The 72,089-nt window shown below is 32.8% G+C and overlaps 2 protein-coding genes, 1 long non-coding RNA gene, 1 other non-coding gene and 1 pseudogene across 4 annotated transcripts; 2 read left to right on the top strand and 3 right to left on the bottom strand.

Moving 5' to 3' along the window:
- Positions 1-6,179: 6,179 nt before the first annotated feature.
- On the bottom strand, positions 6,180-9,062 carry LOC149494722 (uncharacterized). Its single transcript, XR_016321822.1, has 2 exons — positions 8,586-9,062; positions 6,180-6,354 (listed from the first exon to the last, which is right to left on the bottom strand). It is a non-coding gene; the product is annotated as an uncharacterized LOC149494722 (long non-coding RNA).
- Positions 9,063-15,821: 6,759 nt separating this feature from the next.
- LOC110009992 (pathogenesis-related protein PRB1-3-like) lies at positions 15,822-16,352 on the bottom strand. Its single transcript, XM_020681075.2, has one exon. It carries the CDS (start codon positions 16,350-16,352, stop codon positions 15,822-15,824), a length of 531 nt encoding a protein of 176 aa, XP_020536734.2.
- Positions 16,353-31,189: 14,837 nt separating this feature from the next.
- LOC105638564 (linamarin synthase 2) lies at positions 31,190-33,119 on the top strand. The gene is made up of 2 exons (XM_089723669.1): positions 31,190-31,720; positions 32,034-33,119. The coding sequence occupies exons 1-2, from the start codon at positions 31,213-31,215 to the stop codon at positions 32,960-32,962; spliced, it is 1,437 nt and encodes a 478-aa protein (XP_089579795.1). The 5' UTR covers positions 31,190-31,212; the 3' UTR covers positions 32,963-33,119.
- Positions 33,120-42,987: 9,868 nt separating this feature from the next.
- On the bottom strand, positions 42,988-43,094 carry LOC119370454 (small nucleolar RNA R71). Its single transcript, XR_005177981.2, has one exon. It is a non-coding gene; the product is annotated as a small nucleolar RNA R71 (small nucleolar RNA).
- A 28,819-nt stretch (positions 43,095-71,913) lies between these two features.
- The window catches only part of LOC149494721 (uncharacterized), a 791-nt pseudogene continuing 615 nt past the window's right edge, over positions 71,914-72,089 (top strand).

The following is a 72,089-nucleotide window of genomic DNA, read 5'->3' as shown; positions in this document are numbered from 1 at the left end:
ATATTATATTCAGCATACATTATGATATCAGCATGACAGGACATAGAGTCAACCAGATTGTAGCGTCTCGGCTCGGTTTATTCGGGTTAACGGGTGAACCGGGAAGGGATGTTACAAATTTTGGTATCAGAGCCCTAGGTTAGTTTCGCCGGGCTTGAATGCATATGTCAGTGTACATGCCATGACTACCCTAATGAACTAAACAGTTGTTCTTCTTTTAGGAGGATGTCACAGGAAGGTGAGAGCGAGTCACACGCCTCCAGAGCAGTGGAGGTTGAGGCTGTAGTAGCACCAGGTCAAGAGGTGCTGTTAAAACAACTTGCGGATACTTTTAGATAGATTGCAGGGGTGATACCTCAGGCACCAGTAGTAGTAGACAGAGAAAGAAAGCCCCCACTAGAAAAGCTTAGAAAATACGATGCGAAAGAATTCAAAACTAGCAAGGATGACAGTCCAGAAATAGCTGAGTATTGGTTAGATGGGACGTTGAGAGTCCTGGAATAGTTACAGTGTACACCAGAGGACAAGTTGATTTGTGCTACGTCATTGTTGATAGATGAGGCATACACATGGTGGAATACTGTTAAGTAGAGAGTATCAGTAGAGCAGCGTACCTGGAAATTCTTTTTGGATGAATTCAAGAAAAAGTTCATCACAGAGGCTTACCTTGATGCTAGGAGGAAGGAATTCTTATACCTTAGGCCGAATAGAATGTCAGTTGCAGAATATGAAAGAGAATTCACCAGACTTAGCAGGTATGGTAACCGGATAGTGGCTACAGAGGCCGAGAGGTGTAAAAAGTTCCAGGAAGGCCTGAACAATGAGATTTAGATGGGAGTGGTAGCTTCCCGATTCAGAGAGTTTTCAACTTTGGTAGAGGCAGCTCAGGAGATAGAGCAAATTCAGGCCAGTCAGCGTACCAGACATCAGCGGTCTCAGTAGAAAAGAGACCAGACTCAGAGTGCACCCAGTACATATCAGTCGGAGAGCAAGAGATTCAGAGGTGCTAGTATTCAGCTTATTTTAGGCCTCCCTTTAGCCAAGGCAGAGCTAGGGGTGTTAACGTGCCAACGATGTCAGTTGTGGCTAGTTCTGCCGGTGGTAGTCGAGGTTCAGGCAGAGGAACTGGTAGAGGCACTGGTAGAGGTGCAGAGTCAGCCGGTTACTCTTTTCCACCTTGTGAGCATTGTGGCAGATAGCATGGTGGATATTGTTGGCTGGTGACTAGTAAATGTTGGATATACGGAGCATCAGACCATCAGAAGAAGGATTGTCCTAAGAGGGCAAAAGTTCCTACACAATTCATAGCAGGCAAAGGTAGGGGTGAGACCTCCGAAGGGTAGAGACAACAATCAGAGACTGTGGATAGACCCGATACCAGAGTTCCAGCAGGGTCTATGCTATGCGAGCCAGGGAAGATGAGGAAGCTCCAGATGTAATCGTTGGTGAGTTTTCTTTATTTGATCATGCAGTTTATTCTTTAATTGATCCTGGATCATCACAATCATACATTAGCGTACCTAAACCTTGGGTTAAAGGGTTAGCAGTTGCACATGTGAGTCAGGGTATGTTGGTGTGAACCCCTACCCCAAATATCATAGGCATGTGAATGCATGTGACTAAGGGTAGAAATGCACGTGAATGTATGAGTCGCCACCTTGTTTAATTATTTTAGGGTAAACTAGGAAAAACCCTAAGTGACTCCAATTTTAATTAACCTAAATGCTAGATTAATTAACCCAATGTAAGGCATGGTCTACGAACCCGAGGTGGATCCTGAGACTATGTCATGCTGATGAACTAACCAAAACAAGGAATGCTTTGCAGGGTAAATGATGCAATTGGACCAATGAAAGTGTTTATGTGATTTTGATGATTTCGACTTGCCGCTCGGGGTTAAATCCCAAACGTGCCTACGTACTTCCGTTTGAATGGAAGATCAAAGTCAACGTAGTTCGATAGGCCTTCTTTGAAGGGTTTTGAATGGGTATGCTTAATGCATGAGTGTGTGTATGCTTCGTGCATTTTGCTTAGGCATTTTGCCAAAGAATTGATTGATTTGATTTGGCGTTTGTTGCCAAAATGTTGATCGGGCAATTTTATTGCCAAAAATTGACTGATTTAAGGCTTCTAGCCAAAAAGATTGATTTAGGCAATTTGATTGCCAAAATGATTGATTTTAGGCGATTGTCGCCTAAAATGATTGATTTTAAGGCTTTTAGCCAAAAAAAGTGATTTAGGCAATTTGATTGCCAAAATGATTGATTTTAGGCGATTGTCGCCAAAATGATTGATTTTAAGGCTTTTAGCCAAAAAGAGTGATTTAGGCAATTTGATTGCCAAAAAATGTTGATTGGGCGATTGTCGCCAAAATGGATTGATTTAGGCATTTGTTGCCAAAAATTGATGTGATTTAGGCGATTGTCGACAAAATTGATTATTTTAAGGCTTTTAGCCAAAAAAAGTTGATTTAGGCAATCTGTGTGCCAAAAGCTGATGATTGGGCGATTGTCGCCAAAAATTGATTGATTTTAAAGCTTTTAGCCAAAATAAGTTGATTAATTTTAAGGCATTTTGCCAAAAGATTAATTTAAGCGATTTGTCGCTGAAAGTAGTTAATCTAATTTATAGGCAATGTATTTGCCGAAAATCGATTAACCGAATTGTAATGTAAGCAATTTATTGCCGGGAAAAACGTGTTTGAATTAAAGCTTTTTTAGGCACAATTATTGATTAATTGGACTTAAGCCAGATTTGTTCGAAATAAAGGCGATTACACCATAGCTATTAATTAACTAGGTGTTTTAAGCCAATATTGTCGGGTTTAGGCTTTAATACCACGATTATTTATTAACCGGGCATTCAGCCTAAATTTATTTAATTGAGGCAGTTTATTTGCCTAAAGATGTCATGAATGCATTTATGCAGTTATAGAATTATTAGGAGTAGAAGAGAAGAATGTATGACATGCTAAAATTAAATAGGTAGAGTTTTAGTTCATGTACCTGATTTAATCGACGGCCACTTCTTAACTCCAGGTTAAGCTCCTCGTTAAGGGAATATTAATTAATTTAATTTTAAATGACCAAATAGCAAAGCAAGAAAATAATTAAAGCTAAACTAAAATGCAGAAAAGCAGTAAAGAATTGCAAGGAGCGTCGGGGAGAAGGAGCGTCCGTCAACACAGACTGAGTGAGTCAAAACGGAGGCCCCGGGGCCAATTTTATAGGAAAAAAGGAGACCCGAGGGCGGGCGTGCCCGCCTCAGGGGGGCGGGCGGGCGTGCCCGCCCTTGAGGGCGGGCGTGCCTGCCCCAGAGGGGGCGGGCGTGCCCGCCCTTGAGGGCAGGCTGGACTGCCCTTGAGGGTGGGCGTGCCCGCCCTCGAGGGCGGGCTGGACTGCCCTTGAGGGTGGGCTGGCCCACCCTGGGGGGGCGGGCGTGCCCCCCCTGAGGGCGGGCACATGGACCCGTGTACTTTTTTTCTCGTTCCGGAGGCTTTTTCGGGAGTTCCGGACCTCCAAAAAATATTCCGGGACCAGTTTCGCGATCCTCATAATTTTCCGGACATTTCAAGTACCATATTGGCATACTTTCGGTGAACTTCCAAAATGGCCTTTGGTCCGGTCGGACTGTTTGCAGTCCGGGAAAATTGGCTCTTCGAGCCTAAAAATTGGGTATTCACAGGCGACTGCAGCTGCTGTCGCCGGCGGCTGCCGCCGCCTTTAAGGGCGGCAGCCACCGCCGCGACCGGGAAAACTGGCTTTTTGAGCCTCAAAATTTGAGTATTCACAGTTGCCCCCCACTGGCTATCATAAAAAATGCCTTATGAGAGCCAGTGGCTGTCTGAAGGAGCAAATTTTGAGGATGGGCAGAGGAGGAAAACCCCGCCGTGGTTTTTTTCTATGAAATGAAATGATCAAATGCATGGATTTATGTTTGTTACTTAAAGATGTTTTTGCCTCTTTGAGGACTTAAAAAGAAATTTTGCCTCTTAGAGGACTTGAAAAAGAGGTTTTCCCCTTAATGAGGGCTTGAAAAGAGATTTTGCCTCTTAGAGGACTTGGAAAGAGATTTTGCCTCTTAATGAGGGCTTGAAAAGAGATTTGTTTTTTTCTTTGAGAACCAAGGGTCCACCTAAAGTCGAAATGATCCAATGGCTTGGTTTTGGATGAAAAATGGTTGGTTATTGGTTAGGGTTTCACCCTAGGTTTTATGTAAAAAAAAGTTAACCATTAACCGGGTTCTACCCTGGGTTTGTGTAAAAGAGATTGACGATGGTTGGGTTTCACCTTGGGTTGTGCATGTTGTTTTTTTTTTAACACTTGCCCCTGAATCCGACTTGGAGGATTTTGCCCCCTGCTTGAGAGAATTGATGCCCTTATTAGCTGAAATAGAATTTCTTCTTAATGAAAGACTAAAAATTCCGTGAGTACTTCTGTGATGGGAGAATGGTGAAGGTTCTTATCACTTCTTACCCCCAGAATGGTGCTGACCATGGAATACTTCAAGACATTGGCGTTGTACTTGTCCAACCGATTGAGGAATCAAAGAGAACAAAGCCACTTATATGACTCGAGGAAACGAACAATGTGGATGACATCGCTCGGCTGAAAGGATCGAAGAAACGATGGTCCGAGTGGAGATGAGGTATTAAAGAATTACCTCGCAACGATTATGTTTGACATTTTTTAGGGTTGTTTTGGAAACCCCGGGGATTGAATTGACATTTTCCTCTCTCTCTTTTTTTTTCGAGGAATGACTCAAAGAATGACGCTTTCAAAACGAACCTTTTTTGAGAATGACTCGATTTTTGTGACTCGTTGTGGAATGACCACTGGTGATGGAGACTTGATTTTAGAGACTCGATTTAGAGACTCAAATTTTTCTTGTAGTGAATTTTGACTCGAAGGAATTCAGTGGTTCCTGGAAAAAATGATTTATATACTCCTGAAAAGACCTTTGAAAGCACCTTTTTTCTTTTTGCCTTAACTTTTGCCTAGTAGCCGCCCTTACGGGTTTTCAACTCTAGCAGGCTCTTTGCCCTAACTTTTGCCTAGACCGCCCTTTCGAGTTTTCAGCCTAGCGGGCTCAATTCTTGCCTGAAGCCGCCCTTTTGGGTTTTCAACTCCAGCTTTTATTTTTCTTTTCTTCTCTTTTTTTTATTATTTTTATTTTTTTATATTGGCAAAGAGAAAATGCTTTTTATTATGCAGACCTATATTTGTGACCGCGCCTTTGTGGCTGCCTACGTATCTCCAAGAACTCTTCGGGGGATGGGGAGAATCAGGTCTTTCGTAGTTCCTTCCGGGATGCAAACTTCGTGCTCGGTTGGTGAGGAATTCATCTCCGACTTGATGTTAGCGCGGAATTTGTCATGGTCAGCCCACCTTGGTAGGTATTGTCCGCTTTGGGCCACGCAGGCCCGCACGGTTTTGTCCCTTGGGCCAGGCTTTTCAACCCACCCCAAAAGGCGCCTACCAGGTTAAGCTACCACCCCTCTTATGTACTGATCGTGAACCTTGTGCGTAGCCGATGTGGGATTTGCCTAAGGTGAGTGCACTGCCTCTCTGCAGCCACCGCTCACCCCCCCCCCTTAGGGACTCAGCGCCCACGCTGAGGTTTGCCCCACCACCGGCCAGAGGAACAAGGCTTGGCTCTGATACCACTAAATGTAACACCCGCCACCCAATCCCGAGAGACTCGACGGCGGATGCCACATTCGGTGCCGGAGACACCGTCTTAACTTAACATATAAATCATAAAACTAAAATTTTACATTAGAAGTAATTGGGTATTCACAAGTTTCACGAGTATATTATTTTTTTTTTATAATAGAAATGTCATTTCATTTTCTTATCTTTTTTTTTTTAATATATATACATTGGGAACAATCCTACAAAAATACTGTAAGAATATCCCTTTAAAAACTGAGCTCGCCAAACATGTGAATACAAAATACTCCCAATGAAACTCCAAATGTCCAACATCTCCAAATAATTATTATAACACAACAACACTTTTATGTTTTCATAACTAAATAAATCCTCAATAGTATTTTCGATTCATCAATTACTTGCATTCATTATAGATATCAAGTCTTAATGAAGTAATCATATCAACTGACTTAAAATATTTCATATTCACTCATTTAATAAATCCTATGCTTATCTCCAAATATATAAACCAAAATAATTTATTATTACATATAATTCAAATAACATAATCTCCAAAAAATGTAATAATTATACATGCCATAATTCTTAAGTACATAAATCTCAATCGACTACTACCAAATTAGTGACTTCTGCTTTGATAAGATGCTTCTACTCTTCAAGTAGCAACCACATCTTCAACCTACGCGTGATAAAAATCGACGCGCTGAGTATAAAACTCAGTGGTGCTCATAATTCACATACTTACCAAAATTGCGATGGCAACTTACTTAAAACACAAATTTCGTAAAATCATTTATAATCATAAAATCTCAAATATTAACATGCATTTACATTTATAGCAAAAGAAATATCAAATAAACTATGAATTAACAACATGAAGAATTTAATTCTTTCAACTCATAAATTCATTACTTGCACATTTATTATACCAATACATATACTATTTATTTTTAAAACCTTGTACCGGAATATCATGCTTTGAAAATTCATTTGATAACATAATCATTAATTTCCAAAGTAAAGTTTATTAAAATAATATGATCTCATTCGTTTAATTCAACTACTTTGAAAACAATAAGACGATTATAAATACAACTATGTCTTCATTCTTTTATAGCAACAATAAAATGTTATTTTTCGTTAAGGCTCATACTCATGCAGAATGAACATAAGCAGATTTGATCGTGGCCTATGTTAGCGCCACCCCATCACATACTCGTGGCCTATGAAAGCACCACCCCCATCACACAATCGTGGCCTAGGAAAGCACCACCATGGCCTATGAAAGCACCACCCCCATCACACAATCGTGGCCTATGAAAGCACCACCGTGGCCTATGAAAGCACCACCCCCATCACACAAATAAGCGCGTCCGCCTATTTATAAGGGCTGATAACCCTAGCATATGATCATAGCTTCACAATAACAAAATCAATCTCATCATACCACGTTTCAATCATACATAGTAGAGCCCAAATCAAAATCATTCTTGCACAAAAGCAATAATTCTTAATCAAAAACACTTCATTACTTAATACCCATCACTTCAAAATTTCTCAACTTACAACTTACACAAATTACCACATTCTTTTTAAGATAGTATATATATACAAAGCACTTACGCCTTAAATACCCATTTCGTTGTTAAAACTCTAAACATATAAAAGTTATCAAATAATCATACTTATGTCATATATATAATAATTATGTAAGCTTTACTACACTAAGGTGGTACCAAGGGGAGGAATTTCCTTCTCCAATCACGCATGCTAACATAACTCTTATGCACAAAAGTATCCATTTCAACCCTCATCATGCATTATCTAAATCAATTCCACACCTTTCCAATTTATATCCATTTAATCATATCCACAACAACCCTTCTCACACTTGCATTTTATTTTTGTCAAATAAATTCTAAAACATACAAATAATCAAGAGCACTTCATCACACATGATTTATACATACTTTTATCCAAATAACCCTTTGATTTAGGACATAGAAAATTTCCAGCATTAATATCACCTTGACCTTTTCTGGGTTTTTAGGACATAACTTGAGTTATAGATTTCCAAATTAAGTGAAGTTTGATTCATTAGAAAGCTAAGACAAAATTCTACAAATGTTATCAAGGGACAACAGCCCAGATCAATCTGTAATATGGTGAAAAAAGGCTAGGAACACAGACCAATAGTCCAGACCTGATTCAGCAGCACTAATTCCAATGTTTATCCAATTCCTACTTATCCAAACACTCAAATCAAACCAATCCAAAACCAGAGAAGTCTCAAGACACAGGGAAACAACTCTCATGAAGAACTCAGAATATAATCTTATCATTATAGTGGTCAAAATGGGCACTCAATTCAGTGATGCATGTAGCCCGTCATAACAGAGTCAGTTTGGGTTTTTTCAGCCATAAGTTGAACTATATATATCCAAATTGGACACAAGAGGATGGGTTGGAAAGCTAAGAAGTAGACCTATAACTTTCATGAAGGACTCAGACACAAAGGAAAACTCGAAAGGATCGAAAAATAGTCCTTAATCTCACTCAATAACATTTTTCCCAATTTCAGCTTACTTAAATCATATACAAGGTAGGGATTTCTACCACATATTTCATACTCATCATACATCATCTTAAGAGCATAAACCAACAAAGAGAACAAGAAATCTTAAGGCCTTTTTCATCAATAGGTTCTGCCACTTTTGGAAGATGAAGAAGAAAATGTTTTCCTCATCAATTCTACATATAAACATGCTTAGAAATCTCCCAAGAACACATTTATACCACCAAAATTCAATAATCAAATCATTTCATATAAAATTCCCAATTTTCACAAAATAGTAGAAACTTCACAAAATCAAAAATTTAAACAAGGTAGGAGGATTTATGAACACTTACTTTAAAACAAGCCTTAGCAAGCTTAGATTAAAGCATTCTAAGCTCCAACTTTGCCTTTACTCCTTGGTAGAGGTTTCCTAAGCCTTTGGCTTTCCAAGTTTCTTGAAAATAATCACCACAAATCACTTCTCAAGCTTTAAACTCTAGGATTGATTCCTTAAATCAAGTTAAATGGGTTGAATTTGATGGATTTAGCTAAGGATGAAGTTGAAGAAAAACAAAGAGAAGAAGAAGAAGAAGGAGATAGCCAACGCCAAAGAGAAGAAGAAGGAGAGAAAGTGGTTGCTCAAATTATTGAGCACAAGGGTATTTTAGTCTTTTCTCAACATTGGATGGCTAGGATTGAGTCAATCTAATCTAATGGCTACAAATATTCTCCCAATTAAATTCCTTCAAAATATTATTTAACACAATAAAATCCTCAACTTTACTCCATAAAAATAATTCATCTAATTTCCTTAATTAATATAACACCATTTCAAATTTACTCCATACAAATATTGCCTCTAATTTTCCTTACTTAATATCACACCTTAATTAACTATTCACAAATTTTCTAAATTCTCTAAAAATATTTATTACTTACTTTCTACCCATAAAAATAATGTATACATACTCCAAAAATATTATAGAAAATATTAAACATACATAGTAATTTTTCCGGACCAAAATAATATTTATTCCCGGACCGATGATACTATTCACAGACCGATAACTTACTATTTTAGACACAGAAAAATGGGGCGTTACAGAATTCCTTTCCGTCTTGGTGCGAAATTTATTTCCGACTTGCTGTTGGGGCAAAATTCAATTTCGCCTTAATGCCGATTGTGGAATTCATTTCCGATTTGATTTCTTCGGGATTCCTTCCCGACTTGATATTAATACATAATTCATTTCTGACTTGATTTTTTCGCGGGATTTCTTCCTAGCTTGATGTCTTTGCGGGATTCCTTCCCGACTTGATGTTGATGCAGAATTCATTTCTGACTTGATTTCTTCGCGGGATTCCTTCCCAGCTTGATGTCTTTGCGGGATTCCTTCCCGACTTGATGTCTTTACGGGATTCATTCCCGACTGGATGTTGATGCAGAATTCATTTCTGGCTTGATTTCTTCGCGGGATTCCTTCCCGACTTTGATGATGTTGAATCAACTTATTGACTCGAGCTCGTATGATAGTGATGACCCTAGGCGAATCTGACTTTGTTGTTGTAGTGGTTTTACCACTGGTTGACTGAAATATGACTTGTATTCATCACAAAGAGTTTTGAATACCCACATTGTGGTGGTAACTTGAGTGGCTTGAGTGTTGAAGAAGCTTTTATGCTTTGAGTTTGCGGCTTCGCCATGTTTGAATTCTTGAGGTTAATTTGATTCCTTTTCTTGAACTTTATCTTCCTCCGAATTCGAAACTTATTTCCTCAATGGTTCTCCTCTCCATAAGGAATTTTGAGGAGACTCTTCCTTTTCCTTGTTTTGAGAAATGGTCCTTGTTTATAAGGACACTTGTACTTGTGCCATGCTTGGCGCTTGATTTTCAAGGTGTTTGTTGTCATCCAATTTGTGGAAATGACTGCTTCTTTTAACTTGCTTTTTTTTTTTTAAATATGAGCAGCCGCTTGATCTTTGTCCTTATGGCTGAAATGATTTGTGATCTACCCTTGATGGGCTTGAATTTAACGGAGAGCTTGCAGTTGACCCGTTTTTGACAACTTAATTTCCTGTAGCTTTGTCCTTGATTTCTTTCTTTTGTGCAGAAGTTCCTTTTGACCCATTTTTTCTTTTGCTTGTTTAGAAGCGGCCTCTCCATAAAGAATTTCGAGGCAACTTGATTCTGAGATGACTTGAGTAGTGTATGGATAGCATTGCGACTTCGTGCAGACCCAACCCAATTCCAAACATAACTTCTTTATTCTGTCGCTTTTAAGCTCAAAATTCAGACACCTCTCTGTCGGAGCATCTTCCATTCCTGGGTTTTCGGAGAAACCATTCTGGCCCTAACCCCTTCAATCGGCTTTGCCTCGGTACTGTTTGCAGTCTTGCGTACCCTTTGCTGGATCCTTTCCATGATTACCCTTCAAAACTTCCCCTTTGATGGTGCTTCTTAGGATGCCCCCAGCTTTGATTGATGCCGAGCAAATGAAAGGATGAATGCATCTTCCTTTGCCAATTTTTATTATCTTTTTTTTTTGTCATCATTTTTTTTATTTTTTCAATTTTTTATTATCTTTTTCGATTTTTTTTTTGCTTTCACAGGAAAGGATAGGGAAAGAGTATAAACATGATTGGAACGTAAACTGATCCCTTTTTATTGATAAGACAAAATTTTGTGTACAAAAGACACTTAGATTTACAAATTTGAATTGAATGAAAAAAAAAACTTGAATGGAAATGAAAATGAAAAGAAAAGCTAGACCCTAAAAGATAGACTCTAGGCGGACTGTGATGGACTAGGATTGGATTGACTGTAGTGACTTTGTTCCTCTCGATGCTTAAATCAATCAGACAGGTTGTTGTTGGTCTTGAACAATTCCTTTGTTCTTTTTGGAGGCTTGATCTCAACCTTCTCAGACACGAACTTCATTCATTTCTAAGAAAAGTTCGAAAGGATCGAACGATTCTTGTTCAGCAAATTTTTTTTTTGCATTAATCCCATGGTTAGGCAAGGGATTGGTTGATATTCAGCTTGCTCTTGGGGATGATGGACCCATTGTCAACCAGGTCTTGTAGACGGTTTTTCAAAGTCCAGCATGATTCTGCTTCTTGTATGAGTCTTCTTTGAGTTGACCCAACTGGATTAAGTCTTACACCTTAGTTGCAGTCGCAATGAGCGATTGGAACGTAGGCAAGTATTGTGTTTGAAGCTGTGACTGGTAGACAGGCAGTAAATTCTTGATTATTATGTCAACTTGTTCCTGTTCAGAGGGTCGGTTGATCATTTGAGCAGCTTTGGCTCTCCACCTCGAAAGGAACGAGGAGAAGGGCTCATTGTTCTTTTGTTTGGTGGTTTCTAGTTCCCTTCGAGTAACATCCACCTCCATATTATAGTGATATTGGGAATTAAATGCATTGCAGATGTCCTCCCAGGTCTTCATCTTAGACTGATCCAGGCTAACAAACCATCTTAATGCAGCACCGGTCAAAGATTGCTGAAACAACTAAGCAAGGAGCTCACTGTTCAGGCCAAACGGGTTGAGGGCACCCACATACATTTTCAGGTGCATTTTGGGACAAGTGGTTCCATCAAACTTGTCCATGTTAGGCATCTTGAATTTTGTAGGTAATCTTGCTTCGGGGAACAAGGACAAGGAGTCCATGTCCACCACTTCCTTGTGTGCCTTGAGGGCAGTAATAGACCTTTCCAACAATTCCAGCTTCTCTCTCATTTTCTGAGCTTCCAGCTCAGAAGCAGTTCTGGAGGCATGTCATCCAGGTTAAGGGCAGGGTTTGTTGGTTCAGCAGCAGGACCCTGATTAGAGGTAGTAGGCCTACTTCCCCCGGCGGAAGCCCCATTTCCATTACCACCGCCTAGTTTAGCTATTAGGGCAGTCCTCTGGGCAGCCAATGCCTCATTCATTCTAGCCTCCATTCTGGCTTCCAGTTGTTCGATGAGGTTTTGGATGTCAGTGAGTGATGCCATTGGTGCAGTCGGGGTTGTTGGACTTGTGGATGAGAGCTCAGTTGGTGTTTCAGGTACAGGTGGTCTTTGGAGGGATACCTGTAAAAGGACATAGTCAAAATGATTAGACTTTCCTATATAAGGTGTTTTCATAGGGTATGTGAGATAGTGTGAGGTAGGGTAGTGTAAGGGTAAGGTATTTGGACTTGACCCTTGTGATGTGGGGTGGTATGACCAAACAATGTAGGGTAGCGTTGGTAGGATAGGACACCTAGGATAGGACCCAATGGGATGTGATATGTAAGGTAGAGTGCTTAGGGTTGGATACCTCGACTTTTCGAAAGGCCCTAAGTTCTTAAAGAATTTTTTTTTTTTGGGCCTTAGGGGCCAAAATGTGAATTTTTGGGCCTTTGAGGCCAACATGTGAGTTTTTGGGCCTTTGAGGCCAAATTGGGAATTCTCGGGCCTTTGTGGCCAAATTGGAAATTTTTGGGCCTTTGGGGCCAAATTGAGAATTTTTGGGCCTTTGAGGCCAAAATATAATTTTCCAGGTCTCAGGGACCAAAATGCAATTTTCCAGCTTTGAAATGGAATGTTTATTTTTTTTTGTGAAGTATGGGATGAATGCGTGAATGAGCACAACATCACAACATAGTTCATTTTAATGGAATGATTCAGCATCATTGGGTGAATATAATCCTAAAGGATAGGTCCTATAGGCTATGACACAAATAGAGAATTGGCTTATTCAGGGACCTTTGAACCTTGACTATGGATATACCTAACCACATGTGAAACAAAGAGTTTCGCGTGGGTCCAACAGTACGCATACTCATGGGCCACCCCCAAAAGGATTAGGGATGGTTTGCGGTAACAGGGAGGACACTTTGGCTATCCGTCGACATAATCAAAGAGACCTGCCGATCAGCGCTACTTGCTATCCAGACTCAGAAGTTTGAATAGAGAGAGAAGAAATTCATTTGAAATTCATTTTTTATGCAATGGAGAAAAAGATTCTCAATCGTGCAAATAAATCAACAAATTTAAATGATTTAAAGTAAATTTCAATTAGGTCCAAACTTTCCTTATTAAGCATTCTTAAAGAAAGAATACTTAATCCTTGCTAGGGTACCCTGCAGAACAAAGCATAGTAAAATAATACCCTAAAGAAGGGCAGGTTAGTTTACACAACAATTGTAGTCCACTTTATGTAAAACGATTACATAAGTCCCCAGCAGAGTCGCCAAACTGTGAACCCCTACCCCAAATATCATAGGCATGTGAATGCATGTGACTAAGGGTAGAAATGCACGTGAATGTATGAGTCGCCACCTTGTTTAATTATTTTAGGGTAAACTAGGAAAAACCCTAAGTGACTCCAATTTTAATTAACCTAAATGCTAGATTAATTAACCCAATGTAAGGCATGGTCTACGAACCCGAGGTGGATCCCGAGACTATGTCATGCTGATGAACTAACCAAAACAAGGAATGCTTTGCAGGGTAAATGATGCAATTGGACCAATGAAAGTGTTTATGCGATTTTGATGATTTCGACTTGCCGCTCGGGGTTAAATCCCAAACGTGCCTACGTACTTCCGTTTGAATGGAAGATCAAAGTCAACGTAGTTCGATAAGCCTTCTTTGAAGGGTTTTGAATGGGTATGCTTAATGCATGAGTGTGTGTATGCTTCGTGCATTTTGCTTAGGCATTTTGCCAAAGAATTGATTGATTTGATTTGGCGTTTGTTGCCAAAATGTTGATAGGGCAATTTTATTGCCAAAAATTGACTGATTTAAGGCTTCTAGCCAAAAAGATTGATTTAGGCAATTTGATTGCCAAAATGATTGATTTTAAGGCTTTTAGCCAAAAAGAGTGATTTAGGCAATTTGATTGCCAAAATGATTGATTTTAGGCGATTGTCGCCAAAATGATTGATTTTAAGGCTTTTAGCCAAAAAGAGTGATTTAGGCAATTTGATTGCCAAAAAATGTTGATTGGGCAATTGTCGCAAAAATGGATTGATTTAGGCAATTGTTGCCAAAAATTGATGTGATTTAGGCGATTGTCGCCAAAATTGATTATTTTAAGGCTTTTAGCCAAAAAAAGTTGATTTAGGCAATCTGTGTGCCAAAAGCTAATGATTGGGCGATTGTCGCCAAAAATTGATTGATTTTAAAGCTTTTAGCCAAAATAAGTTGATTAATTTTAAGGCATTTTGCCAAAAGATTGATTTAAGCGATTTGTCGCTGAAAGTAGTTAATCTAATTTATAGGCAATGTATTTGCCAAAAATCGATTAACCGAATTGTAATGTAGTTAATTTATTGCCGGGAAAAACGTGTTTGAATTAAAGCTTTTTTAGGCACAATTATTGATTAATTGGACTTAAGCCAGATTTGTTCGAAATAAAGGCGATTACACCATAGCTATTAATTAACTAGGTGTTTTAAGCCAATATTGTCGGGTTTAGGCTTTAATACCACGATTATTTATTAACCGGGCATTTAGCCTAAATTTATTTAATTGAGGCAGTTTATTTGCCTAAAGATGTCATGAATGCATTTATGCAGTTATAGAATTATTAGGAGTAGAAGAGAAGAATGTATGACATGCTAAAATTAAATAGGCAGAGTTTTAGTTCATGTACCTGATTTAATCGACGACCACTTCTTAACTCCAGGTTAAGCTCCTCATTAAGGGAATATTAATTAATTTAATTTTAAATGACCAAATAGCAAAGCAAGAAAATAATTAAAGCTAAACTAGAATGCAGAAAAGTAGTAAAGAATCGCAAGGAGCGTAGGGGAGAAGGAGCGTCCGTCAACACAGACTGAGTGAGTCAAAACGGAGGCCCTGGGGCCAATTTTATAGGAAAAAAGGAGACCCCAGGGCGGGCGTGCCCGCCTCAGGGGGGCGAGCGTGCCTGCCCCTTGGTGGCGGGCGTGCTGCCCCTTGAGGGCGGGCAGGCCCGCCCTCCAGGGCGGGCTGGACCGCCCTTGAGGGTGGGCTAGCCCGCCCTGGGGGGGTGGGCGTGCCCCCCTGAGGGCGGGCACATCGACCCGTGTACTTTTTTTCTCGTTCCGGAGGCTTTTTCGGGAGTTTCGGACCTCCAAAAAATATTCCGGGACCAGTTCCGTGATCCTCATAATTTTCCGGATATTTCAAGTACCATATTGGCATACTTTCGGTGAACTTCCAAAATGGCCTTTGGTCCGGTCGGACTGTTTGCAGTCTGGGAAAATTGGCTCTTCGAGCCTCAAAAATTGGGTATTCACAGGCGACTGCAGCCGCTGTTGCCGGCGGCTGCCGTCGCCTTTAAGGGCGGCCACCACCGCAGCGGCCGGGAAAACTGGCTTTTTGAGCTTCAAAATTTGAGTATTCACAGTTGGTTACTAATCCATTTGGAGATGTAGTAAAAACCATACAGTGGTCAAAGGCTGTCCAGTTGTTATTCATGGAAAGGAGTTTCCAAGAGATCTTATGGAGTTGCATTTAGAGAATTTGATGTTATTCTGTTTTATATGTTAGCAAACATTGAGAATATTAATTAACTAATATACATATACATAAAGTTTAGTACAAATTATTTAACTAAACTTTGAGCTTACAGGTTCAAAAGGGCTTTTCTCCAATGACATTACTGTGAGGGTGATAATTACAAGTGATAAAAGTGTCTCCACTTGCACATATAACTCTTGCACAACCAAGCTCCAAGCTTTGCTTCCAAACCATCTGAGTATAATGCAAGCAATCTTTATTTGCAGTACAAGTATTTGTCATATGATTATAGTAACATTTCTCCGCTGCCCATGCGGCCACTGCATCGCCCGGTTTCCAGTCCTTTCCGCTTCCCCAAAATAGATTTTCACAGTAATTATTATTGGAATGGATGAAAGCGCAGTCTTTCCCTCTTTTGCATGCCCAGGTCGACACAAACTTCGCAATCCTGTTGCTCCATTGGAGAGGAGGGAGTCCAAGGTTTGCTCTTTCAATGTTATGGGGTATTAGAAATTGCCCATTTATGCTTTCGCTTGAACTTTTACTAACTAGCAAACGTCTAGACGAGGAAATTTCTTGGACTGGGGCTGAGAAAGAGAGTATTGGCTGGAGAGACAAAAGGAGGAAGGTTCCTATCATCTCCATTGATTGATATCTTTCTGCGTGTTTGTATGTATATATATATATATATATATATATATATATATATATATATATATATATACACATAATTAGCAGAAATAATTTGATGCTGAAGAAGAATCAGTTCACATGCTAATAGTTCAAACTCTAGATGATTTAAGGTGGAAAACATGTTACTCTTCATGTGAAGGATTAGTGACAGTTTGATGTTGTTAACTAACAAAACGGTTTCCAATTGAAGTTCCAATCATTGACCAATCAATCTTTATCATTCAATTATAATTTACTCATTATTCAAAAACATAAGTTCACATGTAAACTTTTTTTTCACAAAATAAAAAAATTAATTGCTATTCTCAACTTGTGCATTGACCTATTAAAGCCTTCAACTTATAAAATTATACATGTTGAATCCTTAAACTTATAACTCCCTCCGTATTTTGTTTGCATGGTTTGACAAAATTCTACTTCCATCCCATTTAGTTTGCATACTTTGATAAAACATGCATATTAAGAATTTAGTCAATAAAATTTATTTTGCTCTTTTTTACCCTTATGTCATTAAGATATCAATAAAAGGCATTCATTTAATGAACAATTATAAAGGATATCATGGGAAAAACAATTGGTTACATAGATAAATTTAAAAGCCTTATAAACATTATAGAATATACAAAAAAAGAATAACAAGCAAATAAAATGGGACGGAGAGAGTATTTTAACATGAAAATCACTATGCAATAATTAGTATCAAAAGATACATAAAGTATCACACTTATTCAACGTATATCTAATAATTGAAAATGCGTTAAATAAATCACTATAAAAAATTCGCCATTTTGCGACAGACAAGAAACGGTCACAAATTACCAACCGATTTGCGACAAACAATAACTAATAATTTTTTTCGCAAAAAATATTTGGAGGGAAGAAATTAGCGATCGATGTGCGATATATTGCGATCGTCTTTGCTAGTGTACGACGATGACGAGAAAGTCAGTCGCAAATTTCAGATGTAAGATTTTCCACCACGAAGGATGCGACGGATCCATGATCGCTTGTTTTTTGTGGCAAACTCGATCGCAAATTGCAATAAAAAAAAATGCCACGTCAAGCAGTCTGTGACTGAAAAAAAACGAAGGATTATAAACTTTGGTCCTTTTCTTCCTGTCGCCTCTCCCCTGTTTTTTTTTTCTCTCTTGGTCGCCGCTTTATTGCTGTGGACCGACTGTGGTTGTTGGATTCATAAAAATTGAAGTATTTAATATATATAACTGTTTTAATTGAAACTTTTAATTCGCTAATCTAAAAGTTAAAAATGTTCAACAACTAAAATTGACAAGATTAAGAATAAATCCAACACTTTTAATTCACTAGGATTAGAACTTGATTTGTATGTCAGGAAAGTATCTTAGATGGGCCCATATAAGTGATAGGGACTAGCTGGCGTTCTTGACTCAAAACAGCACTTGATTCTTAGCACGGACGTGCTATGAGGCACAGTCCAGGCGTGCCGGAGCCTGAGTTCTATGGAAGGTTCAGCACGGGCCGTGCTTAGGGGCACGTCTAGAGAAGAATCTATGGCACGGGCATGCCATATAGCACGGTTAGGGCGTGCTAGGCTCTGAGTCTCCATGATGAAATGAAGCACGGGCTGTGCTTAGGCAAGCACGCCTTTGGGTTGATGTCCTCATTTGGCACCGGCGTGCCATATAGCATGGCTTAGGCGTGCTAGAGTCTGAGTCTCCACTTGATTTTTTCCTGAATCTAGCACGGGTGTGCTGATGTGCACGGGCAGGGCGTGCTAGAGCCTGAGTGTTTTGCTTTATTGTGCTCTTTTCTGTGCCAACACCCTACAAATTTCCCTAAGATCAAGTGAATTATGATTCAAGGAAGCTTTGAACAAAAACAAAAATAAAACTAAATAAAAACTAATTAAAGTAATTAAAAATACTGAAAATCCTAATAAAAACTATATTAAAAATACTATAAAAATAACACCTATCATTGGTGATTAGTGAAAACAAGAAAATCACAAGTATATCCTCTTATATATAGATTGATAACCCTTGTGCTTACTCTTCTAGCTGCCACAGCAAGAGTAAGGCGATCATTTTTTGCTATGAAATTAATTAAAATAAGCTTGCATAGTAAAATGGAAGACAGTTTTCTATCTGACTCATTGCTGACTTATATTGACAAAAAAATTGCTGTGAAATTTTGTATAGAATCTATCATGAATGATTTCCATGATCTAAAAGAACGTAGTGTACCTCCTTATTAGATTTTCATTCTCATTTTTTATTAGAATTGGATATTCTTTTCTTTCCTTAATTTTTTTTTATTGAATTCGAAAATTGTTTTGCTTCCCTTAAAATTGATAGATATTCTTAATTTATTTTTTTTTATTATTGCGATTTTTGAAATATTTTTATAATTAATTGTTTTTACGTTTAGCATTATTTTGACATAATGTATCCATTTAAACTATATATAAATGTCAGAATATGGAAAAATAATGAGATTTTTAATAGCCCCCTTAATAAAATTTAAAATATCCTAAGATAACATTAGTCATAGCCAATTAGAAAAATTATATTTTATTAGTTGATTGAATATGTTTATAAAAATAATTTTTTAAATAAATACATATAGATAATTAAGTATTTCATAATTTTAAGTTTTACTTTTTCTAAATTTATTTTTTAATAAATATATATAATAATGATAGATTTGAAAATCTTTTATATTTTATTCATTAAATATTTGATTCTATTTTGATCATATTTAAATTAGTTTATTCGGGAGAGAGATCTTTTTTCTTTATGTTTTGTATGATTTTATTGGATATATTTTTTAAAAAATAAATTTTCAAATAGAATATACATAATATTTTATGTAGGAGAGAGATAAAAGAAAAAAAACTATTTTTATTAATATTTTTTCTTTATGTTTATATGGTTTGATTGGATATATTTTTTAAAAATAAATTTTTAAATAGAATTTACATAATTAAATTTGGGATGGAAAATATTTAAAAATTTTAATTTAAAAAATATATGCAATATTTTTCATATATTTATATATCTATATACATTAAAAAATTTTTTATTAGATGAGTTTTGAAAAGAGTTTATTCTTAATAATAATTTTTATTTTCTTTTTCATTACTGAATAATTTGTAACTACTATCATTTTAATTTAGTAAGAGATTTATATCTCTCTTGCAATAAATATAAGACCTCTTGATGATTAAATATTTTTAATTTTTTTGATAATTTTTTCTCTTATATCCTAAATCTGTTTGACTTAAAAGAAAATAGTATTTAGAAACTGGAAAAAACTAGAACTATATATTTATGTTTTGGGTCACTTTTTGGGTTTCAAAAATTTGTGTGTATGTGCATAAATTTCTTTCTTTAATGTACTGGGTAAGTAATACTGCCATTGCGGACAAAGTGATTACAATTATTAATGCAAATCATTTTCTCATTTTTTTCTTTTACCTAGCAGTAAAAAATAATTTATTATTATTTTTCATTATAGTTGTATATAGATATTGATTTGGAGTTAAGAAGAGGGGGTTGGAGATAAGTGATGGCTTGTTTTTCTTTTTCTGCACCTATTAGGGTTTTAAGAATTAACATTTATAAATTAGAGATTAAAGGATTAGGTATTGATTAAAGAAGTAGCATTACAAGTAGTTTGTATGTCAAAGTGTCATATATATTAGCCACTTTTATTTATTTCAATATAAAAACTTATGCTTTAATATTACATAGATAAAAAACATTAACAAAGTACAAAAAATGAGTATATAACGAGCATAGTCAACGTGCAATGCACATCATAAAAAAGACTAGTATACTTAAGGGAGAACATCCTTGCCCCCTCCTTATTAAGGGAGCTGGCTCCGCCCCTGCAAGCATGTTATTACAGTTTTGGACTTGGCGACTCATTATCAAGCATTCATGGAAGATACAATTTAACACAATTATATTATAATTTTACTCCCAATAACATTTATTATAATTGCGGAATTACTAACAAATAGATTTACTAAGCACACATCATAAGGAATATAATAGTCCTTATAGTTAGATATTACATTATGCTCAGTGAAGAAGGTGAATAGAGTAGTATTCAACTGGAGGGAAGAAACTGCTTCCTAAGAATGCAACATCGTTAAATACTTGTTAGGGAAATATTCTGCCTTTCAGGTCCTACAACTTCTTGAGCTTGGATTAGTCGTGGCCCGTGGTAACATGGTGTTCGAATATCGGGTGCGAAATGTACCCAAAAAAAGAAACTGTTTCCTAAAAAATAAAGTGAGACAAGGGTGAGTGTGTCATAACTAGAACCCATGGATCGAACCAATACTAAGATTTGATTAAATTTAAGTCTACCAAAGCTCATAGTAAGCCATAAATAACAACTTTGTATACATTCCTACTCGGATAAATACATCTAAATTTGCCAAAGAATAAAAATCTCAATTTACATTTTATTAGTTAATGATTACATATGTAGTGGATTCATATCATAAAAGAATAAATACTCTAGTTGTTTTCTCTTTTTCTTGTTCTTGTTCTTCTTCATTAGAATTTTTTCTTTTTCTCCATCAAAACACAAAAATCAAGTATGTAGATATTGATTGAAAAAAAAAAAACATACAACGGAAGCCACAAGATCGCATATGGATAACATACAAACAAATCATATAGAGGTATAGAAAACATAAATCGAAGGTATAGAAACATAAATACCTCTAGAACAAATGAAATCAACATTGATTTTGATTGCTGCTTTCACACCAATAGCTGCTGCACCGACAGCTCCTGCTATACCAAAACCACAATTGTTTTCTCTGTGGGCTTCTATTGTGTGACCTAGGTTATTCTTTTAGAACTGTCTGTGTGAGCAGACGGCTATTGAGAGGGAAAAACTGATATAATAAAAACTAATGCACGAGTTTAGTTTAAGCTTCTCTTATATATTTTTTTTCTAATAAAATAAATATTAATAAAATTATATATATATCGTTTTGCAATATTAATATTATATTTAATTAACCTCTCAATCAGCTCTAAATAACATAGACACAACAGAGACTTATAGGAATAAAATTAATAAGGCTGCCTTATTAGAATAATGTTTCTGTACAATCTATAAAATATTATTATAATAAATTATAAATTATTCCACTAAAATTCATAATTAAACTCCAGATTAATCCTAACATTAAAATATACAAATCCCCGTGTTAAGATTATAGTATCTGTCAATTAAATTATACTACAAACTATTTTATTTAATTGATAATTTAACTTTTTAAGAATTCCGCTTAATTTATTTCATGTGTCGGATTCAAAATCTACCTACAGGATCTTACACAATGAAAACTTATAAATTTCTCAAAAGGTATCATCAATCTCTATATAGAGACACAGATTCTATTAATGAATTGATATTTCACTGAGGTTATTGCTCCAAAATGAATCAAAATAATAGACAACATACATTGCTTATAACAACTAAATCATGATTAAGAGTGATAAATATAATTATTAATGAACTAAAGAATTTATTTTATTTATTCAATATAAAAATCTTATTTTCTACTTGGTCCACATTCAATACATACAATATGCACCAGCACAAGAAGTTGAAGTTTAACCATTCTCATAATCAAGATAAATTACATGTAATCCTGTGCTAAAATCATACTGATGGCTTTGTAAACTCCACCTTAAGTTGTGAATAAGACATTGTATCTCATATAAAAAACTGATTTAATATTCTATGTACAAAATAAACTCTAAGCATCAAATCATCCACTAGTATAAAATAAAAGAAAAACAATTAAAAATACGCCATAAATGATTTATTAAATGTAAATCTCAGTTTCAATAATACATGATCACTCAAAAAGTTATACTACTATGAAATCATGGTTAATAGTATAAACTCTATCAGGTTTGAATTTAGTTTTGTTTCAAAACCAGCTACTCTTATCTAAGAATTAATTAAACTACTGAAATTCATAATGTTTGTTCAATCGTTACCAGCAACTGAAATCTTGACATCTGCATCCTCTACTTCTCATTAAAATTATGAAAAGCTGAGAACCCATTGCGTCTTTGTCTTTGTCATTGACTCATTGTCGTTTTTGCTTTGCCTTTGTCTTTGATGTTTTTGTTAGTAATGGATTGGAGGCTATTTAACGTGTTGATATAATACCAATTCCAAATAAATTGGTCACTTTCAATTAGTATATATATATATGTATATAAAGGAAAAATATTTTATTTTTCTATATGCTGATGTGGCACTTTCTTAAGAAAGTGAAACCCCTAATATTTAAGTATTGTGATTTATCTTTTTTGTGAATTTTTTTGAGCATCTTTTTTTTTATCCACTTTTTCTTTCACATCATTTACTTTTCAATAATTAATTGTCTTTTCATTTTTATGATTTTAAATTCATTTAATTATGGCAATATAAAAATTTAAATATTTCAATTATATTTTTTAGATTTTCATAATATATATATATATATATATATATATATATATATATATATATATAAAGATTTTTATTAGTTTTTAAACTCAAATCAAATATGCTCTTTATTTTTTTAGTAGAAATCAAATATGTGATAGAAGAACAATACAATGTCTAAAACTTTAAATTTTCATAACTTAAAAATATAAAAACAATTATTTTTATGTAGTCTAAACTTCAATTCAAATATAGTATGTTTAAAAATTTAATAATTTGAAAAATGTTAAAAAACCATGTATTTCAAAAATACATGTTATTTTTGGTTTGTTTGATAATAATTTTTTATTTTTGAGTAAATTATTAGGTACAAATTTTATTTTTTTTTCTCATGATAAGTAACATATCAACGTTCGAAAATAGTCTTATACTGTTTAAAAACAATAACATTAGATGATGAGTTGAATATTTTCAAGTCAATAATATTTGAGATCTTTAAATTCAATTTATTATTTGTATAACTATATTGAATTTATCATGAAAAAGACTACCTATGTAGTTTTTCTTTTCTTTGATTTAAAATTCAAAGAATTGGATTGATATGAAATTAGTGGTTTCAGCTTTTTTTAATTTTTTTTTTTGCTGATTGAAAATTCAAATATTTATATATTATCATATATAAATAGAAAGTTCAAGATTCTTTTTTTGTTCACTATTTTATTTTTATTTTTTTAATTTTTAAATTTCTTTCTATTATTGAAAGCTTAACTCAATTTTTTACTTTAATTTTTTCAGTTTATTGCCGGTTGAAAGAAGAACATTATAGTATTTTATTGCTTTGTTTGAGTCGTTTACTTAGTTTTGCTTTTTCATTTTAGGGAAAATAATAAAAAGTCCCTGAGGTTTTACAAAATTAATTATCTCATCCTCGTATTTTAGTATATTAGGTATAGTCCTGGACATTTGGTTCTGTCTTAATCATTGGTCTTCCATCCGAATTTAGCCCTTTTTGCTATTAGAAGAGTATAAAAAGTCGACGATACCCTTAAGCTAAAAGGTAAAACCCCTTCTATCTTCGTGAAGGGAAAACAAAAAGTCATTTTGATAGAAAACTAAAAATTAATTTTTAAACATTTATTTTCCTATATCTAATCTAACATATACATATATCTAAAAGTTTAAATAATTAATACTTTAAAACATTTGAACTTTCAAATTAAAACTTTTAAAACTTTTGAATTCATTTTAATTTTGAAATTAAAACTTTTAATTTTTTTTTCTTATCTATTATATATATATATATACCTCCATATTAATCATTTCCAATGATTTTCTCCATAATGGTTTTTTTCTTATTTTCTTGTTATCTTTCAATTCTCTGAGTTTTGATTGAATTCTTTGTTTATTTCTTTATTTGTATGTATGTGTGATTTTTTGTTTTGTAACTTCAATCCAGATTTGCCATTGCCTTTTGTTCAACTGAGGTAATATTAATTCTTTAATCTCTTTTTTCTTTATTATTCCTTTTCAGATTTTTATTTTTTTGCGCAATTTTTATGATCTCTTTTTTTTTTCCGTGCATCGTGTGACTTACCTTCTCTTTAAATCTTTTTTTCTTTAGTAATATTTTCTTTGTTATCTATCACCAATTGTATGTTTCATATGTGTGTAAGCGCAGGTATGAGAAATATCATGTTGATGAAGATGGGGAAAGAAAAACCAACTATTAATCCATTTTTGTATCTTTTTTAAATTTATTATAGTTTTAGCAAATCGTAGAAACTATAAATTTTTTATTCATTGTGTCATATTCATATATATGTAAACTTTAGTTATTTATAATTTTTAATTCATATAATAATTATTATAATAATATATATTTTTTTATTCTACAATATTGAGCTAGTATATTTCATGATTTGAGTATTTCAGTTTTGAATATATATATATTTCCAATGATTTTCTCCAAAACGTTTTTTTTTCTTATTTTTTGTTGCTTTCAATTGTCTGAGTTCTGATTGAGTTCCTTATTTATATATATGTAGTTTATTGTTTTGCAATTTTAATGTAGATATACCATTGTCTTTTCTTCGACTGCGGTAATATGAATTCTTTGATCTCTTCTTTCCTTTTTTTCCTTTTCAAATTTTTATTTTTTCTGTGCAATTTTTGATTTCCTTTTTTTTTTTTTCTATGCATCCTGTGACTTCTCTCTTCTCCTTAATTTTTATTTCTTTGGTAATATTTTCTTTATTATCAGTCACAATCATATGTGTCGTATGCGTATAAATGCAGGTATGAGAAATATCATGTTGATGGAGATGTGAAGGAAAGCAAAACTAACTGTTAATCCATTTATGTATTTTTTTTAAATTTATTATATTTTTAGCAGATCATAGAAAATTTTAAATTTTTTATTCATCGCCTCATATTCATATATATATAAATTTTATTTATTTATAAATTTTAATTCATATAATAATAATTATAATTATATTTTTTTTATTCTACAATTATTGAGTTAGGATATTTCATGATTTGAGTAATTGAGTTTTGAAAGAGTTTCACTAAAACTAGGTAGAAAAATGTAAGTATAATCTTTATTTATTTATTATTATTATTATTATTATTATTTTGCCAAGAGAAATCTCTTTGAACATTTTCACCTATATTAAAATAATATTCTTATTATGCGTCCCGTTATTTATGGCATAACCTAAGAGGGGGTGAATTGGGTTTTTTTAAAAATGAATTTTTAAAACACAAGATCATAATTCTATAGCAGTAGAAATAGAAAGCGTTTATGAGAGTCAGTTATCAAGCTTAGAATTTCCTTACAAGACTTTTGCAAGATTAGAAAGACTCTGTGAAGAATAGTTATTATATTTAGAAACTACTTCACAAAGCTTGTGCAAGATTAGAAAACTGATTAAAACTCAGATTGTGATTTCTACTAAATATAAAAGGATAGATTCTTACTTGGTAAAAACACAATACAGAAATCTAGAGTTCTAAGGTTCCACAAAGATAAAGCTTATTCATGTTTAGAAGCAAAAATTCATTAATAACTTTGCATTTTTGAAATGATTAACGTAAGTGTAAACAGAATATAATCAAGCAACACTTCAGAAAGTAAAAGAAGATAGTCACAGAGATTTATAATGATTCAGCACCAACTTGCCTACATCCATTTCCCAAGACTTGTCTTAAGATCCTCCACTATGTTGTCTCTTTTCAAGGGTAAGAGACAAACCAACTTTACAAGGAATAGATCAACACCTAGATCTAACATTTGTCCTACTAGATTTTTGAAGGTTCTGGTCAACCTCTACCCTTTCTGTTTTGCAGAGAACAGAAAACTCAGATTAAGACATTAGAATCTCACATAAGGAGAAAGTCGCTTGATAACCTTTTTCACAATAGCTGTTTACCTAAGCTATTACACCATGTTTTTTGTTTGAAAAACCTGTAGTCTACATTAGATTACAACAATCTATATGGACAGAGAGAAACGCAATTATAAGCACAAAAAGAATAGAAAATAAAATTTTAAAACAGAGATAAAGTTCAGAACTATTCTTTAGAAAAAGTTATTAAATTTCTTTTCTCTTAAAAATATTTCTTGAAGAATATAGAAGAAAAGAAATAAAAGGAGTTGAAGAGAGAACTTTGAGAGATCTAAAACTTTTAACGATAGACTCTTACTCTTGCCAACTATTTTGAAAGAGAGAAAAATGTTTTTATAAGAGGAATGAAAATCCAGTCAAAAACGATAAGATTTGTCTTTTAATAAGCAATGACTATCTTTGATATTTCAAAATCAAAAGTCAATGCACGAATAACTTTTGTGGAAACTAATTCAATAGTTACCGAAAATATTTTTTCCAAAATCTTTTCCACTTAGGTATGCGTAGATAAAAAAAAAGCAATGATTTGGGCTTTTCCTTTTGAAGCATTTATTGAGAATATTTCAAAAATAATTTTAAGAAAGATAAAAAATATTTTGTGTTTATAAAGAAATTTTCTCTCTATCCTACATTAATTTCCTAAGACTCCTTAAAATACTAACCAAACAAAATATCTTCATTGATCTTTATGATCTTCAAATAAAAGTCTTAGATTATAGGATCTTCAAATCTTCTCAATAATAATTTCTGCATGCAGTAACTTTAGCACAACAAAAATATTAAATTTATTCCTTTTGCATAACCATCAAAATTTTAGGATAAAATTAACCTTAAGCTAACACTTATTATTTAAATTTTGTTATCATATATCTAATAACTATATTTTAAAAATTAATATACATTTACAATAAAAATCTATATCTATATTTCAGTTTTGAATTTTTATTATTTTATTAGATCATTTAAAATATTTTTTTAAGTTCAAAAATTATTATTTATTTATAACAAATAACTATATTTATATTTGTCTATTTATTATTTTTATTTTTAGATTGGATTTTGTGGGTCTCGTTTATGTATGGCATAACCCAAGAGGATGGGTGAATTGGGTTTCTTAAAAATTTGACTTTCAAAACACAAGATCAAAATTTTGCTGTAGCGAAATTAGAAAGCATTTGTGAGAGTTAGTATCAAGTTTAGAACTTCCTCACAGCTTATTGCAAATTTAGAAAGACTTTGTGAAGAATAATTATTGCGTTTAGAATTGCTTCACAAAGCTTAAGCAAATTTAGAAAGACCCTTTGAAGAATAATTATTGCGTTTAGAACTACTCTGTAAAGTTTAAGCAAAATTTGAAAACTGATTATCACTCATATTGTGATTTATACTAAATGTCGAAGGGCAGATTAGAACTTGGTATAATCAGAATACAGAAATCCATAATTCTAATGTTCCACAGACATAAAGCTTATTCACGTTTAGAACTGAAAAAATTAACAGTTGTGTAAATAGAATATGATCAAGCAGAACTTCAGAAAATAAAAGAAGATAAACACAGAGATTTATAGTGGATCAGCACTAACTGATCTACATCCACTCCCCAACACTCATCTTAAAATTCTCCACTATGTTATCTCTTTTCAAGGATAAGAGACAAACCAACTTTATAAGAAAATAGATCAATACCTAAATCTAACCTTTGTCCCACTAGATTTCTAAAGGTTCTCGTCAACCTCAACCCTTTCTGTTTTTGCAAAGAACAGAAAATCACATCAAGACATTAGAATCTCACATAAGGAGAATGTCGCTTGATAACCTTTTACACCATAGCTTTTCAGCTAAGCTATTACACAAAAGTTTTTCATTTAAAAGCCTCTAGCCTACAACAGATTACAAAAATCTATATAGACAGAGAGAAAACACAATTATAAGCACATGAAAAACATAAAACAGATTTTGAAAACAGAAATAAAGTTCAAAACTGTTCTTCAGAAAATGTTGCTATCCAATTTTTTTCTCTTTGAAAAATATCTATTGAAGCAAATAGATGAAAAGAAATAAAGGGGGGGGGGTTGAAGAGAGAGTTTTGAAATATCTGAAACTTTTAATCAATGGACTCTTACTCTTGCAAAAACTACATTCTCAAAAGAAAAAGCAACGTTTTTGTAAGAGGAATAAAAATCTCATTTTAAAAGACATTGACCCTTTGCTTTAAAGAATACCTTTGACTTTTCGAAAATAAAAAGATATGTGAATCTTTTGCAAATACTCGATTATTTGTTGCCAAAAATAACTAAGCCAAAATCTTTTTCATTTAGGTAAGTGGAATTAAAAGAGCAAAGATTTGACTTTTCTTTTTAAGCTAATTTTATGAAAATGATTTTTAAGAGAGATAAAAATATCTTTGTGCTTATAAAAAAAATATTCTCTCTATCCTACAATATATTCTAAGATACTAACCACTAGACAAATCTTCAATAATCTTCATGGTCTTCAAAGAATCTCGAATTGTAGGTACTTACCTTTTTTAGCAATTTCATATTAAAAATCTGCATAAATTATTTTAATATTATTATTTTAACAAATTATGCTAACTGAATTTTCATTGATTGATTAATTAGGAAATTGATTTTTTCAAAAAAAAAAAAAACAGATTATTATCCTAATTTTAAAATAAACTTTAAAATGCAAAAAAAAAATCTATAAAAATATTGTTTCACACGTTTTATACATATGTATATATACATACATACATACCCATTAAACACACCTGCAGGGAGGGTGCGAAGAGCCTTAACTGTTACTAAGTCCCGAGTCGGATTAAGTAGTCCCTAGTAATAGGGTCGGATATCAGTGGTTTACACCAATACACACACACACACACACACTACATATATCACTTTTAAAATTTTAATTTTTTTTATTTTAATATCTATTTATCTATGTCTAAGTTTTTCAATATTTTTATTTATAAAGGCAACATTTTAATTTTTTTCTTTTTTTATAAATATTGATTGTCACTATATCATATTATATTCATATTCAATTCCTATAAAACCGATCAGACGATTTTCTTCTAAAAATAGAAAAGGTGTATATATTATAGCACTTTGAGATATCTATATATTTATAATTTCCTATTAGTAGCTTTAGTTTAGTTTAAAATTCCTAATAATATCCTTTTATTAGATATTCAATGCAGTCTAATTGGAGAAAATATATTCATTTATACTTTTAAAGATTCTTTTAATTATACCTTTTTATTTCCTTTAAGTTGAGAAAATAGATTGCATTTTTCCTTTTGAATACACTTTTACTTATATTTTAGCATTTTAATTCAAGAAAATATATATATATTTATATTCTCTATTTTATCTTGTAGTACTATTATCCAATGATTTTTATGATTAATAGATTTTGATGTTCTTAGTTATAGGTTCTCATGTGATATTACTTTTTAGGAGATAAATTCAAAACTTTAATTCAAATATTGAAAATGAAGCTTAAATTCTTTTAATTTATTATGTTCTGAATTTTTTAAAATAGACTATAAAAGTTTGAATTAATGAAAAATGGCTATTTAGGCATATTTGCTATCATTTTTATTTTCAGCTTTTATATATAAAAGATGAAATAAAAAGAAAATTCAAGAGTTCTCTTCTTATTCAATATTTTATTCTGCTTTTTTGAAATTTATCGAATTTCTTTTAATTTTCTATGATTTAAAATAATCTTTAAATAGATATAAAGATAATTAGACTTTTGAGATTTTAATTTTTTTAATTTTTTTAAATAAATATATAGGACTTTGAAAATTTTCAATATATATATATATATATATATATATATATATATATATATATATATATATATATATATAAACTTGGGAAAGGATCTTTCATTACCAATATTGTTGTTTGCACATTGATCCTTATATAGAGCTGAAAACTTTAAATAATTTATTTTTAAATTTTATGTAAAATACATGGAGTTCAAAATATTAGATACTTGTCAAAGTAATTACCTGTATAGACTTTATTTTATATTTAATATTACAGAGTTGCTTTGTAAATTGACTTCTTATCAAATTGTATATATATGACTAGTTCAGTAAGCAATAAAGTTAAGTTGTATTTTCTCTTCAAAAAAAAAGTTGTATTTTTCATTAGTACTATTGAAAATTTCAATTTAATTTCATTTGACAAAAATAATTAATGTGAAGATTAAATTTATATTTTATATTGTGGCTACATAAAACAAGTTTTGATTTATTAGATTAATGTCATAGTATCACCAAATTATAAAGTATTTTGCAGTATGGTAAATCCAAATTTTTAGTTATTTTACATAATTAATTAATAACAAAGTTATATTTTTTTATTAAATAAAGAAGCAAAAATATTATTTTCTCTTCAATTAGATGTTATGTTGTAGGACATATTAAATAAAATATTGATTATATTTATTTTAATCTAAATAAGAATTTATACTTCAATATTATATAAATAAAAAAAATTGAACGAGTATATAACAAGTAAAATCAATGTGCAATGCACGTTGTTATAAAAGACCATGTTAATTAAGAAAAGTTATGAATTATTTTTGTTTTTAATCGAGGTAAATAGAAGTCATGAATTGATTGATGACTTTACAACCTTAGTTTTAAACGATAAAAAAAAATATATATATATATATAACCAAAACAATCTCTCTCTAGTTTTGTGAAAAGGCAAACCTAACATTTCCCGCTAGAAAGTATCCAAAGTTTTACTTGATTAATTTTTTAATTAAATAATATATTTTATTTTGTCAGATATCGAAATTCTAAAAGTAGAGTGAATTTGCAGATAGAGTCAAAGGGTAGGTGTAGTAGTAACCAAAATGAAATTATGTCATGACGATGACCTCATATTTTCAATCCAAAGCTAACTAGCCGCAGTTCTTTGTACCTAAAGATGGATTCAGAAAGAGCTATTAAGCCTCATGTAATCCTAGTCCCATTCCCTGCACAAGGTCATATAAACCCTTTTATGCAATTAGCCAAGCTTTTACACTCAAGAGGTTTGTACATAACCTTTGTTAACACTGAGTTCAATCACAGCCGACTAGTTCGATCCAAAGGACAGGAAGCTGTGAAAGGCTTGCCTGATTTTCGCTTCGAAACAATACCTGAAGGATTGCCACCTTCTGATAAAGATGCTACTCAAGATCCTGCGGCTTTGTGCGATTCGATCCGAAAGAATTGCCTGGTTCCTTTTTTGGAGCTATTGTCTAAGCTCAATTCTTCTTCTCAAGTGCCTAAAGTTAGCTGCATAATTTCAGATGGTATCATGAGTTTTTGTATTAAAGCAGGAGAAATGTTAGGCATACCTGCGGTTCAGTTCTGGACAGCCTCGGCCTGTGGCCTTATGGGATATTTGCAATATGGTGAATTTATTAAGAGAGGGATTATTCCATTTAAAGGTACTTTTTATTATTATTATTCTGTCCATTTATTATTTCCCTTCTTCCACTTTTCTTTGTATTTCATGCAATGTTTTTTTGTTCTTATTATGTAGTAAAGTACTGAGTTTTAAAGGCCAAAAAGAAAACTTAGTTCAATGATAATAAAATAAAGGGATTATTTAATTTATTTTTGAAAATAAATCCGAATTTATAAATTTCATTAAACGATATAAGGATTAACACCCAAAATTTTAGGGAAATGAACTCTTCAAATTAGTGAAGGATTGCCTGATAATAACATAAACATTTTCCTTTTCTTTTATCTTTTCAGATGAAAGCTTTCTTACTGATGGCACACTTGATACTCCAATAGATTGGATCCCAGGCATGAGTAATATCCGCATTAAAGATATACCAAGTTTTGTTAGAACCACAAATATTGAAGACACCTTATTTGATTACCTGAAATCAGAATCAGAAAACTGCTTAAAAGCTTCTGCAATTATCTTCAACACTTTTGAAGAGTTTGAACATGAAGTGTTAGCTGCAATTTCAGCCAAGTTTCCTCACATTTACTCAATAGGCCCACTTACCTTGCTCGAAAGGCGCTTGCCGGAGACCGAACTCAAGTCGTTAAGGCCAAGTCTATGGAAAGAAGACTCAAACTGTCTTGAATGGCTAAATAAAAGAGAGCCCAGTTCAGTTGTTTACGTGAATTATGGTTGTGTGACTGTAATGACGGAGCAACACTTAAAAGAATTTGCTTGGGGAATAGCAAATAGTAAATACCCATTTTTGTGGATTATCAGACCTGATGTTGTCATGGGAAATTCTGCAACATTACCTGAAGACTTTCTTGAAGAGATTGAAGACAGAGGATATTTAGCAAGTTGGTGTCCACAAGATCAAGTACTTTCGCACCCATCTATTGGTGTTTTTTTAACTCATTGTGGGTGGAATTCTTCGATGGAAAGTGTTTGCGGAGGCGTGCCTGTGATTTGTTGGCCATTTTTTGGGGAGCAACAAACAAATTGTAGATTTGCTTGTACTACTTGGGGGATTGGCTTGGAAGTGAATGGAGATGTGAAGAGTTATGAAATTGAGGCTTTGCTTAAGGAAATGATGGAAAATGATAACGGCAAGAAAATGAAACAAAAGGCTTTGGAATGGAAGAGGAAAGCAGAGAAAGCTATTGATGCTGGTGGTTCTTCATACAGTGATTTTGAGAGATTCATGAAGGATTTTCTACATTTTGATTAGAGATATAAGCGGGGTGGGTTTTTCATGGGTACTCAACCCATAAAAACCCCTTTAAAGCAAGTTTGAGTATTAATTAACTGGGTTTGAAACAAGTATGAATATCGAATGAATTATTCACAGTAGATTTGGATTGAGTATAGATTTAAAGCTGTGGGTACCTTCTATTCGCCATGATCCATTATATAATTTAAAAATATTTAATATAATAAATTTAAGTGAAAATTTAAATGCATATTGGGCTTAATATTGTGCTAAAACTTTTATAAATTAAAAACTCTAATATCATCAAACACCAAAAAAATTAATTACTTCAAAATATTAATCGACTAGAATTTTAGAATTCTATTTCACTAATACTTTTCATTTTCTACTCTATTGTTTATTTTCATCTCTGTCTTCCTAGGTTTGACGAACATCAATATAAGGCGAGTGGATTTTCGTGGTATCTTACCAATCACAATCCATTACAAAGCAAATTTAAGTATTAATTAAATGGGTATAGAACGGGTGCGAGTATTAAAATTTCAAACGGTGTAGATATAGGTATTACAGAAGGAATTTTCAACGAATTTGGAATGAGTGTGGATATTCAAATTTATAAGCCGTTTTGGGTGTGGGTGGTGCAATTTTTACGATACTCGCCCAACTTCCAACCTTAATTTTCATGAGCAGAAATGAGGCAAAAAGGGAAAAAAATATTTATTACTCCCATTGTCCCAAAAAGATGGTCCACTTTCTATTTTTACACATATTAAGAAATATGATTAAAGGATAATTTTATTCATATAACTTTCCTATTATGTCCATCTTAAATAACACATGAGTAATTATTATATTAGAATAATAACTAAGAAATTAATGAGGATTATTGAAAATAAGGTAAAATTTAATAAGAGTATAGTAAACAATTTAAGGATTAACTATAATGCATAAAAGGAAAGTAGACTATCTTTTGAAACAAACTAAAAAGGAAAAATGAATTATCTTTTTAGGACGGAAGAAGTAAAATTTTAAGTTATTTATTGTTTTCCTCAAAATATATCACATTGATGATGGTTCTAGGGTAAGAGGTAGACCTAAATGTTAGCGTGGACTTAATTAAAATGAGAGTGAAATGGAAATAAATGATTTATATAGCCAACCCTTGCTAATTTGGGATAAGGTTTAGCTATTAATATTGTTATAGCAAAATCTATGCTCCTCTCCCAAATCATTTGTACAGCTGACTTTTGCATAAAGTTTAAGAAGCACAATAATTATAGTGTCACATCATACAAAATATTTTTATTTTTCTAAAATTGTCTTCCTTTAAAACAAATGGTTATTTTTAGAGTTTAAAATTAGTTATAAAGATGGGCGTAAAAGAAAAAGTAAATTTCTCTTAAGTCAATTGGACATATATTTTAGAATATCTAAAAATGAAAATATGGACAAATATTTTGGTATGGAGGGAGTATTATATTTTGTTCATCTGTTGATAAACAATGGTCTATATATAAGAATAGGCAACAATATTTCTTTAGTTTAGACATTCAAGAAATTTAGAGGTTTTCTTCCAAGGCAAAATGAAAAGATGGATCAAGATAATGGTGAAGGTTGATGAATGACTTTCACATCTTTACTGAAAGTTATATGTTTTCACTTTTATATGAAAGTTATATGTTGGGATGTGATTGGAAGTTGAACTTAGTGCAATATGGGATATTCAATAGGTTCCAACGCATATATAGTTTAAAAACAGAAAAGTTAGTGTGCAAAAATGCAAAAGTGCATCTAATTGAAAAAGAATATATATTTTATTATAAGAAGACATGAGTCAGAAATTAAAGTTAATGGGCATAAAAAAATTCAAGAGTAAATTCTGTTGCCTCAAGGGTCAAATTCTAATCTCAAAATTTTGATGATTAAAACAAAATAAATAAATTTAAATTATATTATTTGTGCTAATATTATTTTATGCAGAATTCTTATGGAAAGAAAATGAACAAGGCAAGTCCTACAAAATCTATAGTGTGTGAAGATATTCGAACACCCTAGTGGGTAGGCATTTTGAATACATTGTAGGATAGAGAGAAAATTCATTTATAAGCACAAAAACTAATCTTTCTCTCATCAAAAACATTTTTCGAAAATTAGACTCTTTAAAGATAAATTCTTTCATCAAAAAATTTGTTTTCGAAAATATGCTTTAAAAATCAAAATGATTTAATTACCTAAAATTAAAGAGATTATGTCTCTAACGATTTTGGTAATAAATCATACACTTTCTTTTTCGGAAATTCCCTTTGAAGATCTAAAGAATTTTAATTTATTCTCTTACCTAAAACGAAGGAAGATTGTATCTTTTCGTTTTTAGTAAGTAGTAGCTTTTCGAAAAATATTTTCCCAAATAAAATGCTTTCGGAAAATCTTTATGTTTAAGGAAAGGAAGATCGTCTTTTATTTTCTTACCAAAAGGATAAAACAAAATTTTGGTAACTAAGATTTTTGTATCTTCCAAATAAGGAAAACAAATATTCTGATTTCAAAATAAATTATCCACTTTTTAAAAACGAGAGTCACAAATCTCTCTATAAAAAGGAGCTTTTACTCTTTGAACTAAGTGGAAGAAAGAATTTTTGTTTTAAGAGTATACACCTATTGATCACATCTTTTGTCTCTCAAAACTTACTCTCTATCCCCATTTTTCTTTTCATCTTTACACTTCACGGTTTTATTTTTAAAGAGAAAAGAATTTATATAACTATTTTTGAAAAACGGTTCTGTGTTCTAAATGATTTTCTAATTCGATAAACTGTTTTTCCTGTGCTTATATGTGCATTTCTTTCTGTCTATTTAGATTATGTAATCTTTAGTAGACAGGTTCTTATTTGATAAACATTTGTGTAATAGCTTAGGTGAAAAGCTAGTGTGAAAGAGGTTATCAAGCAACCTTCTCCGTGAGAGAGATTCTAATATCTTGAATTGAGTTTCTGTACTCTGCCAAAAACAGAAAGGGTTGAGGTTAACTAGAACCTTTGAAAATCTAGTGGGTTAAAGGGTAGATCTAGGTGTTGATCTATTGCCTTGTACTGTTGGTTTGTCTTTTACCCTTGAAAAGAGATAACATAGTTGAGGATCTCAAGATGAGTCTTGGGGAGTGGATGTAGGCGAGTTAGTGCCGAACCACTATAAATCACTGTGTTGATCTTTTAATTTCTGAAGTTTTGCTTGATACTGCTTTATTTACACTTCTGTTTATATTTTAGAAATGCTAAAGTTGTTAATGATTCTGATGTTCTAAAACTGGAATAAGTCTTATCTTCTCTGAATATTAGAACTCTGGAATTCTGATAAGTGAATTTACCAAGTTCTAAATCGTTCTTCTATTTACAGTATATTTCACTACTTGGGTTTCTAATTAATTTTCTAAATTTTATGAGGAAGTTCTAATTACAATAGCTTTCCATCATAGAGTAGTTCTGATACTTGATTAAGGCTTTGTGAAGCAGTTTTAATTTCAATAACTGCACTTTGCATAGTCTTTCTATTTTTCATGAATAGAACATTGTGAGGAAGTTCTAATCCATAACTTATCCTTACATGTTCTTTACTTTTCCGCTGCACTTAGAATTCTATATTTTTGTTTTAAATTCTAAAATTTTTATTACTTTTAGAAAACCCAATTCACCCCCCCTCTTGGGTTGTGCCATACATATACGGGACCCACAATCTGGTATCAGAGCCTTGGCTCTTGACTTACCGAAGCTTAACTGCTTAAGAGATAAGATCCCATGGCAACCCCACTTCCTCTTACTTCGTTAGAAGGTCAATCTGTTTCTAGACCTCCTTTGTTCAATGGTTCTAATTACTCTTATTGGAAAACTAGAATGGAAAACTTCATGAAATCAGTTGATATAAACTGCTGGAGGAATGTTATCACTGGTCCTCGTATCTCCATGAAAGTTGTAGGAGATGAGATTGTTAGAAAAACAGAAGAAGAATATACAGATGCTGATTGGAATGATATTGCTATAAATGCAAAAGCTATCAATATTCTTCATTGTGCTGTAGATGCAACAGAATACAACAAAGTGTCTAGATGTAAATCGGCGACAGAAGTATGGGAAAAACTTAAAGTCACCTATGAGGGTACAGATAGAGTAAAGGAATCCAAAATAAATATCCTTTGGAGAGAATATGAAATGTTTAGTATGAAAGAAGGAGAAACTATTGCAGAGTTAAATTCTAGATTTACTAATATAGTTAATCCTTTGAGAACTCTCGGTAAGGAAATTTCAGAAGATGAGCTTGTTAAGAAAATCCTTAGAATTCTACCTAAAAAATGGGATTCTATAGGAACTGTCATGAATTACAAAGAGACTCCCGTCACTTATGATTACCTTATAGGAGCTCTTGTTTCATAAGAAATGAAATCTTCTTTGACTATAGAAGATAAGAAAAAGAAAGGACTGGCTTCGAGAGTAGATTCTAGTGAAGAAAGTTCTTCTGATCTTGATAGTGATGATTTAGCACTCGTTGCTTAAAGATTTAAAAAGTTCTATAGAAAGAGTGGAAGGACACAAAAAAAGTTTAACAAAAAGAACTTTCCAACCAAAAATGGTAACTTACTTAAGAAAGAACCTTCTGAAGTGGTTTGTTATGAATGCAACAAACCTGGACATATCAAGCCTAATTGTCCTAAATTGAAAAAGAAGTCAACGAAAGAGAAGCTGAAGTAGGCTTTTGTAGCTGCTTGGAGTGATTCAGATGATTCTAATTCTGAAAGCCATACTGATCAAGAAGAAATTGCTAATATCTGTCTAATGGCTACTATCGATTCTGACTCCAAAGAAAACGATACTCTGACTTCAACACAGAAAGCTGAAATCAACGAAACAAATGCAATGATCCAGAAGCATGAAGAAAGCACTGTAAGTATTTCTGAACCCGAATCAGAAAATGATCTTCTAGATACTTACAATAATCTTTGCAATGAGTTTGAAAAGCTTGTTAGAAAGCATAAAGTTCTAAAGAAAGATTTCAGAAAATTAAAGTCTGAAAGTAATCATTTAAAAGATGTTTTTTTATCAAGAAGTTACATGCAAAGCTCTTATTATAGAAATCAAAGATCTTAAAAATTGTAATAATCAATTTTCTGAAAATCTGACACATCTTGAGGAAAAATGTAAAAATCTAAATTCTAAAATGAATCTTTGAAAACTGAGATTAGAATTCTAAAGTCAATTTTAGAATCATTTTCTAAAGAAAAGACAAGTTCTAGCTATGATAGCATTTCTAAACAGAATTATGTTTCTAATAAGAAAAATGTTGTTTCTAATGTTGTGACTTTAGAATATCAAAGTTTCAATAGAAAGGAAAATCATAGTAAGCTAAATGCACCTATTACCACTAACCCTCCAGGACCCAATATGAGTTGGGTACCTAAATCTGCTTGATCTTTTCAGGTGTGCCTAAGGAGCAAGATGAAAACAGAAATGTGGTACATGGACAGCGCTTGCTCTAGGCATATGACTGGTGATAGAAAGAAGTTCACCAGATTAGAAAAGAAAAAGGGAGGTACGGTAAGCTTTGGAGAGAAAGCAAAAGGTAAAATCATTGGTATTGGTGTGGTAGGTTCTAATCCTTCAATAGAAGATGTATGCTCAGTAGAAAGATTACATTATAACTTGTTAAGTGTTAGTCAGATTTGTGATAAAAATAGAAGAGTGATCTTTGAACCTTCTCATTGTGAAGTTCAGAACATGCATGATAATAAAACCTTATTCGTTGGAAAAAGGTTTAGAAATATATACCTAGTAGATCTCTCTGATATGCATAACCAGGATATATGTTTAGTTTCTGTTGAGAATTCTAGTTGGTTATGGCATAGAAGACTTGGACATGCAAGCATGCACCTTATTTCTAAACTGTCTAAGAAAGATTTGGTTCGAGGTTTGCCAAAGTTGAAATTCGAAAAAGATCACATTTGTGATGCTTGTCAAATGGGCAAACAAACCAGAACATCTTTTAAATCCAAGGGCATGGTTTCTACTTCTAGACCTTTAAAATTGCTACACCTTGATCTATTCGGTCCAATTACTCCTTCTAGCCTTGGAGAAAAATTCTATGCATTTGTTATTGTAGATGATTACTCTAGATTCACCTAGACACTCTTCCTTAGAAATAAGGATGAGTCATATGACATGTTTGTTCATCTTTGCAAGAGAATACAAAATGAGAAAGGATACAACATCATGGCAATCAGAAGTGATCATGGAGGAGAATTTGAAAATCAGAAATTCGATGCTTTTTCCAACAAGTCAAGAATCTTCCATAACTTCTTAGCACCTAGAACAACTCAACAAAATGGAGTAGTGGAACGCAAGAGCAGAACACTTCAAGAAATGGCAAGAACCATGCTAAGTGATTCTAAACTGTCAAAGTATTTCTGGGCAGAAGCAGTTAACACTGCCTGTTATATTCTAAACAGGGCTTTGGTAAGATATAATCTTAAAAAGACTCCATATGAGCTATACAAAGATAGAAAACCAAATATTGGTTATTTCCACATTTTTGGGTGCAAATGCTTTATTCTAGATAACAAGAAAAATCACCTTGCTAAATTTGATGCTAAATCTTATGAAGGCATTTTTCTGGGATATTCTAGTAATAGTAAAGCATATAGAGTATTTAATAAAAAGACTATAGTTGTAGAAGAATCTATTCATATTGTGTTTGATGAAACTGACTCTACATCTAGAATATTAGAAAGTAATGATGTTGTAGATTCTAATCATGAAGAGCAGAATGAACAATCAGAACAACTAGAACAGCCAGAAAGTGAGCAGAACACTGATAATCAGGCTGAACCAGAAGTTGAACATGAAGATCAGAATATAGTTGAAAGTCAAATGCCAGAAAGAGAAAATGAAGATTCTCAATTACCAAAAGAATGACGATTTCATAAGTATCATCCCCAAGAAGACATTATGGATAATCCCTTAGAAAGGATGATGACTAGAGCTCAACTTAAAAGATATTTTGGTAATATTGCTTTCGTTTCTCAATTAGAACCTAAAAATTTAGAAGATGCTCAAAATGATGAAAGTTGGATTCTTGCTACGCAAGAAGAGCTAAATCAATTTGAGATAAACGAAGTTTAGAAACTTGTTTCTAGACCTAAAAACCATTTTGTTATTGGAACAAAATGGGTGTTTAGAAATAAGCTTGATGAACAAGGTAACGTTGTGAGAAATAAAGCAAGATTAGTGGCTCAAGGGTACAACCAAGAGGAAGGCATCGATTTTGATGAGACCTTTGCCCCGGTTGCTAGACTTGAGGCCATTAGAATGCTTTTTGCATTTGCATGTTTTAAAAACTTCATATTATATCAAATGGATGTGAAAAGTGCTTTTCTAAATGGTTTTCTAAATGAACAAGTGTATGTAGAACAACCTCCTGGTTTTGAAATTTTTGATAAACCTAATCATGTTTACAAACTTACTAAAGCTCTTTATGGTTTGAAGCAAGCTCCTAGAGCTTGGTATGTGATAGTATTGATTTTTATAGTGTTTTTATTGTAATTCTCATTAAGATTTCTAGAACTTTTAATTAAATTTCATATAATATTTGTATGATTTTAATCAAAAGCATCCTTGAATTACAACTCACTTGATTGGGAAGAAAATTGTAGGATTTTGCAAAGAAAAGAACAAAACAAGACAAAATACAATTGGCACGCCCCAGCCTGTGCTAAGGAGCACGGCCATGCCTAGCACAAGGCAAAACAAGCCAAAAAGCCAGAGGCGTGCACGCCCCAGACCATGCCGAGCCGCACGCCCGTGCCACAAGTGTCCTAGACTTCCAAAGAGATGCACGCCTCAGCCCGTGCCAAACCGCACGACCGTGCCCGCACTGGAAGGAAAGACCTAAGCCGTGCAGCTTGCCGCACGCTCGTGCCGCACCAGCACTAGACTTTCAGAGAGATGCACGCCTCAACCCGTGCCATCCCGCACGGCCGTGCGCGCTATCACCTAGACTTCCAGGAGACTGCACGGCCAGACAGCATGCCCGTGCGCGCTAGCTTGCCAGACCATGCTACGGAACACGGCCCGTGCCAAAGCCTCTAAACCTCCAAAGCTTGGCACACCCCAGGCCGTGCCATTCAACACGCCCGTGTCAAGCAAGAAATCAATATTTTGAGTCAAAAGTTGCCAACTAATCCCTACCATCTTCACAAGACACTTTGGATACTTTCTTCACATACCAGTCAAAGTTCAACCATGTGCATTTGAGAACCATAATTGGGAGTAATTTATGGCTTGATTTATGAACTTTTCCACCTCACAAAATTGGACTTTACTCATTAAAAGCATAAGGCTTGTTCCCCCAAGAAGTCTATATAAGGAAGGGAAGGAACCACTCCAAAAAGCATCCTACATTACACAATATACTCCACTCTTCATATTTCTCTCATTTTATAGTTTTGTATATAGTTTATTTTTAGAAGTTAGGCTCTCAAGAGTTGTGAAGAGTTCAAGGAAGCCATCCAAGCAATCCCTCTCTAGTTCTTATTTCTAACTCTCAATCTTGTTCATTTCTTTCATTATCTTTATTAATTATGGAATATTTATCAAGTATTGTTGAGTTTTATTTAAGTACTATATGTAACTAAACTCTTATACTAGGGGGTTTGATGTAGCTTAATCTCTTTTCCAATTTATGCAATTAGATTTATTTTTCCTTATTCAAGTTATGATTTATTAATGAACTTAATGCTTCTAGGCAGAATTTTCCCCTAGATTGATTTATTTCAATTATCACTATCGGAAGAAGGATCTTTGATATGAAAAGGCTAATAAAACACATGAGAATAATAACTTGATGCGGAAGCTATACGGTTTGACTCAGGGGGGGTTTTCATAAGTTAATGACCTTAGGTTATGAATTCACCAAACAAACCATAAAACTTAATGATTTAATTCATGTTTGATTGCGCTATTGGAAGATAGGTAATTAGACCGGGTTAAAATAGCTAACAATACATCGGGAGAGCTTGTTAGTGATTTTTGGGTTGTTTCCCCTACTTGAATAATTAAATTGATCAATGAACTAATGAAATAAATTGGATAGAGTTAAGTGAAATCAAAACCCCTAGTAGCTTTACTTCCTTGATTTCTTTTAATCAATTTTTGTTTACTTGACTCTTGTTTATTTTACATTTATACAACAAATCTCTTAATTATCGTTTAAATAATAACAAGATAACATAATTTTGGTACTTGGATTACAATCCCTGTGGATACGATACTCTACTCATCATATATTACTTGTGGCGATTCGTACACTTGCGAAATAAGCTGTCAGGTTTTTGGCGCCGTTGCCGGGGATTGGCAATACCAATATCAATACGAATTGTCTTGTTATTAATTTAGACATTTACTTATTCATCTTTAATTTCTCTATAGAATATCTCAGGTTTTATGCAAAGAAGATCCAGAAGGACAGAACCTCTGATCTTTGATCCAGAAATAGAAAAAACCTGCAGAAGAAACAACGCAGCAAGGAGAGCACAAGAAAACAGATCCGAACAACAATCAAACATGGACGGAATTAATCCTCAACTTCAGAATATACCTCTTGCTGCAAATCCTCAAATCATACAGCAGCCAAACGTCTGTACCTTGCGAGATTATACTACTCCTTCTCTCAATGGAGCTACCTCCAGCATCACTAGACCAAGAGTGGAAGCAAATAATTTTGAAATCAAACCTGCAATAATTCAAATGCTTTCCACTTCTATTCAATATGGAGGACTGCCTAGTGAAGACCCTAATGCTCATATCACTAATTTCCTGGAAATTTGTGACACTTTCAAACAAAATGGTGTTTCTGAAGATGCCATTAAATTGAGACTCTTTCCTTTCACTCTAAGGGACAAAGCACGATCATGGCTACAATCTTGTCCTGCTGGAAGTTTTACAACTTGGGAAGAGTTAGCCCAGAAATTTTTGGCAAAATTCTTCCCATCTTCTAAAACAACTAAATTAAGAAATGAGATTATGACTTTTGCTCATCATGATCAAGAAAGCTTGTATGAGGCTTGGGAAAGATTTAAAGATTTGTTGAGAAAATGCCCTCACCATAGTTTGCCCAAATGGTTACAAGTCCAAACTTTCTATAATTCATTATCACCTAACATTAAAATCACTTTGGATGTTGCTGCAGGAGGATCTTTTGAAAGAAAAGAGATCGATGAGGCATACGATTTAATAGAAGAAATGGCAAGCAATAGCCATTATCAAAGCAGTTCTGAAAGAAGAAAAATTGCTGGAATCTATGAAATTGATGCCATCACAGCACTAAATGCAAAGGTTGACAACATGGTAAGAAAGTTAGATTTGCTAACCACTAAGTCTGTAAATTCTATCATACAAACTTGTGACAGATGTAACGAACCGCATGGAGTTGGAGAATGCATGCTAGATTCTGCAAATCCGCAAACTTTGGAGCAAGTGAACTATGTGATGAATCAACAAAGGAGGAATTACCCATATTCGAATCCCTACGATAACAGGTTGAGGAATCATCCAAACCTTTCATATGGAAATTCTAACAACACTTTAAATGCACCACAAGGTTTCTTGCCTCCGGAAAAAAAGTCTCATGATGATCTCCTCACTGCCCTTTCAAAATCGCACATGGATTTCATGAACGAAACAAGAGAACACAATAAAATCCAACAAGCTGCGATAAGGAATCTGGAAATCCAAATGGGACAGTTTGCAAACATGATGGCAGCTAGACCTCAAGGTACGTTACCTAGCAACACGGAAAAAAATCCTAAGGAGCAGGTACAAGCCATCACCTTGAGGAGTGGAAGAGGATTGGAGGACAAACCTAGAAAAGAGAAGAAGAAGGAGAAGGAAGAGGAGAAAAAGGCTCCTATCATCGATCTAGTGGAGAAAGAAGAAATAAAACCTTATGTTCCACCCATTCCCTTCCCACAAAGATTAAAAAAGACGCAAGATGATCAAAGCTTCATGAAATTCCTGGACGTCTTCAAGAAGCTTCAAATAAACATCCCCTTTGCTGAAGCTCTTGCTCAAATGCCAAGTTATGCAAAATTCTTGAAAGAAATCTTGAGCAAGAAAAGAAAGATTGATGATCAAGGGATGGTAAAACTGACTGAAGAATGCAGCGCAATTATTCAAAACAAATTGCCACCAAAGCTTAAAGATCCAGGGAGTTTTTCTATTCCTTGTAACATTGGCAATTTAAATTTTGAAAAGGCTTTAGCTGACTTAGGAGCTAGCATAAATCTGATGTCTTATGAAGTTTTTAAAATGCTAGGTATGGGGGAACTCAAGCCAACAAGGATGTCTCTACAATTAGCCGATCGATCGATCAAATATCCCAAAGGAATTATAGAAGACGTACTAGTCAAGATAGGAAAATTTATTTTTCCAGTTGATTTTGTCATCCTTGATATTGATGAAGGAAGAGAGGGATCATTGATCCTTGGAAGACGTTTTCTTGCAACTGCAAGAGCTTTAATTGACGTACATGATGGGAAACTGACATTACGAGTTGGTCAAGAGGAGGTCGTCTTCGATGTGTTAAAATCTTGTAAATTACCCATGGACTGCGATGATTGCTTTAGAATAGATGTAATAGATACATGTGTAGATAAAACTCTATATAGCATAGACGATAACAATGCAGAAAAAGAAAAAGAAAAAGAAGATACACCACCTAACCAAGAACTGAAGCAGCTTCCTCCTCATTTGAAGCATGCATTTCTAGGTGAGAACAATTCTTGTCCTGTTATTATTTCTTCTCACTTAACGCTTGATCAAGAGGAAGGGTTGTTGCAGGTTCTTCGAAAGCACAAGAAGGCAATAGGATGGTCAATTTCTGATTTACAAGGAATAAGCCCAAGTGTATGCATGCATAAAATCCTAATGGAAGACGACTACAAACCTTCAATCGAACATCAAAGACGTTTGAATCCAAACATGAAGGAGGTGGTGAAAGCTGAAATCATAAAACTTCTGGATGCCGATATTATCTATCCAATCTCCGATAGTAGTTGGGTAAGTCCTATTCAAGTTGTGCCAAAGAAGGGAGGTATGACTGTCATCTTTAATGAAAACAATGAATTGATTCCCACTAGAACAGTCACAGGTTGGCGTGTGTGCATTGATTACAGAAAATTAAACAAAGCAACACGTAAAGACCATTTTCCCTTACCCTTTATTGATCAAATGCTTGAAAGACTTGCAGGTTATCCTTTCTACTGTTTCTTGGATGGTTATTCCGGGTACTTTCAAATACCCATTGCTCCGGAAGATCAAGAAAAGACTACTTTCACTTGTCCTTATGGCACTTTTGCCTATAGGAGAATGCCTTTTGGATTATGCAATGCTCCTGCAACCTTCCAAAGATGCATGATGTCCATATTTTCTGATATGGTTGAGAAATCCATTGAGATATTTATGGATGATTTTTCTGTATTTGGTTCTTCTTTCGATGCATGTCTTTATAATCTATCTTTAGTAATGCAACGATGTGAAGATACTAACCTTGTGTTGAATTGGGAAAAATGTCATTTCATGGTTAGTGAAGGTATTGTCTTGGGGCACAAAATCTCTTAGTAAGGAATTGAAGTAGACAAAGCCAAAATCGAGGTAATTGAAAAACTACCTCCTCCTAACTCAGTGAAAGGCATAAGAAGTTTTCTTGGTCATGCAGGGTTCTACAGAAGATTTATCAAGGACTTCTCAAAAATCACAAAACCTCTTTGTAATTTGTTAGTTAAAGATGTTCCTTTCAATTTTGACAAAGAGTGTTTAGATGCTTTTAACAGATTAAAAAAAGAGTTAATTTCGGCACCTATCATCACTACACCAGACTGGACTCTTCCATTTGAACTTATGTGTGATGCTAGTGATCATGCTGTTGGAGCTGTTCTTGGGCAATGGAAGGACAAGAAGTTGCATGTCATCTATTATGCTAGTCACACCTTGAATAACGCACAATTGAATTATGCAACTACCGAAAAAGAATTGTTAGCTATTGTTTTTGCTTTTGACAAATTCAGGGCCTATTTAATTGGAGCAAGAACAATAGTCTATACAGATCATTCAGCCATCAAATATTTGCTAGAAAAGAAAGATGCAAAACCAAGATTGATTCGTTGGGTTCTCTTATTGCAGGAATTTGATTTGGAAATTCGCGATAAGAAGGGAACCGAGAATCTTGTGGCTGACCACCTTTCCAGATTAGAGTTGGAGGAAGAGGATACAACCGAACTACAAATCAACGAGAACTTCCCCCATGAGCAACTTTTGCTAATGGTAAAAGCTCAAACCCCCTAGTATGCTGATATAGTCAACTATCTTGTGTGCAAAATTACTCCTCCCAATTTTTCTTATCAACAAAAGAAAAGATTTTTCCATGATATCAAATACTACTATTGGGAGGAGCCATTTTTGTTCAAATATTGTAGTGATCAACTATTCAGGCGGTGTATACCGGAAAGTGAAATGGAAAGTGTCCTTAAATTCTGCCATTCGATGGAATGTGGGGGGCATTTTGGAGCAAACAAGACAGCCGCACGTATTTTGGAAAGCGGTTTGTATTGGCCTAATCTGTTTAAAGATGCTTTTAACTATGTTCGCCTTTGTGATCAATGTCAAAGGTTAGGTAACATTTCAAAGCGACATGAGATGCCTTTGCATGGCATTCTTGAGGTCGAAATCTTCGACATTTGGGGTCTAGACTTCATGGGACCTTTTCCATCATCATATTCAAATCAATACATCCTAGTGGCGGTGGATTACGTGTCAAAATGGGCAAAAGCTATCGCACTTCCCAGTAACGATGCCAAAAGTGTAATGAGCTTCATCAAGAAATACATTTTCACACGGCATGGTACTCCAAGAGCAATAATCACCGATGGAGGTAAGCATTTCTGTAACAAGTACCTTGACTCACTACTTTCCAGGTATGGCGTTACACATCGTGTAGGTACTCCATATCACCCTCAAACAAGCGGACAAGTAGAGGTCACGAACCGGGAAATCAAGAAGATTTTGGAGACAACTGTTGGCCAATCAAGGAAGGACTGGTCCAAAAAGCTCGATGATGCTCTTTGGGCCTATAGAACTGCATTGAAGACGCCAATTGGCATGTCACCATATCGAATGGTATACGGTAAGGCTTGTCACCTCCCTGTCGAGATGGAGCACAAGGCATATTGGGCAATCAAATTTCTTAACTTTAATACTAAGGAAGCTGGTCAAAAGAGGTTGCTTCAATTAAATATGATGGATGAATTGAGGCTCCACGCTTATGAAAATGCCAAGATCTATAAAGAACGCACCAAACAATGGCATGATAAGCGCATTATTCTGCGGAATCTAAGGGTAGGCCAGCAGGTATTACTCTACAACTCTAGACTCTGCCTTTTTCTAGGAAAACTGCACTCAAGGTGGTCCGGCCCCTTCACGATTAAAGAAATTTTCCCGCATGGAGCAGTAGAGATTATGGACAGTGACCGAAGTTTCAAAGTTAATGCTCACCGACTAAAGGTTTACCAAGGTGGAAATTTTGATCCTATTAAAACCGCTATCAATCTTGAGTAAGCTTTAATCAGGTTTGGTACGTCGAACTTAACGACGTTAAACAAAAGTGCTTATGGGAGACAACCCATTTTCATTATGATTAGTTTGTTTTATGACTTTATTTGCTTTTTACAGTTGCCAAAAAGTTAAGATAATCTAGGTGTGTAACTTAGCTAGACCGTGCTCAAAAGAAAATTAAAATTTGAGAAAGAAGAGGGTAACACGCCCTGGACCGTGCCGCGCAGCACGCCCGTGCACGCATGCGCAGGACTTCCAGAGAGGTGCACGCTCAGACCGTGCCGCACCGCACGCCCGTGCCCGCATGCGCCAGACATCTAGAGAAGTGCACGCCTAAGGCCGTGCAGTACCGCACGCCCGTGCCAGGTAAGATAAGTGCCCTGCAGGACTTCCAGAGAGATGCACGCCTTGGACCGTGTCACCCTGCACGCCCGTGCCCGCTTGAACTAAGCCATCAAGAGGACTGCACACCCTGGACCGTGTCACCTTGCACGACCGTGCGCGCTACCTTATTTAAATGACATGCCCTAGCGCTGTTTCATTCAACTCAACACGCCCTAGCCGTCACAACCCCTCTCTCTCATCTTCTCTCAATTTCTCTCAATTTTCTCTCATTTTCCCTCATCTCCTTGCACTTATATCTGATTTTCTTCAATATTCTTCACATCATGCCTCCTAGGTACAAGCCCAGCCATCCTTCTTCATCGGTAGCAGCTAAACGAGGCTCCACCACAAGATCTTCCACGCCTTCTTCGGACACTACACCACTGCCTCCGTTTGATATGGGTTCCAATGACCAATTAGAGAGGTACAATAAACTTCTACTACGCCCCATTTTACCAAATAAATTTATTGATGATCATGCTTTGTCGATTGTGGGGCTTAAAGATGTTGTGATTGAACCGTTGAAACGTGTGGGGTGGGGTTCCTTTATTGAAATGAAAGACCTTGTGTATCCGCCCCTCACGTTAGAATTTTTAAGCTCACTTTCTGCATCAATTAAATTTCCAGCTGACAGTTTTAGGAATAAAATAACATTTAGACTCCTAGGAAGAATTTTTGAACTATCAATAGATGAGGTTAGTCACATTTTTGGTTTTCCTACTGAAAATGCGGTTACCCAAGTCCCGAATGATTTTATGGATCGTCATAGGTGGGGTGAATTAGCAGACAACAATGTTTATAGTGCTAGATCATCCAAAGCTTCAAAATTAAAAAGCCCCGCTTTACGATACATCCATAAGTTTTTAGTTCATACAATTTTTGGACGAAATGAGAGTGAAGGAGTTGTGGGGCGCAGTGAACTTTATTTTCTCTGGGCTATTAAAAATGGAGTGTCGATAAATGTGGGTTATTGGCTATGCCAAAAATGGGCTCGAGTGGCACGAGCCGACAAAGGAGCCATTGTGATGGGTAGTTTCGTTACACGTACCGCCACCTACTTAAGGATGTGGGATCTAGCTAGACCTATTTATGATAGCTTAGGAGGTGGTAGAGGGACTAGATTAGATATTGATCTTATGATTCACATGAAGATCGTGGAAAAATTTGGAGATACATATCGCGTAATAGATGCCCCAGCAGAAACCACTGACGAGGACATACATGCAGCAGCTGACATTGAGGAGGATCAGCCACCTCCTTTCCCTGGTTTTCATTCTGGTGCAGGTACATCCAGAGCTGGACCTTCATTCCAGGGCACTTCCACTGTATCAAATGATGAGCTGTTCGCACGTATGTTTTCTCGCATGGATATGTTCGACACTCGACTTACCGGCATGGAGTCCATGATTAATGATCGCTTCCAGTCTCTTGAGATCACACAGGGCAGCATTGACTCTCGCTTGGACACTTTGCAGAGTCACTACCAGGGCCTCTCCACTCAGCTTCAGACTGTGATCCAGTTGCTTCAGCCTCCTCCTCCTCCACCACCAGAGGCTTGATGATTTTCTACCACATTCTCCTTATTATGTTCAACCTTTTATATTGTTTCGGATTGGTTTTAATTTTATTTCATTTACTTTTAGTTTTTAATATTTTGGATATTTTATTCTGTTTCTAACCTCATAGCTTGGATGATCTACCACGCCCCATTGCATTCTCTTGTCCCCATAATGGTAAAAATCTGAACTTCTTATTATTCGTACCACCATAAGTTTGGGGAATTACTCATTGAGGACAATGTGCTCAATTACGTAGGGGGTGGACGCTTTATCTAAACTATAAAATTTGGTTTCAATAGAATAAGTATGGAATAATTATTAGCATGAATTTATGATTTATCTTAGTTAAACCTTTGAATAAATTATATGCATATTTCCAAAATAAATTATTTTAAACCAAATTTAATTTTAACACACTTCTTTGATTAACCATTTGTTTAGGAAATTTTGAATCTAAACTTGAATAAAGAAACAAGGGACACTGAAGCCGTTTTACATGTATGTTTTAAATCAATAAAGGATGAAGGTTTTAATTAAGAAATAACAGAAATCCATTTTTAACCAAGTAGTATGGAGCATAAAATGCAACTACTTATTTCCCTATATATATATAAGTGGTATGGAGCATAAAATGCAACCACATAAGAGTAAAAGTGGTATGGAGCATAAAATGCAACCAATTAAAGTAATAGAATTAGGTTACCTAAAAATACCTTGAGATGAGAAATATTACATGTAGGCTAAATTTGTCCTAAAACTTACTATTCTAAAAAAGGAGACAAAATGTTCTTTACTCATGTTTAATAAAAAGAATATGTTATATCAATTTTGGCTAAAAATAACTTACATAGAAAATATACATATAATTTATTCTTATGATTAATTTGGATATTGATTAAATTCGAAATTAATTATTCCATGCTTTTTCAAGGAAATTTTATTGCTTGAGGACAAGCAATAGTTTAAGTTTGGGGAATTTTGATAGTATTGATTTTTATAGTGTTTTTATTGTAATTCTCATTAAGATTTCTAGAACTTTTAATTAAATTTCATATAATATTTGTATGATTTTAATCAAAAGCTTCCTTGAATTACAACTCACTTGATTGGGAAGAAAATTGTAGGATTTTGCAAAGAAAAGAACAAAACAAGACAAAATACAATTGGCATGCCCCAGCCCGTGCTAAGCAGCACGGCCGTGCCTAGCAGAAGGCAAAACAAGCCAAAAAGCCAGAGGCGCGCACGCCCCAGACCATGCCGAGCCGCACGCCCGTGCCACAAGTGTCCCAGACTTCCAGAGAGATGCACGCCTTAGCTCGTGCCAAACCGCACGACCGTGCCCGCACTGGAAGGAAAGACCTAGGCCGTGCAGCTTGCTGCACGCCCGTGCCGCACCAGCACTAGACTTTCAGAGAGATACACGCCTCAGCCTGTGCCATCCCGCACGGCCGTGCGCGCTATCACCCAGACTTCCAGGAGACTGCACGGCCAGACAGCACACCCGTGCGCGCTAGCTTGCCAGACCATGCTACGGAACACGGCCCGTGCCAAAGCCTCTAAACCTCCAAAGCCTGGCACATCCCAGGCCGTGCCATTCAACACGCCCGTGTCAAGCAAGAAATCAATATTTTGAGTCAAAAGTTGCCAACTAATCCCTACCATCTTCACAAGACACTTTGGATACTTTCTTCACATACCAGTCAAAGTTCAACCATGTGCATTTGAGAACCATAATTGGGAGTAATTTATGGCTTGATTTATGAACTTTTCCACCTCACAAAGTTGGACTTTACTCATTAAAAGCATAAGGCTTGTTCCCCCAAGAAGTCTATATAAGGAAGGGAAGGAACCACTCCAAAAAGCATCCTACATTACACAATATACTCCACTCTTCATATTTCTCTCATTTTATAGTTTTGTATATAGTTTATTTTTAGAAGTTAGGCTCTCAAGAGTTGTGAAGAGTTCAAGGAAGCCATCCAAGCAATCCCTCTCTAGTTCTTATTTCTAACTCTCAATCTTGTTCATTTCTTTCATTATCTTTATTGATTATGGAATATTTATCAATTATTGTTGAGTTTTATTTAAGTACTATGTGTAACTAAACTCTTATACTAGGGGGTTTGATGTAGCTTAATCTCTTTTCCAATTTATGCAATTAGATTTATTTTTCCTTATTCAAGTTATGATTTATTAATGAATTTAATGCTTCTAGGCAGAATTTTCCCCTAGATTGATTTATTTCAATTATCACTATCGGAAGAAGGATCTTTGATATGAAAAGGTTAATAAAACACATGAGAATAATAACTTGATGCAGAAGCTATACGGTTTGACTCATGGGGGGTTTTCATAAGTTAATGACCTTAGGTTATGAATTCACCAAACAAACCATAAAACTTAATGATTTAATTCATGTTTGATTGCGCTATTGGAAGATAGGTAATTAGACCGGGTTAAAATAGCTAACAATACATCGGGAGAGCTTGTTAGTGATTTTTGGGTTGTTTCCCCTACTTGAATAATTAAATTGATCAATGAACTAATGAAATAAATTGGATAGAGTTAAGTGAAATCAAAACCCCTAGTAGCTTTACTTCCTTGATTTCTTTTAATCAATTTTTGTTTACTTGACTCTTGTTTATTTTACATTTATACAACAAATCTCTTAATTATCGTTTAAATAATAACAAGATAACATAATTTTGGTACTTGGATTACAATCCCTGTGGATACGATACTCTACTCATCATATATTACTTGTGGCGATTCGTACACTTGCGAAATAAGCTGTCAGTATGAAAGATTGAGTAAGTTTCTATTAGAAAATGGTTTTTCAAGAGGAAAGGTTGATACAGCACTATTTATCAAAAATAAAGCACATGACATTCTAATTGTACAGATTTATGTTGATGACATAATCTTTGGATCTACTAATGATCTTCTTTGTAAGGAATTTTCTAAGATTATGCAGGGTGAGTACGAAATGAGTATGATGGGAGAATTAAATTTCTTCCTTGGACTTCAAATCAAACAATGTGAGAATGGAATTTTCATTAATCAAGAAAAATATACTATAGAATTGTTGAAACGATTCAAAATGGAAAATATCAAGGTATGTAGTACACCAATGAGTCCATCCTCAAAATTAGAAAAAGATGAAAAAGGTAAGGATGTGGATATCAAGTTGTTTAGAAGTATGATTGGTTCTTTACTATATCTAATGGCAAGCAGACCAGACATACACTTTAGTGTTTATCTATATGATAGATTTCAATCATGTCCCAAAGAATCTCATTTAATTGCTGTGAAGAGAATACTAAGATATCTTTGTGGAACTTCTAATCTGGGTCTGTGGTATTCTAAAGATGATACATTTGATCTTGTTGGGTATAGTTATTCTGATTTTGTAGGAAGCAGAATAGATAGAAAAAGCACGTCTGGGACTTGTCAATTTCTGGGTAGCGCCCTTGTATCATGGTTTAGCAAGAAACAGACATCTGTTGCTCTTTCTACTGCAGAAGCAGAATATGTTGCTGCTGGAAGTTGTGTTGCACAAGTTCTATGGATAAAACAACAGTTGGCAGACTATGGACTGAAATTAGAAACAGTGCCTATCAAATGTGACAACATAAGTGCCATCAATTTATCCAAGAATCCAGTTCAGCATTCTAGAACCAAGCATATAGAACTCAGACATCACTTCATACGTGATCATGTACAAAAAGGTGATATCGTGATTGAGTTCATTCCCACAAAAAAGCAATTGGCAGATATCTTTACAAAACCTTTGAATGAAAGTCAATTCTGCTCAATTAGAAGAGAACTTGGTATGTTAGTTCTAAACTCGTAACTTTAGAACTCTGTAAGTATGTTCTAAACTGCTTTCTAATTTCGAGAATAGAAGATTTGCTATGTTCTAATTTTTATTCTGTGTGAAAACTGATTTTTGTCTAAAAATGCACATTGCTCTGATATGACTTTCTAAAGTCATTATCAGAATCTTGCTTTAGACTAAAACAGTTATTTTATTATGTTTGTTTTTATTATGTTTTGTGTCTTTAGTGCTTTGGCGGTTTTAGGGTTTTATTTTTTTTTTTGTTTTGTTTTATTTCCTTTATTTATTTTGTTTCTTTTGTCTTATTTGTCGTTTTGAATTCCATTTAAAAACTGTTCTTTATTTCTTTCTTCCGCCACTTAAGCGTCTCTATTCTGTGTTAACTGCTTAGCATTCTCTTTGTCTTCTCTTTGAAAACTAAAACCCTAAGTTGCTTTTGAGTTTCGAAATCCGCAACAATGGCCGAATCCAGTTCAAACTCCTCATCCGACTCTCTTACCGAGCAAGAGCTTCAACTTCTGAAGAAGCTCTCAAAGAAGTATGAACAGAAGGAGATGAAGGAGAAAAAGGCAGAAGAGAAACCTAAGAAAAGAAAAATCGAAATGGGTACTTCACAGAAACAAGCAGCGAAAGCTCATGACAAAGGTAAGTCGGTTCTCTCAACTTACCCTCTCATGCGTTCTTATCTGATTGACTGGAAGTTCTTTCGTGGTAATGAGTTTAATTTTAAGGAGCTCTTTGAGTTTCAAGGCTGGATGAACTTTCTATCTTTAAATGCACTATGTTATGAGAGTTTAGTGAAGGAATTTTATGGCTCGTTGAAAGTTAGTGGAACAGAGGCGATCTCTGTGAAACTTCAGGGTGAGTTCAGAGAGTTATCGTATGATGATTTTGGGAAAATTTTTGGTATTCCAAATGCTGGGTCCAGGGTGACCAAAATCAAAGATGTATCTAGGGTTAGTGACTATAAAAAGGAAGATTTCGTGAGAAAAATAGTGAAAAAGTTGTCTGCAGATAAACAGGCTCGATAGAATGCTCTAACTTAACAGAGAGCATGAAATGGCTGTACAAGCTTATTGTTCATTATATCTATCCCAAGAGCGCCTCTTTGACATATGTGAATCAGGTAGAATTATGTATAATGTGGCACATTGTTGAGAGAAAACCCCTCAACCTATGTCACATTATTTTTGATAAGCTGCAGAATAATCCCAAGAAGCTACCCTACGAGATGATTCTTACACCAGTGTTTGAGTTTTTGAATGTTAATTTGGATGAGCATGTTGGTAGTTCTATTTCTAAGTTGGACAACAGGTCCTTGAAGATGAAAGATGAGGAAGAAGAAAAAGAAAAGAAAGAAAAAGAAGAAAAGGAGGAGAAAATGAAGGAAGAAAAGGAAAAAGAAGAAATTGAAAAACAAAAGAAAGTAAAAAGAGAAGCTGAAAAGAAGAAAGAAAAAGGAAAAGGGAAGTTGGAAGAAATAGTAAAAGAAGAGAGGAAATCAGAAGAGAAAGAAGAGGAAAAGAAGTCATCAGAAAAGGCAGAAGAAGAGGAAGAAGGAACACAGGAAGAAAAATTAGAAGAGGAGAGAAAAGAAGAAATAGAAAAGGAAAGTACTGTAGAGAAAGAGGAATCAGAAAAAGAAACAGGAAAGATAGAAGAGCCGGAGAAGACAGAAAAGGGGAAGAAAGTGGAAGAAGGTAGTGATGCTGAAACTGAGAAGCTAGAGATTAGTGATGAAGAAAAGACAACTGAAGATAAGACAGAACAAGAGTCTGAGTTGCTATCTGTGCAAAGAAGCAGGGAAATTATGCTGGGGAGAATAGAAAAGGAACTCATAGAGGAGCACAACAAGGAAATTGATGAGGCAATACAGCAGTGTCAAAATATTATTGAACAGAATCAATCACTCATCAAAACTTTGGAGAAAATGAAGGATGTAAACACAAGAAAGTTAGCCACTCTCGGAGTGAAAGGGACAACCTACATCCCCTCCTCAAAAAAGCCAAAGAATGTGAAGCATACTGCTGGCAAGCACAGAACTCATGGAAAGAAGCCTCCACTACACCCTTCTTCTAAAAGGCCAGAGAGTTCTTCTGAGACTGCTCCAGCTCAGAAGCTGAGGAGTTCTAAGATTATCCCTCTCTGATTTATTTCCTATATGTTGTGAACAATTTATTTTTGCTTTATTTTCGTAGGATTATTTTTTTTGAACTGTTTATTTTTTTTCTTTATTTTTGCTTTAATTTTGTCTAACCCTTTTGTATGATGACAAAAAGGGGGAGAACAGGTATTTTGGTGGTACCTTGAACACTATTGGTACGAACTTGGTAACCAAAGTACTTATATCTTAATGACTATCTGTGTGCTTATATTTTCTAATCTATATGTTTATCGTTTTCTAAAATGGTCTATTTTGGTGAGCTATATTTTCTACATGATAAGCTGTTTGATTTTAGAACGTAGATTCTTATTCTAACTACTGTTTTGCAGGTTGAATATAAGATCCTTTGTTCTATTTCTAAAATCAGTTTCTATTCTTTTGCTCTGACCATATGTTCTGTTTATTAGAACTTAGAACATCTTGTCAATCTCTGCTAGTTCTAATATATATATGCTCTGATTGATAGAACTTATAATATCTTGCCTATTCTTGCTAGTTCTAAAATCACTTTCTAAAAATGCCTCCCTAGTTCTAATTTTCATAAAACTGTTTTATTGCATCTATTCAGGGGGAGCAAAATACATGTTCTAATTTGCTTCATATTAAAAATCTTTTGGCATGATTAGAACTTATATGCATAAAATTTAGGGGGAGCACATGTTTTTATGTTTGCTAAATTTATTAGTTTTGTCATCATCAAAAAGGGGGAGATTGTTGGCTCAAGGGTCAAATCTCGGATTTTGATGATTAATACAAAACAAATAAATTTAAATTATGTTATTTGTGCTAATTTTATTTTATGCAGAATTTCTTTGGAAAAGATTCATACAAGGCAAGTCCTATCTTGAGTGTGAAGATTTCGAAGATCCTAGTAACTAGGTATTTAGGATATTTTTGTAGGATAGAGAGAAAATCCATATATGAGCACAAAAATCTATTTCTCTCTCAAAAATATTTTTCGGAAAATTAGTTTTCTTCAAATAATTTATTTTCAAAAATATTCCTTTAAATCGGAAAAATTTATTTTCCTAAAACTAAAGAGATTTCTTCTCTTAATGTTTTTGGTAATACAAATTACTCTCTTTTCGGAAATATATTTTGAAAGATCTAATATACTTAAAATTATTTTCTTACCTTAAAAACGAAGGAGAATCTCTTTCGGTTTTAGTAAGAGCATTCTTCCGCAATTATGTCTTTCCAAAATAAACGCTGTCAAAAATCTTTTATTTAAAGGAAAGTGAAAATCGTGTTTTATTCTCTTACCAAAAAGGATAAAATAGATTTTTTTTTGTAACAAAGATTTTCATATCTTCTAAAATAAGGAAAGAAGATATTCTGATTTCAATCTCTTTCCAAAGGCGACAGCTTCTTTGCTTCCTATATAAAGGAACGTTCACGCCTTAAACATTTGGTGAAGTAAGAGTTTTTGTTTTAAGAGCACTCTCTCATTGAACGAATCTTTATCTCTCAAAACTTACTCTCTACCCCCATTTTCTTTTCATCTCTATACTTAACGTTTTCTATATTTAAAGTGAAAAGAATTTTTTCAATTACTTTTGAAAAACAGCTCTGTGTTCTATTCGATCTTCTAATCTGTTAAAACTGTTTTTCCTGTGCTTATATAGGTGTTTCTTTCTGTCTATTTAGATTGTGTAATCTATAGTAGACATGCTCTTTATTTGTTAAACTTTTGTGTGTAATAGCTTAGGTTAGAAGCTATTGTGATAGAGGTTATCAAGCGACCTTCTCCATGTGTGGGATTTTAATGTCTTGAAATGAGTTTCTGTACTCTGTCAAAAACAAAAAGGGTTGAGGTTAACTAGAACCTTCGGAAAATCTAGTGGGACAAAAGGGTAGATCTAGGTGTTGATCTATTGCCTTGTACTGTTGGTTTGTCTCTTACCCTTTAAAAGAGATAACTTAGTTGAGGATCTCAAGATGCGTCTTGGGGAGTGGATGTAGGCGAGTTAGTGCCGAACCACTACAATTCTTGGTGTTGATCTCTTTATTTCTGAAGTTTGCTTTATACTGTCTCTATAACACTTCTGTTTAATTTTTCGAAACGCTAAAATTGTTAATAATTCAGATGTTCTAAAACGGCAATAAGTCTTATCTTTTCTGAACATTAGAACTCTGGTATTCTAATTAAGTGAATGTACCATGTTCTAACTGTTGTTCTATTCACAGTATATTTCACTGATTGGGTTTCTATTCAATGTTCTAAACTTTATGAGGATGTTCTAATCTTGATAGCTCTCCATCATAAAGTTGTTCTGATTTTTTATTAAGGCTCTGTGAAGAAGTTCTGAATTTAATAACTGTCATTCACATAGCTTTATTCGATTTCTCAAACTTTATGAGGAAGTTCCGATTTCTATAACTTTCCTTCATAAAGAAGTTCTGATAGTGTATAAGTCAGTGAGAAGCTGTTCTAATTAATAGCTGCACTTCGCATAGACTTTCTATATTTTATAATTAGAACATTGTGAGGATATTCTAATCCATATTCTATTCTCACAAAGTTCTGTGTGTTTTCCGCTGTGCTTAGAATTCTAATTTCTGTTTAGAATTTCTAAAATTTCTTTCAGTTTTTAGAAAACCCAATTCACCCCCGCCCCCTCTTGGGTTGTGCCATATATATTTGGGACCCAAACTTTTTATTATTATTATTTTGTCCATTTATTATTTCCCTTCTTCCACTTTTCTTTGTATTTCATGCAATGTTTTTTTGTTCTTATTATGTAGTAAAGAACTGAGAAATATGTTAAATTAGTTTTAAAGGCCAAAAAGAAAATTTAGTTCAATGAAAACAAAATAAAGGGATTATTTAATTTATTTTTGAAAATAAATATCCGAATTTATAAATTTCATTAAACGATATAAGGATTAACACCCAAAATTTTAGGAAAATGGATGTTTTCCAAAACAAAGATCAAAATGAACTCTTCAAATTAGTGAAGGATTGCCTGATAATAACATAAACATTTTTCTTTTCTTTTATTTTTTCTTTTCAGATGAAAGCTTTCTTACAGATGGCACACTTGATACTCCAATAGATTGGATCCCAGGCATGAGTAATATCCGCATTAAAGATATACCAAGTTTTGTTAGAACCACAAATATTGAAGACATCTTATTTGAACCACAAATAATTTGATGCTGAAGAAGAATCAGTTCACATGCGAGTTCAAACTCTAGATGATTTGAGGTGGAAAACACGTTACTCTTGATGTGAAGGATTAGTGACAGTTTGATGTTGTTAACTAAAACAACGGTTTTCAATTGAAGTTCCAATCATTGACCAATCAATCTTTGTCATTCAATTATAATTTACTCATTATTCAAAAACATAAGTTCACATGTAAATTTTTTTTTTCACAAAATAAAAAAAATTAATTGATATTCTCAACTTGTGCATTGACCTATTAAAACCTTCAACTTATAAAATTATACATGTTAAATCCTTAAACTTATAACTCCCTCCGTATTTTCTTTGCATGGTTTGACAAAATACTACTTCCGTCCCATTTAGTTTGCATAGTTTGATAAAACACGCATATTAAGAATTCAGTCAATAAAAGTTATTTTGCTCTTTTTTACCTTAAATAAAAGTCACTCATTTAATGAACAATTATAAAGGATATCATGGGAAAAACAATTGGTTACATAGATAAATTTAAAAACCTTATAAACATTATAGAATATCCAAAAAAAGAATAACAAGACTTTGTCTTTGTCATTAACTCATTGTCGTTTTTGCTTTGCCTTTGTCTTTGTTGTTTTTGTTAGTAATGGATTGGAGGCTATTTAACGTGTTGATATAATACCAATTCCAAATAAATTGGTCACTTTCAATTAGTATACATATATGTATATAAAGGAAAAATATTTTATTTTTCTATATGCTGATGTGGCACTTTCTTAAGAAAGTGAAACCCCTAATATTTAAGTATTGTGATTTATCTTTTTTGTGAATTTTTTGAGCATCTTTTTTTTATCCACTTTTTCTTTCACATCATTTACTTTCAATAATTAATTGTCTTTTCATTTTTATGATTTTAAATTCATTTAATTATGGCAATATAAAAATTTAAATATTTCAATTATATTTTTATGATTTTAAATTCATTTAATTATTTTTATTCTTATATATATCTATTTTTATTAGTTTTTAAATTCAAATCAAATATGCTATTTGTTTTTTTAGTAGAAATCAAATATGCGATAGAAAAACCATACAATGTCTAAAACTTTAAATTTTCATAATTTACAAATATAAAAACAATTATTTTTATGTAGTCCAAACTTCAAATCAAATATAGTATGTTTAAAAATTTAATAATTTGAAAAATGTTAAAAAAACCATGTATTTCAAAAATACATGTTATTTTTGGCTTGTTTGGTAATAATTTTTAATTTTTGAGTAAATTATTAGGTACAAATTTTATTTTTCTTCTTGTGATAAGTAACCTATCAACGTTCGAAAATAGTCTTATACTGTTTAAAAACAATAAGATAAGATGATGAGTTGAAGATTTTCAAGTCAGTAATATTTGAGATCTTTAAATTCAATTTATTATTTGTATGACTATATCGAATTTATAATGGAAAAGACTACCTATGTAGTTTTTTTTTTTTTGATTTAAGATTCTAAGAATTGGATTGATATGAAATTAGTGGTTTAAGCTTTTTTTATTTATTTATTTTTTTTTTTTGCTGATTGAAAATTCAAAAATTTATATATCGTCATATATATACAAAAAGTTCAAGATTCTTGAAGAATAGAGAAGAAAAGAACTTCCTCACAAGAGTTTTGCAAGATTAGAAATAGAAAGCGTTTGTGAGAGTCAGTTATCAAGCTTAGAACTTCCTCACAAGACTTTTGCAAGATTAGAAAGACTCCATGAAGAATAGTTATTATGTTTAGAAACTATTTCTCAAAGCTTGTGCAAGATTAGAAAACTGATTAAAACTCAGATTGTGATTTCTGCTAAATATAAAAGGATAGATTAGAACTTGGTAAAAACACAATATAGAAATGTAGAGTTCTAAGGTTCCACAAAGATAGAGCTTATTCACGTTTAGAAACAAAAATTCATTAATAACTTTGCATTTTTGAAATGATTAACATAAGTGTAAACAGAATATAATCAAGCAACACTTCAAAAAGTAAAAGAAGATACTCACAGAGATTTATAATGGTTCAGCACCAATTTGACTAAATCCATTTTCCAAGACTTGACTTGAGATCCTCCACTATGTTATCTCTTTTCAAGGGTAAGAGACAAATCAACTTTATAAGGAAATAGATCAACACCTAGATCTAACATTTGTCCTACTAGATTTCTGAAGGTTTTGGTCAACCTCTACCCTTTCTGATTTATAGAGAACAGAAAACTCAGATCAAGACCTTAGAATCTCACATAAGGAGAAAGTCACTTGATAACCTTTTTCACCATAGCTTTTTACCTAAGCTATTACACTATGTTTTTTGTTTAAAAAACCTCTAGTCTACACTAGATTACAACAATTTATATAGACAGAGAGAAACACAATTATAAGCACAAAAAAAACAGAAAACAGATTTTTAAAACAGAGATAAAGTTCAGAACTGTTCTTTAGAAAAAGTTGTTATTAGATTTCTTTTCTCTAAAAAATATTTCTTGAAGAATAGAGAAGAAAAGAAATAAAAGGGCTTGAAAAGAGAACTTTGAGAGATCTAAAACTTTTAACGATGGACTCTTACTCTTGCCAACTATTTTGAAGGAGAGAAAAATGTTTTTATAACGGGAATGAAAATCTAGTAAAAAATGATAAGATTTGTCTTTTAATAAGCAATAACTATCTTTGATATTTTAAAATCAAAAGTCAATGCACGAATAACTTTTGTGGAAACTAATTCAATAGTTACCGAAAATATTTTTTCCAAAATCTTTTCCACTTAGGTATGTGTAGATAACAAAAAGCAATGATTTGGGCTTTTCCTTTTCAAGCATTTATTGGGAATATTTCAAAAATAATTTTAAGAAAGATAAAAGATATTTTGTGTTTATAAGGAAAATTTCTCTCTATCGTACATTACTCTCCTAATACTCCTTAAAATACTAACCAAACAAAATATCTTCATTGATCTTTATGATCTTCAAATAAAAGTCTTAGATTATAGGATCTTCAAATCTTCTCAATAATAATTTTTTCATACAGTAACTTTAGCACAACAAAAATATTAAATTTATTCCTTTTGCATAACCATCAAAATTTTAGGATAAAATTGACCTTAAGCTAACACTTATTATTTAAATTTTGTTATCATGTATCTAATAATTATATTTTAAAAATTAATATACATTTACAATAAAAATCTATATCTATATTTCAGTTTTGAATTTTTATTTTTTTATTAGATCATTTAAAATACTTTTTTAAGTTTAAAAATTATTATTTATTTATAACAAATAACTATATTTATATTTGTATATTTATTATTTTTAGTTTTAGATTGGATTGTGTGGGTTTCGTTTATGTATGGCACAACCTAAGAGGGGGGTGAATTGGGTTTTCTAAAAATTTGACTTTCAAAACACAAAATTAAAATTTTGTTGTAGCGAAATTAGAAAGCGTTTGTTACAGTTAGTTATCAAGTTTAGAACTTCCTAACAAAGCTTATTGCAAATTTAGAAAGACTCTGGGAAGAATAGTTATTGCGTTTAGAATTGCTTCACAAAGCTTAAGTAAATTTAGAAAGACCCTTTGAAGAATAATTATTGCCTTTAGAACTACTCTATAAAGCTTAAGCAAAATTAGAAAACTGATTATCACTCATATTGTGATTTATACTGAATATCGAAGGGCAGATTAGAACTTGGTATAATCACAATATAGAAATTGAGAATTCTAATGTTCCACAGAGATAAAGCTTTTTCACATTTAGAACTGAAAAGATTAACAATTGTGTAAATAGATTATGATCAAGCAGGACTTCAGAAAATAAAAGAAGATAAACACAGAGATTTATAGTGGATCGGCACTCACTAGCCTACATCCACTCCTTAAGACTCATCTTGAGATCCTCCACTATGTTATCTCTTTTCAATGGTAAGAGACAAACCAACTTTACAAGAAAATAGATCAACACCTAGACCTAACCTTTATCCCACTAGATTTCTAAAGGTTCTAGTCAATCTCAACTCTTTCTGTTTTTGCAAAGAACAGAAACTGACATCAAGATATTAGAATCTCACACAAGGAGAAGGTCGCTTGATAACTTTTTACACCATAGCTTTTCACCTAAGCTATTACACAAAAATTTTTCATTTAAAAGCCTCTAGCGTGCAACAGATTACAAGAATCTATATAGACAGAGAGAAAACACAATTGTAAGCACAGGAAGAACATAAAATAGATTTTGAAAACATAAATAAAGTTTAAAACTGTTTTTCAGAAAATGTTGTTATCAAATTTTCTTCTCTTTGAAAAATATCTATTGAAGCAAATAGATGAAAAGAAATAAAGGGGGAATTGAAGAGAGAACTTTTAAAAATCTGAAACTTTTAATCAATGGACTCTTACTCTTGCAAAAAATACATTCTCAAAAGAAGAAGCAATGTTTTTATAAGAGGAATAAAAATCTCATTTTAAAAGACATTGATCCTTTGCTTTAAAGAATACCTTTGACTTTTCGAAAATAAAAAGATATGTGAATCTTTTGCAAATACTCGATTATTTGTTGCCAAAAATAACTAAGCCAAAATCTTTTTCATATAGGTAAGTGGAATTAAAAGAGCAAAGATTTGACTTTTCTTTTTAAGGTAATTTTTTGAAAATGATTTTTAAGAGAGATAAAAATACCTTTGTGCTTATAAAAGAATATTCTCTCTATCCTACAATATATCCTAAGATATTAACCGTTAGACAAATCTTCAATAATTTTCGTGGTGTTCAAAGAATCTCAAATTGTAAGAACTTACCTTTTTTTAGCAATTTTCATAATAAAAATCTGCATAAAATAACTCTAGCACATACAAAAATATTAAATTTATTTATTTTGCATAATCAGCTATATTTTTTAATAATTTGTATTATTTGATTAAAAAAGTTTATTATTAAATTATTTTAATATTATTATTTTAACATATTATGCTAACTGAATTTTCAATGATTGATTAATTAGGAAACTAATTTTTTCAAAAAAACAGATTATTATCCTAATTTTAAAATAAACTTTAAAATGCAAAAAAAACAAAATCTATAAAAAAATATTGTTTCACACGTTATATATATATATATATATATATATATATATATATATATATACACCCACTAAACACACCTGCAGGGAGGGTGCGAAGAGCCTTAACTGTTACTAAGTCCCGAATCGGATTTGGCGGTCCCTGGTAATAGTGTCGGATATCAGTGGTTTACACCAATATATATACATATATACACACACTACATATATCACTTTTAAAATTTTAAATTTTTTTATTTTAATATCTATTTATCTATGTCTAAGTTTTTCAATATTTTTATTTATAAAGGTAACATTTTAATTTTTTTTCTTTTTTTGTAAATATTGATTGTCACTATATCATATTATATTCATATTCAATTCTTGTAAAACTGATCAGACGATTTTCTTCTATAAACAGAAAAGGTGTATATATTATAGCACTCGGAGATATCTATATATCTATAATTTCTAGACTATATATAAATGAGGGAATAATAGGATTTCCTATTACTAGCTTTAGTTTAGTTTAAAATTCCTAATAATATCCTTTTAGTTATATATTCAATGCAGTCTAATTGGAGAAATATGTTCATTTATACTTTTAAAGATTCTTTTAATTATACCTTTTTATGTCCTTTAAGTTGAGAAAATAGATTCCATTTTTCCTTTTGAATACACTTATATATATATATATATATATATTTACATAATTAGTAGAAATAATTTGATGCTGAAGAAGAATCAGTTCACATGCTAATAGTTCAAACTCTAGATGATTTGAGGTGGAAAACACGTTACTCTTGATGTGAAGGATTAGTGACAGTTTGCTGTTGTTAACTAACAAAACGGTTTCCAATTGAAGTTCCAATCATTGACCAATCAATCTTTATCATTCAATTATAATTTACTCATTATTCAAAAACATAAGTTCACATGTAAACTTTTTTCTTTCACAAAATAAAAAAATTAATTGATATTCTCAACTTGTGCATTGACCTATTAAAACCTTCAACTTATAAAATTATACATGTTGAATCCTTAAACTTATAACTCCCTCCGTATTTTGTTTGCATGGTTTGACAAAATACTACTTCCATCCCATTTAGTTTGCATAGTTTGATAAAACATGATATTAAGAATTTAGTCAATAAAAGTTATTTTGCTCTTTTTTACCCTTAGTTCATTAAGATATTAATAAAAGGCATTCATTTAATCAACAATTATAAAGGATATCATGGGAAAAACAATTGGTTACATAGATAAATTTAAAAACCTTATAAACATTATAGAACATACAAAAAAAGAATAACAAGCAAATAAAATGGGACGGAGAGAGTATTTTACTATGAAAATCACTATGCAATAATTAGTATCAAAAGATACATAAAGTATCACACTTATTCAATGAATATCTAATAATTGAAAATGCGTTAAATAAATCACTATAAAAAATTCGCCATTTTGCGACAGATAAGAAACGGTCGCAAATTACCAACTGATTAGCGACAAACAACAAATAATAATTTTTTCCGCAAAAAATATTTGGAGGGAAGAAATTAGCTATTGATGTGCGATATATTGCGATCGTCTTTGCTAGTGTACGACGATGACGAGAAAGTCAGTCACAAATTTCAGATGTAAGATTTCCCACCACGAAGGGTGCGACCGACCCATGAAAATCTCTTTTTTTTTTCTCTCTCTTGGTCGCCGCTTTACTGCTGTGGATCGACTGCGGCTGTTGGATTCATAAAAATTGAAGTATTTAATATATATAACTGTTTTAATTGGAACTTTTAATTCACTAATCTAAAAGTTAAAAATGTTCAACAACAAAAATTGACTAGATTAAGAATAAGTCCAACACTTTTAATTCACTAGGATTAGAACTTGATTTGTATGTCAGGAAAGTATCTTAGGTTGGCCCATGTAAGTGATAGGGACTGGCTGGCGTTCTCGACTCAAAACAGCACTTGATTCTTAGCACGGGCGTGTCGTACGGCACAGTCGGGGCGTGCCAGAGCTTGAATTCTAAGGAAGGTTCAGCACGGGCAATGCTTAGGGGCACGTCTAGAGAAGAAACTGTGGCACGGGCGTGCCACATCGTACGGTTAGGGCGTGCTAGGCTCTGAGTCTCCATGATAAAATGTAGCACGGGCTGTGCTTAGGCAAGCACGCCTTTAGGTTGATGTCCTCATTCAGCACGGGCGTGCCATATAGCACGGCTTAGGCGTGCTAGGGTCTGAGTCTCCACTTTATTTTTTCCTGAATCCAGCACGGGTGTGCTGATGTGCACGGGCAGGGCGTGCTAGAGCCTGAGTGTTTTGCTTTATTGTGCTCTTTTCTGTGCCAAAACCCTACAAATTTCCTTAAGATCAAGTGAATTATGATTCAAGGAAGCTTTGAATAAAAACAAAAATAAAACTAAATAAAAACTAATTAAAGTAATTAAAAATACTGAAAATCCTAATAAAAACTATATTAAAAATAATATAAAAATAACACCTATCATCGGTGATTAGTGAAAACAAGAAAATCATAAGTATATCCTCTTATATATAGATTGATAACCGTTGTGCTTATTCTTCTAGCTACCACAGCAACAATAAGGCTATCATTTTTTGCTATGAAATTAATTAAAATAAGATTGCATAGTAAAATGGAAGATGGTTTTCTATCTGACTCATTGCTGATTTATATTGAAAAAAAAATTGCTGTGAAATTTTGTATAGAATCTATCATGAATGATTTCCATGATCTAAGAGAACGTAGTGTTCCTCCTTATTAGATTTTCATTCTCATTTTTTATTAGAATTGGATATTCTTTTCTTTCCTTTATTTTTTTATTGAATTCGAAAATTGTTTTGCTTCCCTTAAAATTGACAGATATTCTTAATTTATTTTTTTTATTATTACGATTTTTGAAATATTTTTATAATTAATTTTTTTTACGTTTAGCATTATTTGACATAATGTATCCATTTAAACTATATATAAATGTCGGAATATGGAAAAATAATGAGATTTTTGATAGCCCCCTTAATAAAATTTGAAATATCCCCCTTAATAAAATTTGAAATATCTTAAAATAATATTAGTCATAGCCAATTAGAAAAATTATATTTTATTAGTTGATTGAATATGTTTATAAAAATAATTTTTTAAATAAATACATATAGATAATTAAGTATTTCAAAATTTTAAGTTTTACTTTTTCTAAATTGATTTTTTAATAAATATATATAATAATGAGACATTTGAAAATCTTTTATATTTTATTCATTAAATATTTGATTCTATTTTGATCATATTTAAATTTGTTTATTCGGGAGAGAGATCTTTTTTTCTTTATGTTTGGTATGATTTTATTGGATATATTTTTTAAAAAATAAATTTTCAAATAGAATATACATAATATTTTATGTAGGAGAGAGATAAAAGAAAAAAAAACTATTTTTATTAATATTTTTTCTTTATGTTTGTATGATTTGATTGGATATATTTTTTTTAAAAACAAATTTTTAAATAGAATTTACATAATTAAATTTGGGATGGAAAATATTTAAAAATTTTAATTTAAAAAATATATATAATATTTTTTCATATATTTATATATCTATATACATTAAAAATTTTTTTATTAGATGAGTTTTGAAAAGAGTTTATTCTTAATAATAATTTTTATTTTCTTTTTCATTACTGAATAATTTGTAACTACTATCATTTTAATTTAGTCAGAGATTATATCTCTCTTGCAATAAATATAAGACCTCTTGATGATTAAATATTTTTAATTTTTTTTGATAATTTTTTCTCTTATATCCTAAATCTGATTGACTTAAAAGAAAATAGTGTTTAGGAAACTGGAAAAAACTAGAACTATATATTTATGTTTTGGGTCACTTTTTGGGTTTCAAGAATTTGTGTGTATGTGCATAAATTTCTTTCTCTAATGTACTTGGTAAGTAATACTGTCATTGCAGACAAAGTGATTACAATTATTAATGCAAATCATTTTCTCATTTTTTTTTCTTTTACCTAGCAGTAAAAAATAATTTATTATTATTTTTCATTATAGATATTGATTTGGAGTTAAGAAGGGGGGGTTGGAGATAAATGATGGCTTGTTTTTCTTTTTCTGCACCTATTAGGGTTTTAAGAATTCACATTTATAAATTAGAAATTAAAGGATTAGGTATTGATTAAAGAAGTAGCATTACAAGTAGTTTGTATGTCCAAGTGTCATATAAATTAGCCACTTTTATTTATTTCAATATAAAAACTTATGCTTTAATATTACATAGATAAAAAACATTAACAAAGTACAAAAAATGAGCATATAACGAGCATAGTCAACGTGCAATGCACGTCATAAAAAGGACTAGTATATTTAAGGGAGAACATCATTGCCCCCTCCTTATTAAGGGAGCTAGCTCCGCCCCTGCAAGCATGTTATTACAGTTATGGACTTGGCGACTCATTATCAAGCATTCATGGAAGATACAATTTAACACAATTCTATTATAATTCTACTCCCAATAACATATATTATAATTGCAGATTTACTAACAAATAGATTTAATAAGCACGCATCATAAGGAATATAATAGTCCTTATAGTTAGATATTACATCATGCTCAGTGAAGAAGGTGAATAGAGCAGTATTCAATTGGAGGAAAGAAACTGCTTCCTAAGAATGCAACATCGTTAAATACTTGGTAGGGAAATATTCTGCCCTTCAAGTCGTACAACTTCTTGAGCTTGGATTAGTCGTGGCCCGTAGTAACATGGTGTTCGAATACCGGGTATGAAATGTACCCAAAAAAAGAAACTGTTTCCTAAAAAATAAAGTGAGACAAGGGTGAGTGTGTCATAACTAGAAGCCATGGATCGAACCAATACTAAGATTTGATTAAATTTAAGTCTACCAAAGCTCATAGTAAGCCATAAATTACAACTTTGTATACATTCCTACTCGGATAAATACATCTAAATTTGCCAAAGAATAAAAATCTCAATTTACATTCTATTAGTTAATGATTACATATGTAGTGGATTCATATCATAAATGAATAAATACTCTAGCTATTTTCTCTTTTTCTTGTTCTTGTTCTTCTTCATTAGAATTTTTTCTTTTTCTCCATCAAAACACAAAAATCAAGTATGTAGATATTGATTGAAAAAAAAAAAAAAAACATAGAACGGAAGCCACAAGATTGCATATGCATAACATACAAAAAAATCATATAGAGGTATAGAAAACATAAATCGAAGGTATAGAAACATAAATACCTCTAGAACAAATGAAATCAACACTGATTTTGATTGCTGCTTTCACACCAATAGCTGCTGCACTGACAGCTCCTGCTATACCAAAACCACAATCGTTTTCTCTGTGGGCTTCTATTGTGTGACCTAGGTTATTCTTTTAGAACTGTCTGTATGAGCAGACGGCTATTGAGAGAGAAAAATTGATATAATAAAAACTAATGCACGAGTTTAGTTTAAGCTTCTCTTATATATTTTTTTTCTAATAAAATAAATATTAATAAAATTATATATATATATATATATATATATACATATATATAAAGATTTTTACTAGTTTTTAAATTCAAATCAAATATGCTCTTTAGTTTTTTAGTAGAAATCAAATATGTGATAGAAGAACAATACAATGTCTAAAACTTTAAATTTTCATAATTTAAAAATATAAAAACAATTATTTTTATGTAGTCTAAACTTCAATACAAATATAGCATGCTTAAAAATTTAATAATTTGAAAAATGTTAAAAAAACCATGTATTTCAAAAATACATGTTATTTTTGGTTTGTTTGATAATAATTTTTAATTTTTGAGTAAATTATTAGGTACAAATTTTATTTTTCTTCTCATGATAAGTAACCTATCAACGTTCGAAAATAGTCTTATACTGTTTAAAAACAATAAGATAAGATGATGAGTTGAATATTTTCAAGTCAATAATATTTGAGATCTTTAAATTCAATTTATTATTTGCATGACTATATCGAATTTATCATAAAAAAGACTAACTATGTAGTTTTTTTTTCTTTGATTTAAAATTCAAAGAATTGAATTGATATGAAATTAGTGGTTTCAGCTTTTTTTTTTTTTTTTGGCTGATTGAAAATTCAAATATTTATATATCGTCATATATAAAAAGAAAGTTCAAGATTCTTTTTTTGTTCACTATTTTATTTTTATTTTTTTAATTTTTAAATTTCTTTCTATTATTGAAAGCTTAACTCAATTTTTTACTTTAATTTTTTTAGTTTATTGCCGGTTGAAAGAAGAACGTTATGGTATTTTATTGCTTTGTTTGAGTCGTTTACTTAGTTTTGCTTTTTCATTTTAGGGAAAATAATAAAAATACCCTGAGGTTTTACAAAATTAATTATCTCATCCCCGTATTTTAGTATATTAGGTATATAGTCCTGGACATTTGGTTCTGTCTTAATCAACGGTCCTTCCGTCTGAATGCAGCCCTTTTTGCTGTTAGAAGAGTATAAAAAGTCGATGATACCTTTAAGCTAAAAGGTAAAACCCCTTCTATCTTCATGAAGGGAAAACAAAAAGTCATTTTGATAGATAACTAAAAATTAATTTTTAAACATTTATTTTCCTATATCTAATCTAACATGTACATGTATCTAAAAGTTTAAATAATTAATGCTTTAAAACATTTGAACTTTAAAATTAAAACTTTTAAAACTTTTGAAATTCATTTTAATTTTGAAATTAAAACTTTTAATATTTTTTTTCTTATCTAATATATATATATATATATATATATATATATATACCCCCATATTAATCATTTCCAATGATTTTCTCCATAATGGTTTTTTTCTTATTTTCTTGTTATTTTTATTCTCTGAGTTTTGATTGAATTCTTTGTTTATTTCTTTATTTGTATATATGTGTGATTTTTTGTTTTGTAACTTCAATCCAGATTTGCCATTGCCTTTTGTTCAACTGAGGTAATATTAATTCTTTAATCTCTTTTTTCTTTTTTTATTCCTTTTCAGATTTTTATTTTTTTGCGCAATTTTTATGGCCTCTTTTTTTTCCGTGCATCCTGTGACTTACCTTCTCTTTAAATCTTTTTTTCTTTAGTAATATTTTCTTTGTTATCTGTCACCAATTGTATGTTTCATATTGTTAGCAATCACAGCTGATATAAGGTGTTAAGTGTGATTGTGCAAATTAAATAAAACCTGTTAACGGAAAATATGGTGGTATAAGGTTGTCAAAGGGGTTATAAGGTTGACTAATATTTTCCTATTTTTCACAACAAGAATATATTTGGTTATTTAATATCTTTGTGCAGCAGGTTCTTGACTTGGTAATAGTTCATACTTTAACCAAATAATCTGGCTTCTGTTGCTATTTTGAATAATTGCATTATTATAGGGATTTAGTGGATTGTATTTGTAAAGGGCTCTCTATATAAAGAGCACTGCGTGTATTGATTATTTATGATATAAAAAAACATAACTACTCTTTATTAAAAGCATTTTCATTTCATCTGTTCTTTAAAACAGCTTTTTCTATCTTGGTATCAGAGCATTACGTCCAGGAATTTCATGGCCTTAATAGCCTCTTCATCCCTATCACTGAATGTAGGTAACTTCATTACCCTTAAATTAACTCCAAATAACTACCTCCTATGGCGTGAGCAAGTCCTTGGGCTAGCCAAAAGCCAAGATCTCTTAGACCACCTTACAAATCCACCACAAACCAATCCAGCCAACTCCGACAAAGCTACGGATCAGGCTATACAAAATTATACTGTCTGGTAGAAAGCAGATTGCTTGCTTGGCGGATGGATTATTGGCACATTATCTGAAGAGTCCCTTGGACTCGTTATTGGCCAAGACACAGCATATGATGTTTGGGAAGCGCTAAAAGAGTCTTATGCCCAAGACTCGCAAGAACGTGAATTTACCCTCCGCCAACAATTGACGTATCTGTGCAAAGAAGACAACGTGGATATCAATACTCACATCTACAAATTCAAAAATATATGTGACAGCTTGGCTGCCATTGGACGCCCAGTTTTAGAAAAAGAGAAAGTTTACAGTTTATTGACAAGTTTAGGTCCCCAATATGAGACCTTCACAACCACAATGCTGAAACCTCCAAGACCCACATACTCAGAGTTGATTTCGCACCTTCAAAATCATGATCAAAGACGGAATTGGTTTGCCAATTCTGGAAATTCCTCATTTACAGTGCACTCACCACATTTGGCTTTTTACACGCAGCAGAAAAAAACCCCTCAATCTAGCGGGTCTCAAATGGT

The sequence above is a fragment of the Jatropha curcas genome, chromosome 7, assembly GCF_041381405.1.
Source record: "Jatropha curcas cultivar XTBG-Jc1 chromosome 7, XTBG_Jcur_1.0, whole genome shotgun sequence".
NCBI classification, from domain to species: domain Eukaryota; kingdom Viridiplantae; phylum Streptophyta; class Magnoliopsida; order Malpighiales; family Euphorbiaceae; genus Jatropha; species Jatropha curcas.
Note: the sequence above shows the minus strand (reverse complement) of the source record. Positions and strands in the feature narration are given on the sequence as shown.

What these genes read in the sequence shown, in the direction of transcription:
- LOC110009992 (XM_020681075.2), bottom strand. Translation starts at nt 16,352, where the DNA reads ATGGAGATGATAGGAACCTTCCTCCTTTTGTCTCTCCAGCCAATACTC.
- LOC105638564 (XM_089723669.1), top strand. Translation starts at nt 31,213, where the DNA reads ATGGATTCAGAAAGAGCTATTAAGCCTCATGTAATCCTAGTCCCATTC. An exon ending in AGGGATTATTCCATTTAAAG is followed by an intron (nt 31,721 to 32,033) that starts GTACTTTTTATT and finishes TTATCTTTTCAG; the next exon opens with ATGAAAGCTTTCTTACTGAT.